The sequence below is a fragment of the Rhinolophus sinicus genome, chromosome 3 (genome assembly GCF_057876585.1).
Source record: "Rhinolophus sinicus isolate RSI-liver-muscle chromosome 3, RSI-T2T, whole genome shotgun sequence".
Taxonomy (NCBI): domain Eukaryota; kingdom Metazoa; phylum Chordata; class Mammalia; order Chiroptera; family Rhinolophidae; genus Rhinolophus; species Rhinolophus sinicus.
Window position 1 is genome coordinate 31,550,361 of NC_142503.1, and position 72,089 is coordinate 31,622,449.

The following is a 72,089-nucleotide window of genomic DNA, read 5'->3' on the forward strand; positions in this document are numbered from 1 at the left end:
TTGTTTATCTGTTTTCATTTTGTAGTGGTGATGGACTCTATGAAATCATTCTTGTGGATTAATGTATGCATTTGTAATGTGTATTATGGCAGCCTTTGGCTGTAGCACAGAGTTTTCTCTAGGGCAAAGCTCTGGTATTAGAATAGAACCTGTAACATTAAAAATTGAGTGATGGTCCAAGAGTGTAAATGATGAATGTTGTTCATCACAAGTGCTATTTTGGTTATTCAAGTTAAAATCTTCTAGAATCACGATCCAGACTAAGAATATTTTAAATCTTCTTTATAGGAAATATCAAGAAAAGAGACAGTTTCTCCTATAGTAGGAGATGCATAGTGGTTGTTTCTGCCATGACATAACACTTTTGTATCTGTAAAGCACTTTACAGTCATTAGTTATGTATGAGAGCCAGCAAAGTCCATTTTCCTAATGACCTCTGTACCTGTTTCTCAGCACAATTCTCAATTCCCTTGTCTTTCCTTCACATGTGTAAGAGCAGAACATCAAAGAAGCAATACTTTGTCCTTGATGACTTCAGCGAGGACTGTGGTAGATCAGAGAATGGAAACTATTTTATAGACATTTTCAGTGATGTCCACTCTCCTTACTTCCAGGAATTCAGGAGAGATGCTGAATGGTAAAGCGGGGACGGGGGCTATGCAATGAACTAGCAAAACTGTAATTTATCTTCTTAAAGCAGTGACTCTCAAACTTTTTGATTTCAGGACCCCTTTACACTCTTTGAAATTATTGAGGATCTCAAAAAGCTTTTGTTCATGTGTGTTGTATCTAACAATATTCACTGTATGATAAATTAAAAAGGAGGATTTCAAATTATTTGTTAAAATAAGATACTACATGTTAACATATATAACTTGTTAATGAAAAATAACTGTAGATTACAGAACAAAAAATTTAATCAGAAGAATGGCATGTTTGCTTTTTTTTGCAAATATTTTAAATATTTGACTTCATCGAAGACAGCATAATTGTCATACCTGCTTCCTTATTCAATCTGTGGCAATATCACACATCATGCAGACTCTGAAAAACTCCATGTCCACTTCTGAGAGAATGAAAGTAAAAAGGTAAATAATGTCTTAGCATTATTATGAAAAGAGTTTTTACCTCACAGACCCCTCACAGAATCTTCATGAAAAGGTTAGACGTTCCCAGAATACATATTGAGAACCCGTGCCTTAAAAACAGGGACTTTTACAAAAGGATTACAGAGAAACTATTGCTTAATGGAATTGGATTGCTCATATTAATGCTCTAGAGATGCAGGTTTGTTTTTAAGTCAAGTCCAGGTCACAGTTTCAGTTTGTGACTTTTCAATTTCATCATCAAATACTGATCTGAAAATCACTTACATCTAGGTCCTTGAAGAAAAAAAAAATATGATGTTCTATAACTGAAAATTTAAGGCTCCTTTCTGAAAAACTCTAGGAGAGACAATCACATGAATGTAGTCTGGTGTAAGTAAAATGTTCTGAGCTCCTTTATCTTTTAGAGATCCTTTTAGCCTTTTGCTTGTGGAATTTTAGAGGATGATGAGCACTGAAATCCACAACAAATAATTCAGATTTGACATAGGTGGGAATTGCTAGCTAGCTAGCCACAGCATTTTGAGACAAGGAATTAAAAGTGGCAGTTACAATTTGGAAAAATTACTTGGCTTTTGGAGTGAGATAAGCTTGCGAGATGAAAGACTGAAGGCTGGAAAAATAACACGTTTTACGGATCATAGTGGTTTAGGCAGGGGATGGACCTTTTTAGAGTTGGCACGGAAAGAAAGAAAAGAATAGGTCTGAGAGAGAATCTGGGAAACTGACTGCTGTGGAGGAGAATGGCAGTTGTCCATCAGAATTTCTTTTCTCCTCTTTGTAAGCATATGGATAGATTGTATATCTCAGGTTTCTTTACCAGTGGTTTGGCCACATGACCACATCCTTGCCAATGGAATCTAAGCAGAAATAGGCTTGGGCATGTTCTGTCTTCATGTTCTGTTTTTCCTTCCAACTGGTTAGAACCCATGAAAGTCCAGCTTTAACAGGGCAGATGATGGAAGTGCCCTATGAGTATGGTGAACAACATGAAGGAAATAACAAGTCTACTAAATAATGCGAGGGAATGGTGCTGTCTTCTGGCTGACCTGAAACATTCAGCTCAAACTGTAAGTGAGAAATAATTTGTCTTCTTTGAGCCACTGAATTATTCTTTGGCCTATTTATTGCATCAGGCTAGCACTTCCCTAATATAACAAGATGTAGACTAGAGCACTGAGGTCGTAAGAAGTCAAGGGTGACTGTAAGGTTCTGAATCTGAAGGGCAGATTCTGAATGAATCATGCATTTATTCACTCACTCATTCATTCATTAACCTATTCAGATATTTATGTAGCGCTTACTACTCACCATGTACTATTCTATGTGCTGGCTATATAGCAGTGAACAAAACAAAACGTTCTTGCCCTCATGAAACTTATCATTTCATGGTACATTCAAATGACATACAAATAAATACACATCATAATGAAAATAATTATAGGTGCTACAGAGAAAACGCAAGCTGATAAAGGGGATAGAGAGTTGGAGATAAAGCGATCAAGTAAGGCTTCTCCAAGGAAGTGACTTTTGAAGAGATGGTGAGCACTTGAAAAAGTAAAAATGAGATATTTATGTACTGCATCAATTCTATATTGAAACTATATTTGAGTTTTGATGTGTCCTTGATGTATCTAGGACTGTATGAAAAAAATGGACCAATGTTAAAGAGGTATCTAAGTTATTCACTTACATAATTTAGTGAAAACAAAATAACCTGTGTAGAATAAAAAAAAAAAAAAAGCAGGAAAACACAGGAATACAGCAATTCGCCTAAGATATGTTGGAAGGAAAGTGACTGGAAAGTTGTAAGGAAAAAAGAAAGAACATAAACGTGAAAAATAGGTGAAGAGATCAGGGTGGTGATGAAGAAAAATAAAAGACAATAGAAATGTCTCAGGAACTGAAGCCAGAAGTCTTCAAAGGGGCAGGTATGAAAAGCTGTACCCCATACATCAGAAAGATCAAGAAGATAAGGACAGAGAAAATGCCTTTGAACTTGGCTGAATGGAGATCATTGGATACCATAAAGAGACAAAGATGGAAGCCAGATTTAGGAGGGGAATTAAGGGGAAATATTTTAAATATAGTTCCTCCAACTCTTCACCATTGTTATTGGACATTTATTGAGTGCAGTGATTATATAGAGCTCTACTCTGATAACAAAAGTATTCACTGAGTCCAGTTACTAGGTTTGTGAAGAATGACTGAAGAAGTACTAAAGTCTGGTACTTCTACTAATCCTTTTAGATGGGCTCTGGAGGACAGAACTACATAAAATATTTTTAACCCCTTTGGCCATCTGGCTTTGCTGAAATCAGGAAGACTCAAGAATCCACAATCTAGCAGACAAACCAATTAGATGTTAAAATCCTAGAGATTAGAACTAAGCTGTCAAAAGAAAGTGAGTATGGAGAGATAATTATCCAGTAATTATAAGAATCTAGGCAAAAATCTAAGAGAAAAAGGGCTATTGGCATGTTGTAAAATTGTTTGAGAGGTTAGCAATTTGTTTAGTTTTGTTGACACTAGGCTAAAATATGTGGTTTCATCAGAAGGCAATTTTCCTTGGGCTGTACCATACAGCTGAAAAGCCCAGCTGAAAAGACGGGAAAAAAGGAACATGTTGAAAAACCACAAAGAATAAAAGATAAATTGGGCCTTAGAAATTCAGGTATCAAGAGGCAAAGTCCTCATATGTTTTGTATTGTGACCCATCATCCAGCTGATGCTTTGCCAGTCTGAAAATACTGGGGAATCAGATGGTATGCCATTTTGTATCACTGAGGTGTTCATAATAAGAGGAAATCAGTGATAATACCTGTCATAATTTGCCTGTCCTGAAATGGATTCCTACCAAGAATTTAGTTTCCCTTAGTTTTATTTTGCTCTGTGCAAAATAGGTGTGCCTGTAATGGAAACCCACTGCGGGGAAAATATAGAATGAATCTAATAACACATGCAAACACACGACATTAGTTATTATTTCTAGTTCAAAATGACTTTAAAAGATTAAGTATCCCCCACCTAATACTTTGGAGTATACACAAGAAGATGAAACACAATCTTGGATAAAGGTAGGAATGAATAGAGGAAGAAGGAAAAAGGCTTACTTGATTTTAAGGGTTGATGTAAACGAAAGGAAACACTCCTGTGTTGGTAAATGCGTAAGGTTTAGTTCAGAAAAGTGTGTCTAGACAAAGCAATAGACTTCAGTGAGGATAGCTGAAATAGTCTTGAAAATGTTTAGTCATGGTGATTTCTTTAATGCTATTTTCCCCCCAGAAGGATAGGGATTCCATCTTCTTTCCCCCCAAGCTCTAATTTTGGGATTATGTTAAAGTGCATAAAGCAATAAAATGAAGACACCTCCATAATTGTAAAGGTTTTAGTTATTCAATTCCTCGTGGAATCCAGAATTGGCATATAAAATGTTTTCCAATCTAACCTTTGATTTTTTTCTGAATGAAATATCATTTAGGTTCACCCTGTGCACTTTCTAAAATGCATGTCATATACAAAGTATATTAACCTCATAACTAGGTTAATTTGCTATCACCTGGTATTAGTTGTATTTTTTTTCAAAGACAAAATACTTGCTTGTTTGTCTTTATGAAAAAAAAAAATGCCACAGCAATTCAAACTACATTTGTTTTCAAAAATTGGTTTTCTTTTAGAGAGAAAAATCATTTTTCTTCAAAATGAATAATGATAAATCTATTTTTATGCTTGAGAGTTAATGAGAATCATTTTCTTCCCCACCATCCACTATCTTAGAATGGTAGCCTGAATCACTCACTATTACTTAGCAAGAATGCATAAGCAACATATTCTGGAAAGTTGTAAAGTTAAATAAAGGTCTTGGTTTTATAAGGCATAATGCAATTAATTATCTCAGAAGGAAACTTGCCAGGGTAAATTCATGAGAGTCAGGCACTCTAAACAGTCCCCAAACCTCTTGGTATTGAACTAATTAGCTCTATAGCAAGCCACTCATAAGCCAGATGGGTGGGTGGCTAGAGGACAGAAAGAGCGAATGAGAACTTTTGTGACACCCTCCCTTAAGTTTAGTAATGTCCTGATTGTCCCCAGAGGCCTTATCCTGAATGGATTAAGGCTACTGTTCTGACCTGTAGCTGTTGATCCTTGCACATATTCTTATATCAGTGGATATGATATGAATCAATGGATCTGAAGACAGAAGGCTTTTGAATCATTAACAAGTTTAATTTTGCTATTAGTAAACTTACGGATTTGAACAGCCATTCAGGATTGGGAAACAAATGTGAGGCAGTTGAAAACATGGTTCTTCCTTCTTCTTGTCACTGGAATGAGAGTTATGGGCATTTGGCTTTCTAAACTTTTCTACGATAACTACCATTTAATTGTCTCTTTCTATGTCCCAGGTACCAGCCTAGATGATTATCTTGTGTTGTTTTTCATTCTCATCTATAAACATGTAAGATAAGTATATCCCATTTTACAGAAGAGGAAAGTAATCTCCAGTCAAAAGAACTTGCCCAATATCTTACAGAATTTGCTGATATAGACACAATTATATTTAAATTAAATGAATTGCATTGATAATTTGCATGGCAACTTTTAATTTAGATGTGCTTATTCACAAAACAGTTTTTACTGCTTACATGCAACAGGGAAAACCTAGAATGTTTTAAGAGTTGCATTTTGACATCGTGAATAATTTTTCCTTGGAAAACAATGCCTCCAGGTCCTCAAAAACAGATGGTTCTAGGTACAACAAAGTATTTATGGTTATTATTGCATTCCAGCTATACAGGTTACTTTGTTTCTGGAATGCACTAAGTTTTGTTTGGTTTTTGTCTTCTTTTTCAATTCCCCTGCTTTGGCCCTCTGTAGGGACTATTTCCTAACCATGCACCATTCATCTGTCTAATCCCAACTCCTTCCGTTTTCCAGTTCAGATGCCAGTTCCTCAAGAAGCCCAGGTCATGTGCTCCAGCTATGTGGTCCCATAGCAGACTGCGTTTGCCTGCTGGCATGCTTGTATCCCCCACTTGTCTGCAGGCCCCAGAATGTCTGTTTTCTTCAGCTTTGCATCCCCAGCACCAGCACAGTGCAGAGTAGGTACTCACATATTTATTTACTGTATAAAAGTTGAAGTATGAGTCAGTATCAGACCTGCCAAAGTCAGAAGAGAACAGCACTTCTTTATTAAGGGCTAAGAAGAAGGGAAGGAACAGAGAAGAGGGCTATTTCAGCATGATGATTACTGGAGTTACTTGAAATGATGAGAGAGAGAGAGAGAGAGAGAGAGAGAGAGAGAGAGAGAGAGAGAGAGAGAGAGAACAAGCTGTAACTTAGTGGTTACGACAGGCAGGGTGTCTGTCAGGCTTGGATATGAATACCTACTGTTTGATCTTGGGCACTTTACATAGCTTCTCTGAACCACAGTCTCCACATGTTTAAGAAAGGCTTACTGGACTAGTTTGATGTGTGCCTATTGTGTAATAAATCCTATATGTACAATTATTATTATTATTAAGAAAAGTGTGAGAAAAGTATTATTTTCTTGACTGAATTTAGTTGGTTCTTTGCATCTTTTTCTTGGTTTCCTGTAGTGAGTCTTTATGTTTTCTTGTTTTTTGGTGGAGTGGAGGATGCTTTGTTTTATGTTTGTTTTCCTTTCTGTTGTTATTATTTCCTTCATGAAAATGTTGTTATACATATACTTTCATGACTTCCTTTAACTGTATAGAATATGCAGCATTAAAGGGATTTTAGCAAATAATTAGAAGACAGTTTTTAAAAATCATACCACCTTAGCAAAACCCATTTCTTTATGTGTATTACTTGCCACAAGCACAGATTCTTACATGGTTATGATTATAGTATGTGTGTTTGTGTATGTCATATATATATGTATCTATATATATATGTGTGTGTATATATATATATATATATATATATATATATATATATATATATATGTATTTTTTTTTTCTTAATATCCCGTAATAAGCATTATCCATGTGCCCTTCCAAAATCAAAAGCATCTTGGGAAAGTGGCTTTGTCATATCAGTTGTCTCTTAAGCCTTTCTCATTGGTTATCATTGTACAGTCTAAATGCATATTCCATCTAATATTATTGTATATGTTTTACTATTTCACCATGTTTCTTGTGGCATAGATTCCTCACCTTTTTTTTTTATGGCAAAATATTCAAAAAGTTAATGAAACAACCCCCAAAGGAGTCTCTGGTACAATATAGTAGCAGAGGCTTATTGTCCCTGGCTTAACACTGATTATGTGGAAAAACAGTGTGTACCTCTAGAGAGGCTAGTAATTCTGCCATCAGATAAATGATTGCAGCCTTCAGTGGGCTGGCTCCCTTTATTTTAGCTACTGGCTGTAGAGCGGGGAAACAGAAGCCTGTATGGAGAATAAGGGCCCAGACTTTTTTTTTTTTTTTTTTTTTTTTTTTACTGAAATGTCAAGCTATGTGACTATGCTGGCAGAAGACGACCCCCTGCAAGATGTGATAAGCCCCAGGCCTGCTCCACACACTACAGTGAAAATGCCATAGGAGGGCTTCCCAGGCTGATGGAACTAATGACAGTAATAGCTCTGGGTAATTTGTCTTTTTCCTTACCGCGCACATTCTCTACATGTGGTGCACTTTACACCTACCACCAGGCTCACATCTGGAATGCTATGACCCTCTCAGCCCTGATTCAGATAGGTTGAATTCTCCTGTAAAGTAAATCTGACCTCTAATTTTCTTAATAATTCAGGATTATGCTAACGTTACTCAGCAACCAGCGTTGCATGGTACAGGAACCCTGAAGAATGCTTAAGCCCTTGTATGGAGGGATGACCAACTTTTCCTTGCATGTTTGGTTATAATTTTTCCTCTATATCAGTCTAATGGAGAAAATAGGAATTTTGAAAAATAATTCACATTTTTAATGCATTCTCTTCAGTTATAGGACATCCTTTGCTTAAGAAGGTGTTTTCTGTTTCTTTTCTTTGGTAAACGGTTTCTCTTCTAAGGATTTATAAGAATACTAATGACTGGTTTGGGTTTTTAATTCTAACTGTAAAAAATACTTAAGTAGTTAAAGAGACTGACAAAATAATTTCAGGGATAGATAAAACAGACTTCCTAGCAGCTTAATCTCATAAATTCAGAGTACATCTAGGAAGATTTTAATAATAAAAATCCTTTTTTAGTACTAGTTCCGTAGCAAGTTTATACGTTTAATATTGTATTTATTTCTTATAGTTTCTGTATTTATGTAAAAAAGTAGTTGTATTATTAAAAGTATAAAGATCTGAACATATCTTTTAGAAAACCATAAATGATCCTAAGTTTTAAGAAATGTTTGTACTACATTAAAAGGGTAGGCTCTTCAATCCTAACTTTCCATGAATTACAGGGGAATAAAAGTATCTCCATAAATTAGTATGTGAAAAATTCCCCAGAGAGAAAAAGATTTTCAGCCATTGTGGAGGTAGAGAACCACACTAGTTGCCAGGAAAAACAAAAACATGTATACTCATTAGTATGGGTATCTGAATCAATCTGTCAAAATATTTTTAAAGTTATTTGTAAATTACAAGTAGGCAATTTTATTACTTTCTTCTTTAATTTAGGTCCAGAAAGGTGCTAGCAAAACTTTTTTTTTTTTTTCAGGACTAAAGAACATGCACAGAAACGCACAAATTACAAATTGCTTATATTGGTTAACAATTTATGTTTTTCACAAACAGTGTAGAGGTTGTAAACATTTTTCTATAAATAATATCTGTGGCTATAATTGATCAACAAAAAGATAATTCATCAGCCATTTTCAATCTCTCTTGGCACCTCTGATTATTGTCTCTATTACTCAAACTTCACACCAGTTTTAAGGTAGAAGAGTTTGTATCTCTAAGTATTGGGTTACCTCGGAATTTCACCATGGACTCAGACCACTCCAAAAATTTCCTTCTGTACCTTCTGGATGAATTCCAGAAAAGATTTTTTTTTTTTTTCTTTTTCCTGATTCAGACATTCTAAGAGGTGGACACTTACCCATTGGTTAAGGATAAAACCAATCAAATGAGGGAAGGAGAGACAGGGAGGAATGATATGTCCCAGTGCCTTTCCTGGACCATTGCCTTCTGCCAAGCCTGAGCCGTTAGGAAGGATTGCTCTAGGGAAAAAAAATCATGATCATTATCATCCCTGGGTGATGCAAAGCAGGCAGCAGGAGGGCTGGTGGAGAGGTGAATTATGACAGGTAGCATATTGAGCCTTCTTGGGTTCCCTTTGGGCAAGATTTGTGCACAGAGTGGAGCCTTTTGTCTATATGACAGCTAGTGTGAGGTGAGGTTGCTGAGAGCAGCTCAGTTCATGGGTCTGGGATTGGATTAAGGACTTCAGCATTTTGACTATTATACTCTCTTTTATATTTATAATGCTTTAAAATGTTTGACAAAAAAACACTCCCCAAAGAACGACGACAATTTAAATGGTATCCATGTGATTTCAACAGAATCTGTGAAGGGTGAAATATCAGTTAGTTCACTTCACTGAATTTCTTGATGCCCAGTAATGAAAAACCTACAAGGACACCCTGTTCATGATAAGACCAAAGCTGTCCGTGTTGGCTGTTTTTACCAATACCTTTCATTTATTGAGCCAGAGTCCTCATATGCATCATCTTACACACTCCTCATAACAGTTCCAAATGGTCCACATTATTATATAGAAGGAAGCTGAAGATCAGAGAGGTTCAGTACTGGGAAGGTCATAAGATGTGACCCAAAGCCCTCCACTTGCTGGTCTGTCTCTCATCCTCTAATCGACCCTCCTCCCTATTCCCACTGTCTCCCCTGCCAGCATTTGTGGTTTTACTCTCAATTGACCCTGGAGTTCTAAGAAAGCAAAGGTCTAGTAGAAAGAAAGAATCAAGCATATGGGGCATGAACCCCATGTCTGCCAGATGAGTGACCTTGGGCAGTTCCCTAACCTCTCCAGATCTCACTGTCCTCAATAAACCATGGATAATCCTCACTCATAGAAGACTGAGGGAGAGAATCAGATAAACTGCTGAGCACAGCAGGCACTCCATGAGGGCCGTGCATTAATTTATAATGATAAACCTCCCAGTCAAATTTTGAAAGGCTTTTCTTTCCCTTCAGGAATCTGAAGTAGAGGTCTTTATAAAAACATACTCCTTTTCTTTAGAAGCCTCATAAAATTGAAGCACATTTATCCATAAAAGACATATTTATTTACATTTTTATAAAACATGGCCTCTTAGGATATTCAACACTTTTTGGGTACAATTATTTTATGTAAAATAGTGCTTTAGAATATTTTTCCTTTAAACTAATTTCTTTAGTTTATAAAAGTGGTAAGCATGGCATTTTGATTTAGAAAGAAGTTAAGCTTTTATAGCTGATTCTTGAGAAATTCTGATAATCATTTATCTTGAGCTGCTTTCCATTACCACCTTTCCATGAGAGATGCTTCTTTGCATATTGAAGGTGGAATGGGGGTGTCAATCAGTTCTTCAGATAAGAGAGCTTGCCAGGTAAGTATTCTGGACACCATCAGCTGTTAGATTTTCATGGCTTTGTTGATTTAGCATACGTTTATTGAACCCTTAACAATGTCTAAATTCTGTGAGAATAGAAGGATATGAAAAGAAAGACCCACTTACCTAAAGCAGCTTATTGTTGAGTAAGGGAGCTAAAGCATTGTATATAAACAAATATAAACTTGTGTGAGGGGGAAAACTGAGTTCACGGGAGGTAGGAATCCCTTCAACTGAGGGGATTAGGCTTCCTGGATGGGTGATTTTTTTAACTTAAGGTTATAGAGTAGGTGTGATTTGGATGAAGATAAGGGGAAGAACTTTTTGGTGAAAGAAGGAAGGAATAAAACGAACAAAGAATGAAAGACCAAGGTCTGTGGGCAGGGAACAATAAGAAGTCCTGCTCTGATAAGCAGAAAGGCGGGTTTTTACCTCAAGTACAGCAGAATTACCTGAGGAGTTTATTAAATGTACATGTCCCCAGCCCCCACCCCAACCTCCCCAATGTCTGTTTCATTCCTCTGGGATGAGGCCCAGGGAATAGAGTCCAGTTAATTCAGACGGAACCACTAGAAACAGAGAAAAGGCTGAGTAACTGGAAGTGATGGAATGGCTGAGGAGTGGACAAGTGATTCTTAGTCCAGACTGTGCATGCATTAGGACCACATGGAGAGGTTCCCCTCCCCCCCTCCTTCCTTCCTTTACTTATTTCCTCCTTCCTCCTTCCCCCCCTTGCCCTCCTCTTTCTTCTCTTTTGTTCTCTCTCTTATACCTAAGACCCAGGACAATTAAATTAGAATCTTTGAGGGTGGTTCCTTTATATCAATGTTTATATATTTTTCACTACTTATTATGGAAAATTTTAAGTATATGTAAAAGTAGGCAGAATAGTTTAGTTAACACCCATGTACCCAATCTTAACAATTGTTAACTCATGCCAGTCTTGTTTCATTTGTATTATTTTGAAGCAAATCTTGAAGATTATAAAATTTCATCCATAACATTTCAGAGTGTATCTCTAAATATGGACATAAAAGTGCCACAGTACTATTATAACATTTACAAACAATATGTTTTTAATACCATGAGATAGCCAGTTGTGTTCTAATTTTGTACTGTTTCATAAATGTGAGTGTGTACATATATGATTTTTTTTTACAGATTGTTCCAATCAAGACCTTAACAAGGTCCATACATTAAGGTTGGTTGATATGTCTCTCTTAATCTATACATCTCCTACGGTATCATTGAACATATTTGCTGGTCATCTGTGGATCTAGAGTTTTGATAAGATTAGGTTCCAGGTTTGTTTTTTTCCCAAGACCATTTTCTAGGTAGTGGTGTGTTTTTCTATTAGGAGCACATGATATCTATTTGTCTCCCTTATTGAAATGTTAGCAACCACTGATGAGTAATGTCTAGAGCCATTAATTTAATAGAAATTGCAAAATAATATTCAATCTTTTCTTCATTTATTTATTGGAATACTTTGGTAAAGAGACATTTCCCCTCATTTACTAGTTGCCTAAAAAGTGGTACAGTTTAGATAGGAAAGGCAAGATCTGTGATTCTTTCCCTTATTTACCAATTTTCAAAATAATGAATCTGTTCATTAACATCACTCAATGGGATCCACTTATTTAATTATTATTTTTTTATTTAGTGTTATTATGAATTTAAACATGTTTGGATATTCCAGTCCATTGCGATATTACTGCTATTGATTCTTAGATTGTTATTTCTTTGCTTGAAGGGAACCTCTTCAATTTGGCTCCTAAATTGTTTTGACATGACCCTAATAGTATTTGAAACATTATTTACTTTCTGCTATGACAAGATGTTACAGAATCATTGTGTACATTTCCTGCCCCAAACCTGCAATCGTTTATTTCTCCAAGGAGCTCTGAGATCTTTTAGTGGGAAACAATATTTGAAGATTACAATCTGGATGCTAGTGGTTCTCATTGCTATTAAGCGATGGTTCTGAATCTTTGCCGTGGAAAGAGCTAAGGAAGATTTTATTTTCTAAGGTACCATTACATCCCAAATTCATACCGATATTTTCAGTTCAAATCCAGCACGACAGGGATCTATTTTATGTTGGTATCTCCTTTTCCTCAGGTTCCCCCAACATCCCAGTTCTCACTGACATCAGGAATGTTAGAATGAGAATATTTTACAATGAACCATTTGCTTTGTCCTACAGTGCACACATAAATGTTTCAGATGAACAATACTAACACCTTTTCGGATAATGTTACTACTGAAAAGTTTATTCTTTTAGTCTTTTTGTTCGTGTATGTGCCACTGGGGATGCAGGCAAGTTGCTGTGTTTTAAAGTTACTTAGAATCATTCCTCTTTTTGCACCAGCAATTGGGCACATATTAAGGCTCATTTGTTTTATTTTATTTTCATTTTTAGAGATTATTGTATACATTTAATTTTGTTTTGTAATTATATAGAATGTTTAATTCAAAATTAAATTTAGAAAACAATTTTTTTTGTCAAAGTAGTTTAGTCTGTCCCTTGGGCCTATCTTCTTCCTCTCCCTAAGGATGACCATTTAAACAGTGTATGATTTGTAGTTCTGCTGTTTATGTTCAGTACATAATTGTAAAGCTCCCCCCAGTGATCTTATGTGGTTTTGGACTGAAGAGCCTCTACTATAGAAAATGCTGAGCTGCAATGTCAGTCTTGTGGAGCAGGGACTTTGCCCAACATTTCAAAGACTGTATTTCTTACATCTAGATTAGTGGCTGGCACCTAGCAGATGGTTGGAAAATATGTGTTGTATGAATAAATGAATGAATGAGTAAATATTTATTAGAAGTTTGTGATCAGAAGAGTGAGAGAATCAAAGTTGTGCTTTTTTGGAAAGTTAATCTAACAGCAGAGGTTCAGGTAGTTTGGAAGGATAAACTGAACGCTGGGTAGCCAATTTGGAGACATTTGGTTGATTGGATGACAGTAATTTTGAATGAAGAAATAAAAAGCTTAAGTGTGTGTGTGTGTGTGTGTGTGTGTGTGTGTGTGAGTGTGTGAATTCTGTGGCTTGAAGGGGTGATCCGTCTGGGCTGGCTCTACTAATCTCTGTTGGATTTGCTCATGTGTCCACAGTCAGCTGGCAGGTTGGCTGACTTCATTTCCATCAATGGCAGTGGGCAGGCTTTTGCCGTGGGGCTGTCTGATTGTTGACTGGGTCACCTCACTTCTCTTTGATGTCTTTCATCTTTCATCCTCCAGCAGGCTAGCTTGGGTGTTTTCCATCCATGGTGGTCTCAGGATACCAATTACAGCAAAAGGCAAGCCTCAAGGAGCAAGTATTTTTCAAGCCTCTATTTGTGTCACGTTTGCGAATTCCCATTAGGCAAAAGAAACAATGTTGACAGCCCTCAAGAAGTAGAGAGGTGGACTCTAGCTCTTGATGAGAAGGGAAGAATGTATGGCCATTTTGAATTTCCCATAGTGTGGGATGTGTATGAAACACACAGGTGAATAAGGTCATTTGTTTCTTACAGCTTTTAGTTCCAGTGCCTTCCATGGTTGTTAATTTCTCCCTCTGTGTCATTTCTCATGTCCTTTTCTGAAATGTCTCTTATTCACATAGTCCATTTTGAGTTCTATATTTTATACAAAACTTTCCTTTACCAATGTTTCACTCATGAGAATTTCCTTAGTACTCGAGCTTTTACCTTGGTGAAAGCCTCTTAATTATACACTATTATGTATTTTTTGCATTGTTCTCTAAATTCTTCGTGTACGTTTCTCTTGAGTTCTCAACTAATTTGTATTTTTTTTATTGTAATCCTCAATGAATTTAGAATAGTGTTAGAATATAAGTACTCTATAAATGATTATTACTTGAATTTTAGATTGACTAAGAAAACACTTGTGTTATTGGGTATTATCAAAACCCTCTAATTTGCTTTCCAATGGCTCCGTCCAATCATAATTTGCCATGTCTAAATACAATGATTTAAGAAATCTGGTTCATTTCAGTAAAACAGTTGTTTTTTAAAGCATTTTCTCAATGGGAGTAGATCAGTTAAAAAGAAAATATTTGTAATTGTGTTTTTCAAATTATTTTACATGTACAGTAAGTAATTATTTTACATGACCACTGATAAGACATATCTAATACCCTTGCTAAAGCATGTATATGGCTGAGGGAGATCTTACAATGGTCCACATTTTTTGTTAAAAAACAAAACAAAACAAGCAACAGAGATGTGATGATCCAGAGCGCCTTACTGGGAGAACTTCTTCGATTTTCTTTAGGACCAGGTCACATTGGGGGATCTCAAGGACAGCTGATGGTGTTTGTGTGAGGCAGAAGACTAAAGATGAAGGTTATGAGAAAAGGTGGAAAAGAGGAGAAAGAGGTAGGGCAGCACTGGCCATCAGCACCCACTGGCACCTCTGGCTCTGACTTAGCATCCTATGGTCTAAGGAAGCGTACTTAGGAATTCTCAGAGGAGAAAGCTCTTTTCTTCTCATTCTTACTGAACAAATATTTCAGAAAAGGGTGAAGGAAAAGTGAGATGCTGCTGAGAAAGAGAGAGGAGTGGAGTATGGGATCATTCTAGGTCTTAGAAGAGAAGGAGAGGAGAAAAAATGGAATTTATGCAAAAGCCTCTTCTCATAAACCAGTAGTGCTCTTTGCACCATGGTTGAAGAGATTTGTACCCAACTATGGGTGAACTAAATTCAAATTAAAACTGCCCATGAGATCTGGCTCTAATAGGATTATTTGTAAAATGTTTGACCATTTGAGGGTAGTGTGGTGGGATACCATGAATTTTGAGATTTTTCTGTGTAATGAGAGATACATAGAATTTGTGTTTTGTCTGGAGACTGTCATTGTAGACTGAAGTGAACCTCCAAAGTCTACATTGATCTTCTGTAAATGAAAAGGATTGCAAAGGAGTTAACAAGTGTATGTATATGGTAAGAAATGAGGCTTAGCAAAATGCATAGCAATTCATCAATGAGAGCAATATTAGTGTACAGAAGTCTAAGGAAGCTATCATTTTCAATAATTGTTGGAAAATGCTTGTTAACAGATTGGATTGTTTGTCATAGACAGTGACAAACTATAAGGATCTTGAACTTGTTTCATGCATATTAAATTATTTATGTAAATATACATACACATGCATATATTTTTCATGAGACTGTTTTTCTGCATTATACAGTTTCAGGATTTGTCTGATAAGGCCTGAAATCTTTTTACTAAATGGTGGAACTTATCGTGACATTTCTATACTCTAACATCCAATCATGTTGGTTTTAATGAAAATATTTTCCTTAAATATTTTGATAGTAAAGCATCTTCACTAAATCAAAACTGACATTTTAATTTGAACTCTCCACTCTGAAATGAGTTTGCAGTCAAAATTTGTCATTAAAAAAATTCAATGAAATGAAAAATAATGATATGCTGGCTTGCTCCTACAAGCATCTGGAATAGAAATGCTACAGATACTGTATTTTAATGCTCAGTCGGCTTCTTTTAATTCCACGAAGGGATTAAGTGGGAGGCAGCTCTCAGTGCAGTGCAAAGAGCCACGGCCTTAAACTCAGAAGAATTGCATTTAAGACAGAGCTGTGTCACTTATCAGTGGGATGACTTTGTTTAGGTAACTTAGTTTCTTTACACTTAAAATTGAGACTATGATAGATATATCACAGAGGCTTAAGACAATACTATGTGGAACAGTGTTACAGACAAAATCTTACGTAAAGGTAAGGTTATGAAAATGTACTTTTTATATTTTCTAATGAATGGTATTGTTCTATGAAAATCAGTTTCTATGAAAATCAATATATATTAGTTCCAACTATCTTATTGCTAAAGCAATACGTGGTGAAGTTGAAAAAAAAAAAAGAAAATTAAAAAAAAAAGCAAAACAGAGGAACTGAGGATTACCCATAATTCCAAATAATATTGTCACATGTTTATGTCATTTTCCTCTAAATTTTCACTTATGCATATAGTTTTAAAGGTATACCTTATTATTGCAGTCTGCAATGTACAATGTACAGTTCATTCCTTTTGCCCTTAACATTTTATTATGATCATGTTTTTATGACAATACATGTACTTTAAAGGATTGCATAAGTTAATATATACTTTTTATTTGAATGAACCACATTTATTATTTACTTAACCACTTTCCCATTAGTTGAACAAAAAAACTGTAGGATATTTCCAATCTCTCAAAGAGATGAATATTGTTTTTTATTAATCCTTGTATACAATCACTAGTATTCCTGGATAAAAGAGTAAACAACATTTCTGTGAGGGTATTTTTAGATGAGATTAACATATAAATCAGTGCACTTTGAGTCAAGCAGACTGCCTACCATAGTATCAGTGGACCTCATCCCATCAGTTGACAGCCTGAATAGAACAGAGAGACCCACCTCCCCGGAGCAAGAGAGACTTCTCCAGCAGAATGCCTTTGGACTCATCGGCAACATCAGCTCTTTCTGGTTCTACAGAAAATGGCCTTCAGACGTGAACTAGAACATTGGCTCTCCTGAGTCTCTAGCCTGCCAGCCCACCCTGCAAATTTTGGACTTGTCAGCCTCCATTAATCCAGTGAATCAATTCCTTATAATAAATCTCTTTCTATTTGTATGCACATGCTATTGGTTCAGTTTCTCTGGAGAACCCTAACTAATGCAGGTATGGTATTATACTTTTGTGTAAAACCCTTCAAGGGTGCCCTGTCACCTTCAGGATATATAAAACTCTTTAGCTCACATACTCTACCTTCATGATCTAGTCTCTTGGAATTATATAAAGTACTGGGAATTTTCAAGAGGGGCCATGCTTTTTCTTGCACGTGCAGGCCCTTCTACCTCAAATGCCTTTATACTTCTGTTTTCCTGGAAAAGTCTTATCCTTTAGTTCTTAATTCAAATAATATCATCAGTGCAGGGAACCTTCCCAGCTAAATGCTTATGATTTGGAAGTACCTATTCGATTACCTCATCAGTTATCTCATTACTTTAGTTATTTGTTCATATGTCTGTCCTCTCCATCAAACTTTGAACTTCATGAGATAAGTGATCTTATTAATCTTCATGTTGACAATATTTAGTAAAGCTCCTGGCAGTATTAACAACAAATCCATACTTGTATACTATACTTCCAATGAAAGATCTCAGTCATTCTACGGTGTGTGCTTCCAGCACAAAGTATGAGTCTACTTGAGAATATTAATGATTGTTGGAGTCTGAATTTTTGGTGATGATCATTGCCACTGAATTTTTAATATACCCCAGTAATCATAAGTGATATATCAAAAATTATATAGCCTTTGTTTGTTTAAAATAAGACAGATTGTGCGGTATCTTCAAAGATGATCTTTGAGGCTCTTAGGACTCACAAATAGGTTTTTAGAAGATTCATTTTGATATGGTGAAAATGCAGATAAATAAGGAAAGTTTTTTTCTGTCACAAAAGATATCTGCATTTTACCAGAGTGTATTCAATTACATCTCCTTGTGTATTTTTTAAATTTAGTTTTACCTCCTTTGCAGAATTATTGAGTGCTGAGAAATGAAAAATTTCAGTTTATGAACCTCTGCAGTAAGGAAGATCAGTCTGAAATTACAATAAGGAAACTATACTGACTGACAAAAATTACATTAGCATGCATATTTCAGAGCACATATTTATCAAATGAAGTTGGCTTTATCTGAATTGCCTAGTGGAGGAGAAGTGGTCCAAGGAGAGGAGTTACAGGAAGATTCTGGATAACTGTTAAGTCGTCATATGTTCTTTCCAAGTGAGATTATTTTTTAAATGTGATTCCTCCATGAGTGAAGCTTCTGGGAGTTTCCAGTCTCTTCTGATGTATCTGTTTTGTCTGCCATCCCATCATCAACTCATTGTTCAAATAAATCTGCAGAACCATCATTCTTAATCTCCTCAGCTCACACACACTGTGGCTTGACTCTTTTCAGCATTTGTTCAACTCTATTAAATATACAAAAAAAAAATAAATTATACACACACACACACACACACACTCAAACACACATATATATATATATATGTATGGACAGCCGTGTCATTTCACAAAATCCCTAGAATTAGACACTAACTGCCTCAAAGTGGAGTGTTGTCAAATGGATAGCAAATTGTTTCAATTGACAACTTTTAAGTATAATTACACTCATTACCCTTCATCCTGTTCTGCCATCTTAAGCTAGATTAGTTCACTCCCAATATTACTGTTGATAATAAAATTTCTGTTAACACAGTATGTTGCTGAGGTACGTTCTTCTCATGAATGAAGGCTTGCTTGTTCCTCTGATGGAGACTGACACCCAGCTCTGTGCACCAGATCTTCTGGAAAGTAAAAAGTTCTTCCTTGTTATTGCCCTAAATCTTTGAAATCAGGAAGAACTTTGCACAGTTCCTGAAGAAATTGCCCCAATGTTCCTGCAGACAAACCTCAAATAAAATGACACAGCAAATGTTTTTCTGTTCGCAACGACTGCTAGTGGTGTGTTGGGAACGCTCCTAGGAACAGCCTATTCAGGGAGAAGTTAAGACCCCGTTGCAACAGCTGTAAGCACTGCTGACAGTGTTGCCTCCCGACTTTGGTATACAGATTTTCATCATTTTTGGTAATTACATAGTATTCTACACACTGATTAGTCATTAATTTATTTGGCCTACTTCTTATTGTTGGGACTTCTTTATGCATAAGTTTCTACAAACTACTCTTATTAGTTCTTTGGACTCTTTTCCAGAACTGTAGTTGCTAAATGAAAGTATATCTGTAGTTGTAATATGTGTAGTTGATCCATATTGTCAAATTGCCTTCCAGTAATGTACCATATACTCATAGTTATGCTGGTCATGTATGGTCAACCATTGTCCGGCATCGTCATCAAAGCGAGCATTATAGTTCTTGCTTTTTTTTTTTTAAAGGAAGGCGCAGCTCACAGTGGCCCATTCAGGGATCGAACCGGCAACCTTGGTGCTACCAGCACCACGCTCTAACCAACTGAACTCACTGGTTACCCCCCACGAGCATTATATTTCATAGATTCACTCTTAACACTTCATAGAGGACACTACTGATGCATTTGTTAATATGATAACCAGTCTCTAGGTTCAGTGATTCAGCCTTTAAAAATTCTTTGCCACACATTTTTTCCACATATGCTTATTAAAAATTCATATTTTAGGAATCATAATTTCTTTTCTTCACTAAATAGTAAAACTAAAGGAACTGCAAAATGATTTATCTTCTGCATAATGGTTAACTGAATAATATATTAGAAAATCTTTCCTATTATTGGTGACATTACCACATTAACAGAAACTTTTACTTCACTTTGCTTTCAAGGTTCTATGAAAGGCTTTGCAACAGTTAGTGAAGATTATGTCACAAAATCTGTCCTCATTTGAATTAGTAATTCAAGTGTCTTTAACCTATGACAAGCAAAAAATCCATAAATTTACAGTAGACTTTATATGAAAACAAATTAAAAATCTACTGATTTTTTTTTAAGTGCGTGCTGTGCCCTGATTTTTCAGAATGGAGAAAGACAGCAGGAAAACATAAAGAACAATGACTTGAGGAAATTCTTTTTTTTAATGTTGGTTTTGATATTTCTATTTGTGATTGATGTTTCAACATTTACACTACAAAATAATTGTGTTAAGTTTAATGTCTAGTCAGTGTGTGGTGTACTTTATGGCTGAAATAAAAACAGTGTTAAAAACAATGCAGTAATGTTTTTATCTAAGAATTCAAAGTTAGAACAGATCTATGTTCAGATTGTTTTCTTCATTTCACCTTTCTCTAAGTACATTCCTTGACGTCAGCCTATTGAAAGTCATTATGATTTTTGTATATTTATTTCTGCCAATTTTAGTGATATATCATTTTACTGAAGTAAATGCTATGCCCCCAAGGAATAGCAGTGCATAAATTTTAACCTTCAAGGATGATCCTCTGTTGTGTTATAGTCAGAGTTCCTTATTAGATGAGAGGTAAGTTTTGAGGGGGTTTAATTTTCTCTTGCTGGACTCACAATCCTATGGATGGAAACGGAAATTTCACCTCCAACAAATATGGAATAAACATATTAAGCTAAACTGGACGTAAGAGAGACAAGAGGAAGTTTGGATAGTTATTCAGGCAACGCAGATATCATCTCTGCTTGGCGTGTGACTGACTAAGTTATATAGATGACTCAATTATGGCTTATATGTTAATATGTTTCAATATTTTCTTTCTCTTTGCAACATCTTATATGGTTATGTGGACTTCCTCTTACTATTATTATATCATTACTGTTACTCATATTTTTATAATTGTTATGATAATGGATGACAGGTGCTATTATACTCTATTCTCAATGATAGATTGCTGAAGAGGGGCAGCAGTGGGGTGTAGAGATAAGATGTTTTGGGGGACATTTGGAAGCACATCATGATGACAGAGTCCCTGGTTGCTAGGAAACAGCACAGCAAACAAACCACACTCAGACTGACGGAAAATATTGAGTGTGTGTGTGTGTGTGTGTGTGTGTGTGTGTATGAGAGAGAGAGAGAGAGAGAGAGAGAGAGAGAGAGAGAGAGAGAGAGAGAGAGAGAAGGAGGGTGAGATACTGTGGACCATACAGCCACAAAATATAGCAAAATCTACATTAATCTTAAAAAAAAAGCTGTAATCCTTGTGTTGCATTTTGGCAGACTCAAATAGTAGGATCATTTCCTTCAACTATCATCTTATGTCAGAAAGAGCATTTTTAAAATTCAGTACTTCTGCCTCTATAGATTTTAAAGTGAGTTTTCTATTCCAAATGCAAACCGGTTTAACGACCGTTTTCCACATGTGGTATATTATTTAATTTTGCATACATTTTAGCATTTTTGCGACATAAAAATTATTATTTCCTTACCATTTAATTGCACTTTCCACTTTCTATGCAGGGTGCAAAACAGCCACAAAAAAAACAAAAAAAGTCCCGCTAACGTCACTCTGCCTGGTGCCGAAGCCCTCTGCTGTGTGGTGTACTGTCAGTGGCTCCCTCTACATACAGCCTGACCTGGTTTAGGGTTCCCACAACTTGAAGGCTTATCTCAGTACAGAGCACAACAGGAACCCATCAAGCGGTCTCTGAGCTGGAGTCATCCCAGACACCAGACTTTTGTTCCTGGTGTCAATGTCCTAGGGCCAATATAAATATTTAGAGTCTCTCAAGCTGACTCCTCTCCCATGGTGGATCTGTGAGCCTGAGAATTGGGATAGTTGAATTCTGAGGCAAATCCTAATGCCATTTGTCACTAACTAGATCGATTCTTTCTCTCATCCATTCTCTCTCTCCTTGGAGCGCGACAGTTCTTTGGAGGTTCACTGGGGGCTACGAGGAGGATGTGGGAGACGCCGGCACCAGGATGTGAGCGCAGTTCCTGTCTGTTTGACATCAGGCTTCTCTGGAAAAATAAAAAGTATTTTGGAAAAAAAGTGAAAATGATGGAATTAGATGATCTCAAAAGTCCATTCTAGTTTTATCTTGTGGTAATTTCATCATTTTCCTGGATGTAAGATCCTATTTCTTGGCTCTCAAGGTTCCTAGGTTTTTGGGGAAGGCTCTACTTGTTTTATATAACATTGGACTACTGAGAGAAAGCCGCTTTTTTTTTTTACATTTCTATAACACATCACCTATACATTGCATTGTGTGTTCACCACCCAGTCAGTTCTCCTTCCGTCACCATATATTTGATCCTAGTTTAGCCCTTGATTGGTAGCACGCCTATACCGGAGACATGTGATTTTTGTTTGGCCATAACCTCTTATCCATACTCCTCACATCACAGATATTTGCAGTATTGTGTCATCTAAGTGGACTTAACTAATAATAATAAAAATGTGTGCTTCCTTCAACTGATATATGATACAGATAACTATAATATATGTGTGTGCCTTAGCATGCCCTAAGCATCTGTTGCATAGAGAGAAGGGAGTATATTGTATTCTATTAGGTACATCATTTTTTTAAGGAAAACTTCATGTGTTTTTCAGCATGTTGGTTATGACCCATGTATATTATTTTTCTATAAAGATAATTATTCTTTTGTACTCACAGACACTCTCCCGGGGAATGACCACAGAGGAGGATGTGTGCTACATTTGAGGTACATTTAATCAGTTCCTTTAGCTAAACTTCCAAGTCGGGATGGGTTAAGTATTAACACTGAAAATTCTTTGGAGAACTGGATGGAAAGCATCAAAAAACAAATCATTAGATACCAATTTCCAATCTCCCTTCCTCCAGACCTAAAACTTGTTTATGCTAGGGTCCATCTTTTCCTTCCGCACTTCTGTTACAATAATTTTCTCTTTCCATCAAAGATCTGGATCCCATCTCCAGCCTCCTTCTCAAGTTTCTCATTCCTTTGAATTATCACCACTATCATTCAATCAGGTTGTGATATTTCCCATCTTAAAAAAAATTTAACTCTCCCTCTTAGTCTGAATAAACTTCTCCAAAGAACTGTCTACACGTCTTTACCTTCTTACATCTCATTTACTTCTTGCAGTTTTAGTCTCACTGCTCTGCTGAAACCACTCTTGTCAACATCACCAACAACTTGCAAGCGCTGTATCTTGCAAACTCTTTGTCCTCAATTTAGTATTTTTCCTACTTGAAATCTTGTCTTCTGTTGACTTAGAGGACATGCCTTGGAGGACATGCCTCTCTCCTGGTTTTCCTTGTTCACAACGGACCATTCTCTGTCAATTTCTTTTGCAGGTTTGTCCGTTACAACACTTAAAAATATTGGCGTTCTTCCAGGCTTGGTGCTGGGTTCACTGTTCTACTCTATACTTCTCCCACAGAGGAGACGTCATTAAGTTTTGTGCACTTAAATATTATGTTTGTTCTGATGACTCCTAAATTTATATCTCTAGACCTCACATGGGTCACATGCATTCTACTGCCTCCTAGACCTCTCTTTTTGGATGTATTATAGTCACTTCAAACTTCCTGTGTCCAAAATGGAAATTTTGATTCTTCATTTCACTAAGTCCATTTTCTTCTCCCAATTAGCTAGGTGCTAGGAGCCAACATTGATTTTTTTTTTGTCTTATGCCCTATTCTATCTATCAGAAAGTCTGCTTATATTCTCTACAAAACAGATATGGACCCATTCTCTTTTCTCTACTTCCACCACTGTCGCCTTAACCCAGGTCATCATTATTTCCCTCCTGAACGACTGCAACAGTCTAATATTAGGTGTCCCCACCAGCTTTTTCTCTCTTCTAATCCAATTTATTCTCAGCAAGAAAAGTGACCATACCACTTTCCTTGTAAAGGTCCTTCAGTAACTTCCCATTGCATTTAAAATTAAATTGAAACCTTTTACCAAGGTCTAAAAATCCCTATGTGGTTCCACCATTGCTTAATACCACTCTATTCCTTATTTGCCAGGTTCCAATCCCACTAACCTTTTCCTTTTACGAAGGTTTCAGCCCTGTCTCTCCTGAGACTTTATAGGTGCTCTCACCTCTGCCTGGAGAGCTCATTTCAGTGTTCATAGAAATAGGTCCTCTTCCTTTTGGTCTCTGCTTAAATGCTCCCTCTAGAAGTCCGCCTCTGCCTACTCTCTATCATTCTTGTCCTCAAACCATTGGTTTTTCTTCATAGCATTTATTATAATTTATTTTTATTTTTTTGTAATTGCTCTAATCATGTAAGTGCCACAAGGGTAAAGAAGATGTCTATATAGTGTATTGTTTTGTTTTCAGTGAGTAGCACATTTCCTGGCACATAGTAGGTACTTAATAAATGTTGAATGAACAAATATGTTGTCACTTCATTTTATTTGGAGGTACACAAAAACCATTGTGTACAGTTTTGTCAAGTTTTAAATTTCTAATTGAGAAAAAGAAAAGTAGGCCGATTCTGATAGAACTAAGTGAAATGAGAAACAGGAAAAAACATTTGGGTGATTCAAGAAATTCAATCTATGTTTCCCTACATTTTTATTCAACCCATCTTTCACTATAAGGGTAAAGAACAATATTACGTACTTACCATGATTTTAGGCATTTTGAGATTTGGGGCATATAAAGAAATATAAATTGTGATCTATTCCACAAATATTTTATAACCTAGTTTCCTTTAATTACCTGTCAGTTGTATAGGAAGAATTTTTGCTTGAATTTTATGGGTAATTATTTCAATATAATGATTCCAATGAAAACATTCATAGATAATATGTATTCATTAGCTTCAGTTTCCTTTTCGTATTGGTGGCTTTACTCTGCGAGGCAGAGGGTGAAGGACATTTTTCTCAGTTAAACTAGACCACTCTTCAGTTCAGGCATTTGATGTTCTATTTCAATTAGAGCATCAATTCCTGACCCACATCTAGTGGGATATGAATTTCAAGTTGTTTTTTTCAGTCAGGGGATATGAATTAAACCATATTCTTTTATGGTTTCCATTTGTCCCTTGGTATGTACTGATAAGATGCTGATTGAGGAGAAAGTTGCCACCAAAAGCTGTTGCTGCTGCATTTTTCTGTGAAAATAACTGTATTTTCAATCAAAGCACTGACTTTGTTAATAATATGCTCTCAAGAACTTCTTTAAAACCAGACACCCACATAATATTGCTCTTATTCTCTATCTCATCTGGGAATGAGCTCCTCTTTACTGTTGCTTTTTAATGGCTGAAAGAAAAGTGTAAGTCCCTGAATTTATGAATAAGACAGAATGACTTATATGGTTTTTATACATTAGGATTTTAAAAATATATAGTTGTGAATTTTACTCACCTGTTTTACATCAGAGAATTCTAGGGCATTCCCTCATTTTTCCTGATATTTAAAAGGTGAGTATTTATGTATTTATGGTTTTAAAAATTGCTTTAAATATGAAATTATTTTTAATCTTATTACATGATAATAACACTTTACATGACCGTATACTGTTCAGTGGAATGTATGACCAAATATAAAGGAACAATCTATTTCTATATTGTATATCTTTCACATTTTTGAACAATGAATCTCTTGAATGTTCCATATTTACAAAAAAGAAAACATTGTAAAATGTTACTTTATAAAATTCTAGTGCACTTTCAAACTATCAACCTTTTGAGATGTAATTTATACTCAATAAAATGTACCCATTTTAAAAATACAGTTCAATGAGTTTTGAAAAATAGGTCTGTCCATGTAACCACTCCCTCATCAAGATATAAAACATCATCATCCCAAAAAGTTTCCTCCAGCCCCTTTGCAGCAACCACTGATCTGTTTTCTCTCACTATAGATTGGTTTGCCTTTTCCAATTTTCCAAATAAATAGAATCCTACAGTATATACTTTTTTTTTTTTTTTTTTTAAGATTTTATTGGGGAAGGGGAACAGGACTTTATTGGGGAACAGTGTGTACTTCCAGGCCTTTTTTCCAAGTCAAAGTTGTTGTCCTTTCAATCTTAGCTGTGGAGGATGCCCATTCAGCTTCAACTTGCTGTCCTTTCAGTCTTAGTTGTAGAGGGCGCAGCTCACTCCAGGTCCAGTTGCCGTTTTCTAGTTGCAGGGGGCACAGCCCACCATCCCTTGCAGGAGTCGAACCGGCAACCTTGTGGTTGAGAGCCCGTGCTCCAACCAACTGAGCCATCTGGGAGGCAGCTCAGCTCAAGGTGCCGTGTTCAATCTTAGTTGCAGGGGGTGGAGCCCACCATCCCTTGTGGGACTCGAGGAGTTGAACCAGCAACCTTGTGGTTGAGAGCCCACTGGCCCATGTGGGAATCGAACCGGCAGCCTTCGGAGTTAGGAGCATGGAGCTCTAATCGCCTGAGCCACCGGGCCGGCCCCCAGTATATACATTTTTAAGTCTGGTGTCCATCACTTAACATAGATTTTTGTGTTTCATCCATGATGTTATGTGTATCAGTAGTTAATTTGTTTTATTGCTGAATAGTATTGTATTGTATGGATATACCACTATTTGTTTCTTCATTTACCTATTGTTGGACATATTTCCAGTTTTTGTCTAACGAGTGAAAATTCTATCAATACTTGTATATAAGTCATTTATTTTTATTTTTATTATTTATTTGCTTTGTTTAAGGAGGGTGAAGCTCACAGTGGCCCATGCGGGGATCGAACCGGCAACCCTGGTGCTCCCAGCACCACATTCCAACCAACTGAGCTAACTGGCCACCCCAAAATCTTTGTATGTACATATTCAGAACTATTGGGTGCTGCAGTTAGAAAGTAAATGATGTAAAATAAAGTGATGTTTTTAAGAACCTCACACTGAAGAAATAAAACTAGATTAATAATAATTGCCAGTAACACAAGCTGGTAAAGTTCTGTAACAGAGGTATCAATTAAGTATTGAAAAATAGAGGAAGCTATACATCACACAAAATCTCTGTGTGGATATACTAGTATGTTTTCATTTCTTTCTGGTAAATAGCTCTGATTAAAATTGCTGAGTGTGATTGCCTTGAAACTGTGCTCCTCGCGCCTCCTGCTGTGACAAAGGCCAGGCTATCGGAAGTCTTCCCATGCTTCCCTGCCAATGGTTCAGCACAGCAGGGGAACCACAGAGATCCCATGCCTGCAAGATATGGGGCTCCTCCCGTGGGTGAGTTTGACTTACATAGTCCTGACTGCATCTTTTTTGGAATTGTACAACAGTTGAAGACTCTACCAATCCTTCTTTCCTTCCGTCTTTCCTTCACAGATGTCAGACCTGCATTATGGTTTGATGGCTATCTCTCCCCACCTTCTCCAGGTCCCACCCCTTTACTGTTCACAGATGAACAAATTCCCCAAACAAATTTATTACATGTCCAACCCAGTCATAACATACGCTTCTTAGAGGACCTGGACTAGTAACACATGGGTCATTATCATAAGTGTATGTTTACATCCACCATAAACTGCCAAACTCATTTCCAAAGTTGTTGCACCATCTTACATTTTTACCAGAAACATGAGAATTCCAGGTGTTCCATGTCTTCACCAATACTGAGTCTTGTCAATCTTCATTTTATTCATTTTAGTAGGTGTGTAGTGATATCTCGATATGGTTTTAAAATTACTTGTGTCTGATGACTCAAGAAGTTGGGAAATGTTCTTCCCTCTGAATTTTATGTAATGCTTAGTGTGTGAGCATCTGTGAAATGCTTTACTGAGAAGCAACAGATGGCAATAATGAGGGGTTGAGTGAGACAACATCCAGAGAAGCAGAGGGAGGAAAGGGTGGAGAAAAGAAAACAATAAATAATGAAGATATTTATGGAATTCCAACCTGTGAATTGTCTTCTGTTATCATGTTGTTGTTGTCTTAGAAAATGTAGTGATGGTTCTAGTGGTTGTGGTTTGTTGATTATGAATGAATCTGTAAATCTAAGAAAGTGGTGTGTGTGTGAATTTCAATATTCTGGAGATAAACAGTGGAGCTTATTCATTTAAAGACTGTAATAACTGGATAGAAAAGAAAGAACAGACTTCTAGGTTTCAAAAAGCTAACATTCCCTACTTCTCTTTTAAAATTATATGTTTCTATTGAAGTTTTCATAGAAAAGTTACTAATAAACATATCAGCTCTGAGATAAAATACAGGCATTGTGACTCAGACTTCATTTAACCCAGGGTCCCGATCTACTCCGAGCTTATTCTATTTGGACTTCTGTTAAACATGCGTTGAACAAATATGAAATATTAATATCAACATTTCAAGATAAATTAAAAGCTTAAAATTAAAGGAACATAAAAGAGTCATATTGAGTTACTGACATAAGATTTCCATAATTTATTTTTAGCAAACTGTAGACCCAAATGGGGATGGCAACAATCAATGAATTTTAGAAATATCAGGTTTTCATTTTCTCCTCCTCCAAGAAGGCATACGGATGCGTTCTGAGTGCAGCACATTTCTTGAGAAGCTTTCGTATGCAGATCAGTACAAGAGAATTTCTGTCTACATGCTAGCGTGACATTGTGTAGTTTTAGACACTATGTCTTGGTGATTACCACATAACCCAACTGCCACATAAATTATCTTTATAAATAAAACTTTGCATACGTATGCAACATCCAGAACAGAGCAATAAATTGGTCATGACTCCTTGTCTCTCTAATGGCGCCACTTCATCACTTCCTTCAGCAAGTTGGGACTGAGGGCACATTGGTGAACGCCTTTGTCTAATCTCCTATCATGAGGCACCTCATATTTCAATATACAACTGGTACAGTTGGCCTTTGGAGGAAAGAAAAGTTCAGTTTCCTGCATGTCAGTCTTTTTACCTTCCTGCCTACAGCAAACTTAAAAAAAATTACTTGGAGAAATGTTAAGCAACCAAACCTTTTACAAAACATGTCAAGATTAATTGCTAGTTTCACTCATGAGCTGTGTAGACTGTTTCCTAAGATCCTCATCTTATTAGATACAATGATTCATTTTCCCTTTCTTGGCAAAACATCTGCTTCTTTGCAGATATCGCCATCAATAATGTAGGCAGGGATGGGGTTCTGCCAACACCAGACTCCCTTAAAAACACAAAGAATAAAAACCTTTTGAGAACCTCTTTGGTCTTTGGTACCTTAGACTTTAAATATTTAGTGCTTTGGTAATTTAGAACTCTCATTGTACTTAGCTATATTATGAGAATGATCCAAACCCCTAAACTTGTTTTATATTCATCCCAAACTGGAAAGCTGTTAATATGAGTTACTGAGCATTCTTACCCATATCCTTCATTTCTGGGATCTTGCAGTACTAATCATAAGGCTTCTAAGTCTTGAAATAGTTTCTTGGTCTTTTCTTCACATAGTGTTTCTATGACAGAGACTAAGACTGGCCGCTGCAACATTCGTTCCTACCTCCCTTTCTGCTTACTGCGTTCCACTACACATCATGATTTCTTAGCGTTCCTTGTGTCTAGGAATGCTTGCACGATTTGGTTCTGGCTAATTAGAAATCAGTGAAATACTATTGTGGGTTGCCTGAGACGTTTTTCTCTTTCTTTGCACAAAGGAGAGATCTGGCCAGAATCACCCTGTCTTGAAAGTGGATATGATGCTGGGAGCTCTAACAGCAAACGTGTGACAACGAGGTAACAAGCTTGAGAATGAGAGACTTACTGGTCCTGACATATCTGGGCCTCTGAACCACTGCCAGTAGTCTCCCCTTCTCGTCCTATGAGAAAAATATTGCCCTACTTATTCAAGCCTCGTTGTGCAGGCAGGTTTTCTTTTCTTTGTAGCTGCAAATAAACTGCTATGCTTACAATTGGATACAGTAATGGAAGTCAGCTTTACATTTGGACCCCAAATGTATTGAGAGGGAATCTTTCATCTGAGAATAAGATTTAAAGAGCAGTGAAACAATAAAATAGGTTTTACTTTTAGCATTCTTCAGACAAATCTTTATGATAGCTGATACTGGGTTAGTGCTAAAATCAGGCCTCCTAGTTGCCACGATGATGCAAGGTTATCAAAATTCAAACTCTTTAAACAGAGATTAAAGCTCTCCCCTGTAGATTCCTAGAAAAGCAATATACATTCTGACCTCTCCGTTTTTCTCATGACTTCATCGAAATGACATATGCTCTTATTCTCTTTATTCTCATTTCTTCCTCTTACTTAAAACCACCCAAGTCCCACCTTACCCATATAGGAGGGCGCACCTGACACACAAATCACAAGGATCACCCCCTCCCCTGACACAGACCTTAATTACTTGACCATTAGTTTAGCATTTTTCATATTGCATCTCTTATTGTTCTTTATTCTGCTATATGTTTTAAGTCTTTGATTAGATCACGTGATTTTGGGGAACAGAGAATGTATTTTATGCTGCATGTGGCTTGAAGAGTGCCCTCCTCATGGGGTAAACACACAATCAATAGTGTTGAGTGTGTGTACACTGGTGCAGATACCTCTAACTTTTATTCATTTAAGCTTTTTGTACAGCTACCACAATGCTATACATTTGCCTGCTGTTAAAACACTTACCTGTGAAAGAAAATATGAGTAACATGTAAAGTGCTGTAAGAAATCTCAATATGAAATCACTAAAATCCACACAGAAAGGTATGAAAACTTGTTTAGATACTTCAAAAATAAATTCAAATGACTAAAGAAAGTCTGTGCAAACACAAACCTTACTAATACTGAAAAAATAAAGATTACAATAACAAGATGCCATTTTTTCACCTATTAAATTAAAAACAATTTTTACTCAAAAGGTATTATTGGCAGTGGTTCGTTGAGTGGGTTGCTCTCATATACTACCTCGCGAGTGTCACTCGCACTCCTCCTGGAAAGTATTGTGGCAATATTTTAAAGAGCTTTAAAGGAGTTTGTACTACTTGACCTATTTTTAGGACTCTTCCCATAGAAACTAATGACAGAGCAGTAAAAATTAACTGATGCAGTTTTTTAAATAAAAACAAATTATTGGAAAAAAAAACGTTACTTATCCAGAGTTAACTTGTTAATCCGAGAAGAGATCACCATTACAAAGCAATCAAAATATTTTTCTAGGAGCTCTAGAAAAGGAAATGAAAGAAAATGTTTCTTTAAGAACTGATGATAAAAGAAAGAAAAAAAAAGATAGGCTCAGATGTATGTATTAACTCCAAAGTGGAAAGACACTAAGGATCATGTTACAATTTATCTGAGTATCTCATTAGTAGGTTTGTAAGAAATAAAGACATTAACAATAGTTATCTTGATAATAAATACATTTTAATCAGATGCTAATACTCCTAATAGATCTGTATTCTGGTAATAATAATGATAAAGATTATAATCTTAATATTTATTGAGTGTAGATCCCGGGTCCTGTACTGAGCATTAGATACATATTTTTCATTTAATTTTCTCCACAACCCTAGGAGGTTGATTCCAATACTACCATTTTACAAACGAGAAACTGATGCTTCAGAAATGAAATAATTTTTGCCAAAGTAACAGAGTTTCTGAGGAATGGTGCAAGGTTTTGAACTTGCATCTCCCTGATTCCAGACTCTTAAGTTTTTAATCACTTTTGGGGTAATTTATCTTGCACATTCACCTAAGTACATCTTAGAATTATATCTTAGGGCTAGTTAATCACTTAATACTAAGGTATATACTTTACATGGGAAACTTCTCATGTAGTAGAGAATGCAGTTTCTTTGACTCAGTTCCATTTCATGCCTTCTCTAAACCCTGGGTTTTTCTGTAAAACATGGATGATATTTTTTACCTTGAAGGATTATTATGAAGGTATAAGTACATAAAGTGTTCATCACAGTGCTTGACACGTGAATGCAAATGGTAATCTATAATATTATCACTCCATCAACAATATGCTTTGGTTCACAACTACTGGCAAGAGGCATCCTGAGTTGTAAAGTACACATAGATGGAAGAAGCTTTTAAACATAAAGTTTCAACGTTTTTTCTGTTGCCCTACCAACATATGTGTGGAGGGTTTTTGGCCACGGCTGTCCAAAAATGAGATAATAAAACACACACTTTTCTTACTGTTGTTGTTAATCAGGATCTTCTGGAAATCCTCCCATATCAACTGGGGCAGCTCTAATGTGCTCTTTTGAGGGCTGCATACTATTCCACAGTGGATAGGCCATGATTTTTTCAGCCATAATAGATCTGATGATAAAACGTTCATTTGGCTTCTAGTTCAGTTTCCAGTTCTATGCAATTCCAAACAGTTCATCTTTAAGTAGCCCTCTCAATACATCTTTGCATATGAGTACTTTAGTTCCTTTATGAGAAGTTATGGAAGTGCAGTTATATTTTTAATTTTAATAGGCTTTTTCAGATTACTTTCCAAAAGGTAGCAAAAATATACATTTCACCAATAGTATATAAGAATAGGTTTGTTTTGTTTTTTTCAAAAATTTCCCCTACTGTTCATTTTTGGTTTGGGCAGTATAATAAAGGACAGCAAAGTGAGACAGCAGAAAACAGGCACGGGCAAAGAACACGACCAAATACTTCACAAATATATTAAAACAACCCAAGTAAATAAATTAAAATGAAATAACAATGAGGTGTCACTTTATATCTAATAGATTAACAAGCTCTTCCCAGGAACTGCTCTCTTTAGATCCTTCCTGGGGACTTGATTTTGCTGCTCCTTTGCTCACAGGGACCCGGAAGGTAGGCAGCATCAGCATGGTTTCTGGTTTCTACGCTCATGCTTTGCCTGCCTCCTCATCCCAGCCACTGCTTAGTTTGGACAATGAGGCTGGAATTGGAGCTGAGAGAGGAGAGGTCCTTGAATCAGCCCCTGGATGGGAACGCCTGTGGAGAACTCCCAGACCCACAGAGGACTTCGAGTGAATGAGATTTAGAATAAATCGTTTTGTGTTAAACCACAGAGATTTATTTACTTGTTTTTTTGACCACAGCCTACCTTAGCCTATTCGGACTACTATACTATTAGACCTGTGCTAGGGACAGCTCCTGGATGTATTTAATGTCCCACAGATCGACAAAGTCATTCCCAGCATCATTTACCAATGGAATACATGTATCTGGAGACCACAACTGATGGCAATCCTTAGGTGAGCGCCAGACAAAGAGGAATTTGAGTGTTTCAGCCCTCATACAAACTAACATATCTTAGAGGACAGTTTCCTGGTGGTCAAGGTTAAGATGGCACCAGCCATATAGAGTAGACAAAGGGCTGGGAGATATGGGATGCTGTCCAGGTGACTACTAATGCATGCCAGCTTTTCAGAGCTCAAATGAAGACACTTTAGGTTTTTGTAAGCCAACTAATTTCAAATTTTTATGTCTATTTCATTTTCTTGTAATATTCAGTAAAGCACTTGTGCAAATGTTAGCCAGTGTGTTAGTAGTAGCCAAAAGAAGAATTTTGTCCACACTTGAGCAAGAGCTGTAAAGGGAAATTGATGCAATCCTAGTGTCAGGGGTATGGTGACAGTGGTGAGAACAGTGAGAACCCCAAGAAGGGGATATTCAGGGAACAGAATTCTTTCTCTGATGCTAACTTTAGAGAGTCTAGGAATTTACCTAGACTTTGAAGGACAGATGGAATTTGCAAATGTTGTGCTGGGGCTGGGCATTCTGGGTGGAGGGCACAGACTGAGCATAGAAGCAGGAGAGCAATTGTGGCTGGGTTAATCATGAATGAGGTGTGGGAGGGTAAATTCCTCTCCCTTCCTCTTCTTTCACTGCAGAAAGGAAGAACTACAACACTACTCTAACTCTATCCCTTTCCTGCCCCTGATTGAGCTGTGTTTCATAGGGCACCAGATCACTGACCAACGGTGGGGGAGGGAGCCACCGCCTGGCTGTGGTGCTCTCCTGTTCTCTCCTTGCATGAAGCTGATGCAGGAAGTTCCCCTACCAGTGTGCCTGTCCACTGTGGGACCTGCCCTTTCTCTGCTCCTCCCACGTGTGCTAAGACCCTGGCAGCTGACTGATGGGCAGGTTTCTGGTTCAGCGAAAGGGAAGAGGTCTCTATAAACCGCAGATTAGGCTCAAGGGAGTCAGAGGCCTCTGTACTGGTCATAACGGTACAGTTATGATTAGAAATAAAATGACTCTGTGTGTCTCATTTACCATGGAAGCTACTGAAGAGAGGAAGAAGCAGGATTTGGGCATTCCTTCTTCCTAGCCAACTACTATCTAAGATCAACAAAACCTGATGTATAAGTCTTAACAATGGATAAACCAATTTCTGAACTAGAAAATAAGGATACTGATTATTTAACAGTAAATGGTTGTTAAATGGTAAATGACTGAAAACACACTTCATAATTTTAATATACACTGATTTTTTCTTCAACTTGGGTGAGAGTTTGAATCAGGTAAGCCTTTCACAATTTTACAAAGTGAATGCTATTTTTAGATTCTTTCGCATTGTTTTTTTCTGGTGTGATTAAAATAATCTTGAAAATATACTGAAAATTTGGTTTCTTAATTCTTAAATATACATAGATACTAATAATAAAGCTCAGATGTTCAGATCAGTAAAAATTTATCATCTATTTAAATTCAGTATAGACTTTTCAAGCCAAAAAAATAACAAAAAACAACTTTCATAACTCTATTCTTATTCTTAGTTGTGTACTTAGCTTTTGAAATTTTAGGAAAAAAATGAGCATAGAAATGTAAAAAGTGGACAGAATTCCCCTTTTTACTCTAAGAGAGCACCAGGCATGAAGAAAACTCCTACTGCTCAGTACATATCTAGGAACAGTAGGATAAAAATGAATACTTTAAAGATGTGCTTCCAGATGAATTTTTTAGAGTTCAGCAGTATTACTCTATGTACAAAGCAATCAGGGGATAAAGAAAGTACTCTTTTCTTTTTTAAAGAAACACAATGGATTTTGTATTTTTGGAGACCTGCTTCGAAAATTTTTTTTTTTTCTTTATCTTTTTTCTTTTTTTAAATGCCACAAGATTTTCTTTAGACATTTAGCACCCTCAATTGATGTTTTCCAGGTACTTAGAGCTCTATCTCCCTTCTGAGACTAGAGACTTGTGATAATTACAATATTCTCTTTTAATGTATGCAGTTACTGACTAAAGAATTAACTATATTCCTAATCAATATAGTAAATAAAGAAAACTAAAGTCTATTATGTATATGGAGTAGATTTTCAATACTAGTTAACTGTACTTGCTTCTAAAGGTGACTTGAGGCAGCTGTACTATCACAGATAAAAGCACAGTCTTTAAGGTCAGAAAGATTATGGGAAGTTAGTCAGGGCTAAGCCTCCCCAAGGCTAGGTTTTCATCTGTAAAATGAGACATAGTAATTCATATTTCACCTGGCTTTTATGAGAACTAGTACTTTCATCATCATCAGTGACCTAAAACTTATCTAAGTCTCACTAGTCTTAGTATCTTTACAGTATTTTCAGGGGTTGACCTCTCCTTGTTTCTTGAAATAATTTTTCCTTCTTCGGTTCTGGGATATCCATTGATCTAATTTTGGTTTTCTTGCTACCTCATTGGCCACTTCCTCTAGCAGATTCTTGTTCTAGGAAAGTACAGGTAGTCTCATCAGAATTTCATAAACTAGCTCAAGGCTGGGCAGATTCTGATAAGACTCAGATTTCAATCACTAGCCTCAGACCTTTCTCTTAAATTCCGGAATCACATACCTAACTTCTGACCTCAAACCTGGATGTCTAATAAACATCACAGCCTAAACATGACTAAGACAGAACTATTGACAGTCCCTCTAAACCTTTTTCATCTCAGTAAATGGCACCATCTTCTGTCTAGTTGCTCAGACCAAAATCCTAGGAGTCATTGTTGATTCTTTTTTTGTCTCACACCGCAAACTTCAGTAAATTCAGTCACCTCTACCCTTGATCTGCCTACTTCCCACCATTTCTACTGATACAATACCAGTCCAAGGCACGATCGTCATTTGCCTGTCAACCACAATCATCAACTAACTGGTCTCTTTACCTCCAGACTTGCCCTGCTGCAGTCCACTCCCACCTAGCAGCTAAAATGATCTTCTGAAAGCACTAACCATGTTATACCACGCTTGAAGCCCTGGAATGGCTTACCATTACCATTACATGTATGTCCAAATGCCTCACAAACCTCATGATCTCGCCCTTGGCTATCTGACAGATCTCACCTCCGACCTTTCTGTCCTTCATTGATTCTGCTCTAGCATTCTGGTCTTTGTTCTGTCTGTCACATATGCCACATGTGTTCCTATCTAGGAGATCTTACCACATGCTTGGAAGGTCATTCCCAGGTTTGTTAGGACTGCCTACTTCTCATTCCTTCAGTTGTTAATATTCAGGAGTAAATATTGCTTTTTCAGAGAAGTCATCGTAAGTTCCCCAATGAAAGCAACTCTCCAATTTACTCTCTAGCGTGTTACTCTACATTTTTTTTTTTTGTATTTAGCACTTATCAATACCTGAAATTATTTAGTTACATCTTCATTTATTGCCTGTGTCTCCTATCCCTGCTCCTTATAGTAAAACATTTAGTTTTCCTATATACTGCTCTAAATCCAATGGCTGGCACTATGCCTGGCACAGTGTAAGGGCTGAATAAATGGTTACAAGAGTTGTTGTATTGCTATTTCAAATGAAGTTCAAACACTCACTAATACATACATTAATGGAGATGGTCTACTAATAATTTCTACTTTTGTTAATCTTTTTTATTCTCAAAAAAGGTGTTACATGTTGATTAACAGTTGTTACTGTGTGGAAATATTGGTTAACCCCAACTTCATTAGGAAAGGAAAGACCTTGTAACTACTAGATTGTGTGTTATTTATACACCTGCAGTTATTGTCAATACTAATATTGGGGACACTGAAATACAGGATCTTAGAAATCAGCTAGTTGAACCACCTCATTTGAAAGGAAATAAATTTAAGGAAAGAAATTCCCTTCAGCAAAATACTTTATTAATTAATTAGAAATACAATTATATCCCTGATTATTTTTCCCTGCTATAGGCATATTTTTCCCTGCTATAGGCATTAGCCAGTTTTGGGTCTTTAGTTCACACCTCTTCCCTGCCCCCTCCTCCTCTGTTTCCTCTGTTTACCTTTATAAAATATTTGATTAATTTTAATCATTTAAGTTTTTGGTTCTTCTTGCTAGTGTATTGGAAGATGTGTAGACTAATTCCATTGATTGTATAACCTTTTATATAGTGTCAGAATTCATTTCCATTCAGAGTATTGTAGTCCACAAATAGATAGTATATTTCTTTATAACACCAAAATTTATTAAAATGAACTATTAATTGCTTAAAGGTTTAGAGTAAAACTTTGAAAAACTTTTATTTTAGAATTCAAAGTCAATTAAAGTTTAAGGCATATGTTTGCCACAGTGAATTCAGGTATATTGTGAACTCGAATGTTTTCTTTTGAGATTTGATAGTTCCTTCCAGGTGTTTAATTCCATGCACTAGTTAGTTACCCTGCACCACTGAGCCCAGTGCAAATACTATAGCTGTTGAGAATCTGGCTGTTCATGCAATACTGCTCTTGCTCCATCTTGTGTTTACATTTGTATAGACTAAATTAGTAAGTGGATCCATATATAAATACAGCTAATGAAACTAAGAATTTATATTTTATATTTTATTTTTCTCATTTCAAAATTTATTGCATATGTGTCATTTTGTTAGACATCTCTTTTATCCTTTTTTTAAATGGAATATTCAAAGGTAGATGAAAGGAAATTTTGACTATAGAAAAAAAAACAACAACAACAACAACACACACACACCAAAGGGATGACAAACCAGGGAGTGAAAAAAGAAAAGCTGTTGCTCTTGGGTCCCACAGGGATTAACTGTATGAGAATGGAGAATAAACTCTAATGAGCATCTGCTACTGACTTCCTAGGATGGTAGGAAAGCCAGAATAAAATAAGAATTGCTAGATCAACTGCTCAGGAATTTGAAACCACAGGAAATACTGTAGTCCTTTGGGATTCAAGCATCTGTTAGGTAGCAGATTCAGCTAAACAAGGATCATCAAAGGAATACCAAAATTATGTCGAGGACAAGTTTATAATCCATCAAGAAGAAAATCAGCCACTGGGGAAGTTATCCTGGAAGAATGTAACCATAATAATTGTGCTGCTAAGTAGAAGTTCTTGGAAAAAAGTATTTCCAAAAATTTAACCCCTTCACTTCTTCCCATCCCCACCTTGCCAATAAAGAATGCCAGCTAGCGGAAGGAAGCTGGCTTGAGAAAACCAAGTCGGGATATATACTAGACGAAAAAACAACATTCATCATTAGATGCTAATGGAGTATCTCAGATGAAGTGTAATTTAAGATAGTTACCTCAATTATTTGCTGACTGTATTTTATAGTCACAAAAGGAAAATGGTTCCCTTGTTCATTGTAAGTATTTTATTTCTGTATATCCTTTAAGTAGTATATTGCTAGAAGAAACTGAAATGGGAAGTCTAACCTTTAAGGGAAGATGTAATATAGATTGGAATTTCAAACTACTGGAAACATAACATGGGGTGGAATCTCACACTAGCATCACTCTATCATCTCAGGAATATTAAGAATACATATTCTTTCTTTTACTCAATAAATACTTGTTAAGTACCTACTATGTGCTAGGTTTTAAGAATACAGTATTGAAGGAAAACAGGCAAAAATTCCTGTTTCTATGGAACGTCCCTTCCTTCTCATGGGAGGAGGAGTGGAATTATAAGGCTGCCAGGGAGAAGTCTCCCACAGAAGAGGGACATTAAGGGTATGTCACATCAGCCCATTCACTTCTCTTCTCTTTCATGCTAGGAATTCTCTCAGCAGAATGCTTTTTGGGGGTATATTATTTTTAACTTGGTTTGGTACTTACCACTTTTTACCAAATCATGAGCCAGCAATAAAGATGTGAGCCTTCACACACTTGATAAAAGGGAATCAAGTGGAAAATGTGTGTACCTACCTCTGTTATTTGCTTGCTTATGGGCTTGTATAGTCATTGCTCCTTTGTCCTTTACACTGCTGGTAGGTCCATGAAACTAAGAGGAAAGAGAAATGCAGGATATGATAAGGATGCTTTGGTGAAGGACCAGGAGGCAACATTCAGTTACAAATGAGCTTTTTTACATAATACATCAAAAATCAGGATTTAAGCTTGTTCTACCACCAGGATTCTTCTTAACATATAAGCACTCTCTCTCCACTCTTTCTCTTTTAGAGATCTCTTTGATCTGCATTGACCAATTTGAGCTCTCAATCTATAGAATCACTCAGAAAAGTTACTTAGCATATCAAATAAATGACTTGTCTGTTGGAAATCAAAATATGGCTCTGATGCACTGTTGATTTACCTGTAGATAATAAGGTATAGCCTAAGTGTTATTGGTATTTAAAAAGTTTCTGTTGGTTGCACTCACTTTTCATCACCAGTTGCTATTATACATAGGTTGAGCAATAATTATGTTCTTTGGTTCTTCTCTTTCCAGTTGGTACCTTTACCTCCTGGTCATTTTATTGTTCACTGACAGCTCTATTAACTATTCCTCAAATTAATCAATTCTGATACTTGTGTGATTTAGTTTGGTGTAGGTACGAAATTGCAAACATTTGCTGACATAGGTTTGGGGGCCTATAATTTTGACATTGGGGACTTGCAACAAATTTGACACAGGTAAAAGACATTAAAGTTCTAACCCCACTGAAGATTCCCAGGGCTTATTTTAATGGGTTAGGCATAGTCCTACCATATAGCTCAGATGGAGACTTCTTATTTACTTTTATAGCTCACCTCCTTAAGAGAGAAACTTCACAATGGAACACAGCAGCAAAGCTAGAAGAGTTTAAAAAAGAAGTTGTTAGTGCATCAGTAAAATTTGACCAGGTAATTTTTTTTCTCTTTCTCATTAGGTTTCAATATTCTGTAGTATTATGACTTATCCAAAACACACTAGCATTGAATCAGAGCTTTCAGTTTTTCAAAAATTATGATGTTTGTCTAAGTTCTATTTTACCTTGAATAACTGTATTTTGTACCTGCACTTCAGTAATTCTTTCACTAACATTTCAGAATAAGAACTTCAGAAGTAAATGCTTGAGTCATGTCATTAGTTAGGTCTTCTAAAGATTTATTGAACTTAAAATTAATTCAATCTCTTTAATAGCTCCATCAGAATAGAAACATGAGCTCTTATGTTTGTTTTTTCTTTAAAAAACAAAACAAAAACACCTTTTCATGATGAGACTTTCCAAACATTACCAAGTAGAAAGTACAATAAACCCCATGTATCCATCACCTGGCTTAAACAACCGCCAACATTTTGCCATTCATGTTTACGTTTTAATAAGCATAACTACTATTTATTAACAGAAAGAATCATTATTGCTGTATTTAAAAAGCTGGTAAGATTCCTTAGCTTGTAAAGAACTATGATTTTGGGTGAATTTCATTTTAAAAAGTAAAATATTATTTATAGAACAATAACCATATATGTATACTGAATTTTAAAAATTAGTGCCTATTTCTGCTTTTTGTAGCTATTATTTAAAATATTGGTGGAGTATAAAGTTTTATTTTCCAAATGTCAGCTGTTTCTTTCTTTATTCCTGGTTCAAAGCCAGCATTGTCAGAAGGGAGACAAGTTGGCAACTAGCCTAAATATCAGTGGGAATACATTATCTCTTTTGGACTTATATTCTTAAATACCACCTTAAAAATCTGTAGATAATTAGTGCCGCAATCTTGAAAATATTAATTAACAAAATAGCTAATAATTACTAGGCTTGAAACTGAAAGTGATATAATTCGACTTGAACTGTGAGGTTTTTACTGAAATTAATTAAGACCTTCAATGAATTGCTTGGCAAAGAAAAATTTCCCATTTCTATTAAATCTTTACTAGTTAATAGAAATATCAATAGGCCCACACATCTATTTGCGTATAGACTCTCTCATCTAATTCCATCTTATTTCAATTATTTATGTATAAAATGCTTAATTTTTAAAAAAGAAATTTAGCAGAGGTGGTCAAATATTCTTGACGAAAAGTAGATAAACTTGATTATGCTCTTAAAAAGCTATGTACTTTATATAGCATACAGACATTTTCTTCACTGAAATCTTAGCGTGTTTCCCAAATCATTGTCTATGCGTGTTACATAATGCTTTGAGTTTCTTTTTTCCCCTCTCTCAAAACAAAGAAAATTGAAATGGTGAATTGGAAAAAGGTCTCAAGCTAAATTATGCCATTTTGAATAGCTTGGTGCTGACAGGGTGGGTGATAGTTTAGGAGTTCTGACTGCTGACACTACTCTTACTCTGGTGGATAATATCCCTGTGAAATGTGTTGCCCTGCTCTGCCTTCAGAGAAGTTAACCGCATCAGTCAACCCCTGTTGCCTGAACCTATGAGGTCATCATTATTACTTCATTTTTTATTTCTACATAATCCAGGCTGAACTTCAGAAGCCTTTCTGCTTTTCCCATCACAAGTTATTACTCTGAAATGTGGAAATAATGTGGGAGACGTTTTATGAAATGTATGCTCTTCTATTTATCCTAAGTATGCAGTGGAAGCAACAAACTAATTTCTGAACAGGAATAAACCTAAACCAACTTCAGGTAAATCACATAGCTTCTTTCCACGCAAATATTCCTCTGGATAAAAAAGACAAAGAAGTCATTCTAATGGAACAAGGATGAGAGGACCACAGAGAAGGAAGTTGGGGTTTGGGGAGAATGAAAAAATTTTTGAAAGAGAACAATTGCTGAAATAATGAAAAAGTGCCAGACATTGTTAACATCACTAACTCAAATAAGTTACATTAAAAAGAGTGAATTTCTACATCTTTTAAAAATCGTTAGGAATATGGGTTCAGAAGTTTGATCTGGATATAAATCCCAACACTACCACCTGCTAACTAAAATATTTTTAGATCTTGCTTCCTTCTATGACAGGGATTGATAATTTGTTTCTCTGAAGGACCGGAGAGTAAGTATTTTAGTCTTTGTGGGCCGTGCTGTCTCTTCCATCAGTACTCAACGCTGCCATTGTAGCGTGAAAGAAGCTAGACAACACATATATGAATGAGCATGCTGTGTTCCAATAAAACTTTAATTATGGATACTGAAATTTGACTGTTAACTGATTTTTATGTGTCACAAAATTTCTTTAAAATTTATTTTCTATTTAAAACTAAAACCAATCTTAGCTTTCGGACCAAACAAGAAAAAGCCCCATTTCCTAGATTTGGCCCTTGGACCATAGTCTTCTGAAACCTTGTCTATAACAGTGGATTTCAAAATGTGGTCCATATACCAGCAGCATCAGTAGCACCTGGGAACCTTTTCATAATGCAAATTCTCAGGCCTGACACAAGACCCACTGAATTAGAAACTTTGGGGGTGGAGTGCAGCCAATATTTTAATAAGCATTCCAGATAATTCTGAAGCACACTCAAGTTTGAGAACCATTGATCTATAAATAATGCTAGTTAACTACTTTGAATTCTTGTGAGAATTAAAGGTAACCCCCCTATAACACAGGTGTTAGGTTCCTTAAAAATGCCGCATTAGGCGAATCCGTGTTATACGAAACAAAGAATTAGTACAAAAAAGCATATTAGATTCCAAAAATTAAAAAACACACATACTATTATATTTTTATAATTAAGAGAAATATCTTTATTAAAGCAATTTTCACCAAAAGTATAAAATATTAATATGTATTAAATAATGTTTTCTTCATCATCACTACTAAGCACCATTAACCAAGGGCGTTTTCTTTTTGACAAGGTATCTTCATCCTCTGAACTTGATACTCCATGAACAAACTGGATTTAAAATTCTAATAAATTTTAAAATTCTGCAGTCAAATCTGATACGACATCCACACTCAAATGAAAAATTTCAAATGAGATATCTTTTGCTCTTAAAAGCTTTTATTACGCTCCGTATTATGTTGGGGATTTCCCTAATTTCGAATGAGATACTTTTTGCTCTTAAAAGCTCTTATTACACTCCGTGTTGTTCGGGGAGTTCTCTAATTCTCAAACCGTGTTAGAGCGAAACCGTGATCTAGAAGTGCCGTGTTATACGGGGGTTACCTGTAATGAGATAACGAATTGACAGTGCTTAGCATGATGTTGAACCAGCTCAGTGTGCTAAACACCTGATAGTTATCATGAGGTAAATTGGTTCTAATTTTGATACTTTTATTCTTTTACAAAAGGATGACGGTGTATAACAGTCTTTTGCAAGAATTCCATAACAAACTAATATGCAGAAATTAAGAAAGATAATTTTAACCTTCTTGGACTAAATTGATAATACATGAGGATTAAGAAAAGCAACTCTCCACAGTGAAATAGACAACAATTTTTTTGGAAAACAGAATCCCTTTATTGTGAATACTTCTTTTGGCCTGTTAGTAATTGGAAAATGACAGCAACAGAATTTGTGGTGTGACAAATTTTACAGAATAGATTCTTGCTAAAAAAAGCAACATGTGAATTTATGTTTATCAAACAAAAGCACCTACAACACAGCATTGCCATGAATGTATGGGCACAGGACTATCCCTGGTCATTCCCACCTTGTCGATGGGAGTCAACTGCTGACTATCGGACCCACTACAAGTTCTGGTTCGGATGGAATTGAGTAGGTGGAATGGCAAAAGCAAAAATAATATTATCTTGCAAAATAATTTATTTGTGCCTTTTGGAGAGCTGATGTCATGGAAACCTGCTTTCTTATGAAAACCTCTATCATTATTGAGCTGAGCATTTTGAAATATAAATAACTAAAGGAAAATGAAAGAAGACAGTACTCGCAGAAAAACACCATTTATAGTTCTTTAACTTTGAGTTTAATACTGTCTGTAAAAGTTCCTAAATAATCCCAGGTGAACAGAAAACATAATGAAGTTAAGAGTTAACATTTTTCATGAATATGGACTTCTTAGCAAGCCATACCTAACAAAATGGAGGGAGGGGAGATTCTGCCTTTCTCAAAATTAACTACATAAGTTTTTTTTTTTTAATTTAAAAATTTTGCTATGATTTATCTGGATAGCTAGGACTATGTAGGTTTATCAAAATGTTCCACACAAAACATGTTTTGTGTGCATATTTTATTGCAGATGCTCATGAAATTTCTTGGTAACAGCTGGCCTCGTAATGCCCTCATCATAACCAGCGAATCTGCAAAAACAGATGAAATCCTTCTGTAAACTCAACTGAATTAGAAATCTAAAAAAAGAAAAATGCTTGGGCAAGTCCCTGGAATAAAAATGTTTTGTTAAAAGTTTTCCTGTGTTTCAATATTTTAATAAAGACCACATGATATGAGGCTTCTTGCTTGGTTATACTTATTCTTGTTGCCATTTCTGTGACAGTCTTAGTCTATAAAGGACAGATTTTTCTGGTCATTTTAGCCAGGATTTGCTGGAAAATCACTTTGCATGAAGTGATCGCCACAATAAGTCTAGTTACCTTCTGTCACCATACAAAATCATTACAGCAGGAGCAATGTCACAGCACAGCTCATTGCAGCATACTGATGCAATTTTGACAGTTGAGCATTTCTGATAAAGAAAATATTAGATTTCATTTTTGTATATTATGTAACACTTGAAACTTTAGTATATTTGTTTATTCAGTAACTCTTAGTTACATCTGCAAAAATAACCCCGATGGGTAATTTCTAAAAAATATTGTTTATTCAGTAACTCTTAGTTACATCTGCAAAAATAACCCCAATGGGTAATTTCTAAAAAATACTGTCAGGACTTTGCTTGGTTCAGAGTGAACATTAAAATAGTAATAGCCATCAAACCTTTTCATGTTTAGTTGTGACCTCAAATATAAACAACCACAATCCAGATGTTTCCTCCTTTCGTAGCTGCAAGCTTCCTATGGTCATCTTTACTATCTAAATCAAGTGTCTTGAACTCAATTGTGGGAAGCCCGGAATCCCCCCCAATCTGGGATTTTTCTACGCGTACGCGAGTGCGCATCTGTGCACATTTCTGCTGTTGCTAACCCCTGATTGCCACAATTCATGTCTGTGGGTGCTCCCTGCCTGTGCTGACCCAATGTGGGGTGCTGGCCCTCTTTCCTGCACTCTAGAGCCACAAACTGAAGCTCATGTGAGTGGCAGCCTTTTACTACAGATTTGAGGGTTGCGGAAAGTAATTACAGGTCTAAAAAACACTTCAACTTTAATGTCAGGTACACATATCAACGTTCCGAGTAATTTGTCAGCCATCCCCCTCCATGAGAAGTTTTCATGGCTGTGTGCCCTTGTAAGCTCCATCCTCTAGCTATGTGCCAGGAGCCCTCTTTCTTTTTTTCCTAGATCTTCCTGGCAACTTCTCTTTCTTTTTATTCCCAGGCCCCTCTCTTAGGCTGCCTGCAGCAAAGCCAAATTCTTCTCTTTATTATGCAGGGTAACAGTGCAGCTTCTTTATTTTTAATTGAAGTACAACAGACTTACACTATTATATTAATTTCAAATGCACAACACAGTGATTCAATGTTTATATACATTATGAAGTGATCACCACAATAAGTCTAGTTACCTTCTGTCACCATACAAAGTTATTACTGACTATATTCTTTATGCTGTTCGTTACTTCCCTGTGACTTATTTATTTAATCTTACACTACCCACCCACCCCAGACAATCTAGGTCAGGGACCTAACTTTCTCAACTGAAGGAAACAACTTGTACCTTGAAGGCATTTTCTAAAAAAAAAAAAAAAAAAAAAAAAAATCCATCTCCCTAGGGATGAATTATGCCTCTTCTCTGGAAGGCAGAACCAACTGTAGTCAGTTTTTGCTTCTAGTGGTAATAGCTTCTTTTTCTGATGTGTACAGTATTTCCATCCAAGCAAGCCACTACGCTCTCTCATAGATAGGTTATTTGTACCCTGTTGGATACAGTCTTTACACTGCAGCCAGATGATCTCTATAAAGAGATCATTTGATCATGCCACTCTTTTGGTTAAACTATGAGTAGCATCTCTCTGCTCTCAGGATGAAGTTTCCAATCGGTAACAGACCCTGCAGAGCTCTGTGACTCCGCCCCTACCCCCCACCCCCATACCTCACCAGCCTTGACTTGTCTGTCTCTCCTGTTCTGTCTTCTCGCTCACTAAGACACAGGTATTTTGGCTTCTGGAACACCAGTCTGTTCCCTCCCCAAACACACAGGGCCTATGTATTTATTGTTCTCTATGCCTGGAAGTCCCTCTCCCCTCACCTAGTAATTTCTTGCTTATTCAGTTCTCAGCTTAAATACTTCTTGTTTTCACTGACCTATAGCTAAGTTTAGGGCTCATTATCTGTACTCTTTTGGCACTTTATACTTTTCTTCCATAGCACTAATCAAAATTGTAATTAATTCATTTTGAAAGGAGGGTGTGGGTCACATTGCTATGGTTTCCTCCATTCAGAGTTGCCTAGGATTATTGTCTTTGTCCTTCTATTTGAGGCTTCTACAACTAACATTTTCTCTCTATTCCATTAACTGCTCCCCTCCCCACAACCTGTCTGGATTCCAGTAACATATTCCTAAACTTTTACTATCTTTTCCAAGATCTTACATAACTGCTTAATCATTGGGTTGTCTCTTGCCAGACATCCTCTTAGCCACACAAATCTCTGCTTAAGCCATACTCAATTTATTCACTTCTTCCCAGGGACCATGTTCACATCCCCCACCCCCACCCGGGTCCTCACACGTACTGCTCCTAGCATCCAAACACAGCAGCCCACACCTAGCCCTGCTAAGTCTTGCCTTTATCTACCTAAATTCTACTTACCCTTCAAGGTTTATCTCATATTACTATCCTCTGAGAAGCCTTTTCTCAGACTTTATCTTCCCCGCCTCCTCACCGAATCTAGGTAGGTGCTTACGATAGGCAGAATAATGGCCCTCAAAGATGTCCATTTTCTAGTCCTCATTCCTAGAACTTAGGAATATGTTCTGTTACCTGGCAAGGGGGAATTAAGGTTGCAGATGGAATAAATGCTGCTAAGCAGGTGGCCTTGAGATGGAGAGACTATTCTAAATTATCTAGGTAGACACAACATAATCGTAAGGATGCTTATAAGTGACATAGAGTTAGGAGAATCAGTGGCAAAGATGCGGCATGAAAAAGATTCCACTGGCCATTGATGGGCTTTGAAGAAGGGAAGGGACCACAGGGTAAAGAATGCAAGCAGCCTGTAGAAACTGAAAAAGGCAAGGGGATGGATTTTCCCCTAGAACTTCCAGAAGGAACGAAGCCCTGCTGACACCTTAATTTTAGCTCAGTGAGATGCATTTTAGATTTCTGATCTCCAGAATTGTAATATAATAAATCTGTTGTTTTTAGCTAGTAAATTGTAGCAATCTCTTACAGCAGCCATAGAAAACTAACCCAGGTACTCCTCCCAGGGGCTTATATATACTACACTTCTCCGTCAAGTCATAGCTTTTGTTACCTTATATTAAAATTGCCCATTTTTTCATCTTGACTTTTTTTTTAATAGACTAAAGTCCACAGGACAAAGACAAGGACTGTCATATTCACTGTTGTATACCCAGTGATAACTATCATGCCTGAAGATAGTAGCCTTTCAATAAATATTTGCTGAGTAAATTAATGGCAGAGCCAGAATTCAAACACAGATCTTTGACATAATACAGGACCACTAGCCCTTTGGTCCTGAAGCAGATACTACTTGAGATTAATTCTTCCTCCTGGAAATCTGCCTAGAGGTGATCTGAAATCAGATATAGCTTGGCCAAGTTTAGCTATTTGAGAAAAATTTCCCAAGTATGTATCCATCCACTGTGCTATGACATCTCAGTTACCATCTAGAAAAAAATGCATCAGCAACAAATTCATTGTATCTTTTTAAGTTTTTCAAGAAAGTGGACGGTGTATTTCTCATTTGCCATTAAAGTTTGTTACATACTCATATTTCCATGATACATTGTTCAGAAATGGTCAGAAGCTGTTAGGTGGAGAAAGGAATGGCTGCCTATGAGCCACATACTGGATTTCAGATCCTGTGGTTCACTGTTTCTCCACGTAGGGCAAACTTAGTCTCATTTGAAGGTTACTGTCTCAAGATAAATCAACACAGTTTCATTTGTTTCAGATACTTGCACAGCAAAACTGCAACATCTTATTGGGTTGGTGCAAAAGTAATAGCGATTTTTGCAATTGCTTTTAACTTTTTAAACCATAATAACTTTTGCATCAGTCTAATAGCATTCCTGGAACAAATGCTATGGGGAAGACTGTTCAGGGCCTCAGCTTCAGCTTCCCTGTCTGTACTCTGAAAGTTCCTGGCTACTACCTAGTACATGCCAAAACAGAATAAATGATAAAGTTTTAACATGATAAAACCAGACTTTTAATTTTTTTCCCCTTTTTGGTATTTCTCTCTAGTGTACACTTTGGTGGGTGGATATTAAAAGCTATCGGAACTGAGTATATTATCAATTTCCATGCCTTTTATTTTCAAGATGGAAAGAAAGGAGGGAAAAATCCTTCCAAGTGATTCTTTTAACCTTTTTCAAATATAGTAACTCTACCAATTAAATTACTAAGAAATCAAAGCTGATTAGGGAATGTTAGGAAAGCTGTCAATGCATTTTTAAACATCAGGTGGAGAGTTGCAGTGCTCATTAAGCCCTCAGGGGAAGAAAGATATATTCTTCCAAATCACAACAACTGAAATGTATTTCTATTATTTTTTGCTAAGCCTCTTCAAGCACTTATACCAAACTTCAGAATGCTTCAACGACTTCAAACCAGTTGATAGTGTGTTAAATGCTGTGAGGAATGTATGTGTGGGAGACAGAGGAGGAACAGCATTTTCAATATCTAGCTAGTCAACTATTAATAGTTATTTTGCAGAATATAATTTTGGTAATGTTTAGATGACCTTGAAATTTTACACACATTTTATTTTGGACTGAAAAAGAAACCTTTTATTATAAGTTTGGGGGTTAAGGAAAGGGAAATTTATTTCCTTCAGAAAGAGTCTAATTTATACAAAATTAGGAGATTTAAAAAGCAGGCAATCAAACTCTTTTGGATCATGAGGAAGCTTCCCCAGAACGTTTTATACTGTAGCTTCTGCAAAGATTGTTTTGTGAAGGAGCCAGAGACTGGGTTGCTTGCTGAAGGGTAGAAGCCAAAGCATCAAACAGGCTACTTCAATTCATCACAGTCCCCCTGAATTTGAGACAGAATAGGGATGGGGCTCACCGCCACCCCCTTAACCGTTGGGTCCCGCACTATCCAGTTCAGCTACTTTTGGAAGTCCGGAGAAGCAACTTTTCAATTACAAACTTCCCCAAGGCAATTGACCACCACACCTGCAGGCACACACAACCCCAAATGACCCCTATACAACCTTCCAGTGGTGGCCGGAGTGAGCAGTACTGCCATCTTGAGTCTACTGAGCCTGCACAGGACCTTGGCATTTACTGCGCATGCACAGGCCTCATAACCAGGAAGAAAGGAATCACCCCAGTTAATGTCAAGCGCTCCCTCTCATTGCCCTGTGTAATGTCCCCAACAACTTCGTTGGGGGAGCAAGCTGGAGAACTTTCCCTTTTGCGCTGTTTTCTCTTGTACTCCAGCATAAACCCTAATAAACCTTGTCTGAGATTTCTGTTGGCCTTTTGTCAATTTCTGTTGCACAGAGAGCCTAAGAACCTAGAATCAGTAACAAAATTCATCTGGAGCATAGGCAGAAACCTAGTATCTGTCTCCAGGGCAAAAAGTACATGGCTGTATCTATCACAAGGAAAATTTCTTTCCAACATAGATCAGCAACTTCCGATCAGTAAGATGAAACATTTTGTAAAATGGTATGGGAAGCAATCCAGAGGAAAACAAGAATGAAAAGGAACCAACGCAAAATTGGTTTCTATCTAGGAAGGGAAAAAGCAAATAATTCCTCTGATAAATCTATCTTGCATGTGTTAAGCATTTTTCTACCTCCCATCACGCTGCTCCAGGGATTTACAAGCATATACCAGAATAAACCCATGATTCCCAAAGCCCCCACTTCACTTTCATCCGACTAAAAAGTACTTGTTTCTCCCTTAATTGTTCTCAGATTGAAAATAGAATTTGGAGTTGATTATGCCAAGATTTGCATGCTGGGAAGCAGTTGCAACTTTGTAGTGGTTGGATCTTCCACTTAAGCATGAAACACCTTCACACTGTCTTCTCTTTCAGCCATGTCAGAACAGACCATCTACCACAGCTACTTCAGCCTATTTGGCAGGATCAAACCAGCTTGCGGTGGCACATCCATCTTATAAACATTACTACATAAAGATGCAGTGTTGTAATAATGGAGAAATAATTTAACTTTCAGTGCTTTGAAATCATATAACATATTTGTTTTGATTATGCCGATATAGTGAAACTGAACAGAATTAATGGAAGGTTGGTCTGATAAAACACTATGTGTACCGAAAAGAGAAGAAATGCACAGCTTATATTTTCAACTCACCAGGACTCAAATTTATCTAAAATATATAAATATTGTGGAATCTGGTTTCCTTGGAAAATAGAGGTCTGTATCTGAAAATGTATTAAACTTGTTTTAAGGATCTGTAACAAGAAAGTCTATTGCAGCAAGAAAAATCTTACAATAAATGAAATATTAGATCTACAAGTAGGAGTCTTTTGAAATAAACTCCTTGCATTACATAGTTGCTATGTCACAGAATATTGGCTGAGTTTGATGACACTTTATCTGTCATTCCCGTTAGTATTTTTCATATTAGGAAATTTCCTAGTTAACTAAAACTAATGCTAATGAAGAATGTAAAACTTTCTCTCTCCACCTAAGGCTGCAGACTGTCAAGTTATGAGTGCTTGACATTTCATCTCCTGATATCAGAATGACAAATTATTTTTGTCTGACAACATCCTTTACAATGACATAGCTATTTACTAATTTGGACTTGTTATAGGCTGCTTGAATTGTAACTTACCCTGTTAATAGTGTGCCTGAGCATTAGCACTACATTTTTTAATTTAAAATTTTTGTTATTTTTATATTTCCTTGGAATACATACTTTTAGTTTATAAATGGGGTTTATTGCAAAAAAACACAAAAAACTGAATTGTTTGATATGAACTCAGACTATAGTTTTCCGTGGGGGTGGGGAAGTGAAGATTCTAGATTTCTAGGTCAGCCTATCTCTGAAAGACTGTTCAATCACTTCATCACACTGTAACTGAAATAATATTAATTGAGCCACAAAGGCCAAACTGATAGAGGCCCTGGGCCTTGACTCCTGTTTCCTCAATTTTACTTCCCTCTTGTTGAGCTTCTTGAATTTGAGGGAGGCAGACTGTGAAGGAGCCTGTTGCTGGGCATGCAAAACTCCCAGCACACCACAAAGGTCTTCACTGGCTTGGAATTAAGGGGACAGGGGCTGAGATAGGGCCCTGGTAGAGTTGACAGCCTTAGAAAATCTGCAGGTAGATAATGCACTTGTAGCATGCGATAAAAGCATCATCATTGACTATTAATGATTTAAATAATAATAAAAGCCCAAGCTTTTCTCTAAGCAAGTCAAAAAGTCTTTAGAAGTCATATATAATTTTGAACATTCTTTGAACATATGTGATTTTCACTAAAATCAGTGTCGGAGTTGTGTCTATGTACAGGACAGATTTGCTCTAAGTATGACCATTTGAGGCACTTGTTGATGGCATAGAGACCCCAGTGCAATAGTCAGTGAAAATATGGCTCCCTATTGTAGGAGATAGAAGTTTAATGGGAATCAGTAAATAGGGAGACAACCAAAATTAGCTACCCTTTCAAGCATATAATTTAAGGAAATTTGAAGGACATGAGGCTTTAAAAAAAAAATTGGAAGTTTTTTTTTCCCTCCAAACTGTAAGATAGTCAAATAATTAGCATATCTCTTAAAACCTGAGTTTAATTTAGCACTCAGGGTGATATCACTGACTGTCTATAGCTCACAATAAAAGCAGTTCATTTTCTTATGTGTCAGTTTTGCTTATTTTCAAAATCGATGATGATCAGATTTAACTATCTCTAAATGAAATATAGCATAACTGCATATTGTTGAAGATACACGAACAACTCTATGTAGAGCTGGAGGTGGAAACAAAATGAAGTGAACTTATTTCCCTGTCTTTTCCTTGGTTGTAATAATAAATTTCCAGAACAGTTTTGACCATCCAGTGAATCTAGCTTTATGACACATAATTGAGGAGTAAAGGCGACATCTCAGGAACAAAAGAACAAAGAAGCATGAGATGATTCAAATTGGTGAGTGAGCAGAATTAATGACATTCAGAAGAAGTGTATTTCTCCCCCATCTCTTATTTTTAGGAACCCTGTCTATGCCATTTCTGCCTTATACCTAACGCCCTAGCATATCGTTAACACTAAGCATAAGATCAGTTTGGGGAACAGGGAGAGTGAAATATAATTCATTCAATAAAAATTACAGACATGAGTTAAGGAAGGTAAAAATAAATACATAATTTGGAATTTGGTAAGCAAATAAAACCTAGTATCTAATCACTTTTCCATTTATTTAAAAAAATTACAGTGAGAAGTTCTTTAGTATGGCAAGCAGTAACAATCATGATTTCATATCTTCTGTGAATTGCAACAGTGATGGTGAATATTGAAACAATATTCAATACTACAGAAATATATAAGTTTTTAAGAGCAGAAGAAAGACATTATAAAATATAACATCAACAGCACTAGGGGATTTTTGATTTTTATCATGAAATGCGATAAAGTTTTTTAACTGAAAAATCAAAATGAATGCAAATGCATAAAGGTAGTTTATATAAGATTTTACATTAAAGAATGATCCATTTAAATAGATGATATTTTACTATTTTTAATAGAGTACTTGAAATGCCATCAAATGGCAAATGTATATAGAATATCTGACAATATTTGATTTAAAGAAAACTATCATATGATATCAATTATGATCATAATTCATTTCAGAAATTTAGCACAATGATTACACGGCAGCTATTAATCAAATAATTCTATGATGATCTACACGTTAAGTGGATATAAGAATAAACTGACAGCTGAAAAACATACAGAATAACTTTAAAACACTTTCACTAGTATACATTTGATTTTAATCTGTGGAAAATAATGTGAATATTAATTTTAGTCATATATTACTTACAGTGATCTATCAAAATATGAAATATACCTTTGCAATTTTAACATCTCTTAAACTGTAGTTTTTGTGTCTGCATTCTCTCCTACCACTATTTAGAAAAGGGTCAAACAGTTTTCTGTTTAACAGTAAGTACAACATGGAGAAAGAGCATATCACTAAAATGTGTTTAATCAGAAGTTATATTTATACCTCTCCATAACACACAGCTTGAGGTACTTTCTTGATCATAGTATTAAAATTGAATATTATAATTATATACATTCAAGCTAAAATGATGAGAATCATAGACAATAAAGTTCCCATAGAATTGTTATTGATCAGGAGAATCGATCATTTTGGTTTTTAATATTCTGCAAGTACACACTGAAAATTATTTTTTGAGCTTCAGAAAATGTGCTATGTCATAGACATAATTTAATTGTAAAGGATAAATATCCCAACCAGTCATTTTGGGTAAAAACTTTATTTTCCAGAGTATGTCTAAGAGTAACCAAGGTTAATTCACCAGATTTTAAAACTGAACGTGTTTGAACAAGCTACTTTTCATCTTAATTTTCAAATTAAAATAATGGGATCTCTTGTAAATCTTAATGCCAATTATTTCTGTCTGAATTAACTTGCGATCTTTATTGACACATAGAAAACTGAGGGATTCTTTTCTTGCTGATAATTATATTGTTCTGGTTGTTAGAATTATAGTGTCTCTGCTTTGTTCAAAGCTGGTCAGAACAAGTTTTTTGAACTTGGATTTATTACTACTTGTCTTAAGTCTATCACAACTTCAAGAGTTGTGACAAAGACTATTCAACTTATATTTTAGCACATTAAAAGGACAAGAACATCAATGGGGGACCCTTGGCACAAACAAGGTTTAGGAATATTTATTTGTGCAAGAGAAAAATATGCTTTGTCGCTATGTACTATTTAAAAAAAAAAAAAAGTAGTCATGATTTAGCTTTCACTTTTCTCAAACAGAAGAGTATTTTTCCTGAATTTTATGATTATATTATGCCAAAGAAAATGAGCCAGTACATTTTAGCGGATAAGAAAGTATTTTTGAGAAAATTTTTTCTGTAATAGGTTTTTTCTAATCTTTAAGTCTCTGCTTCTTTTCTTACTACATTGATAGTTTTCTATTGTGACTTTACCTGTCTCTCTTCCCACCCCCACCTTTCTCTCATTCTCTTTCAAAGCATTTTTTCAATCAGCACATGAGGTCCTGAAAGAATATTATTTAGTCTTGGCTTTTCCCTCAACTTTATTCAGCAAAGCTACTGACGTGAACAAAAGCAGTACTGTACCTGCTCCTGGCCGCCAGAAACAATGACGAGTGCCTTGATAAGATTAGATGTAATTTTAAATGCAGCGGGGACAAAGACTCCCTCCCACTAACCTCATTCGTAACCCCCTGCTGTAATTCCACCACAGTGAGCAGTTGAAAAATCCCTGACCAGAGCCAGACTGCTTGGTAAGCGCCACCTAACAGACATAGAAACATGATCTGCATCATTTTCAGGCTTGGCAGACATTTTGTGCATAAAAAAGAAAAGAAAAAGAAAGGAAAGAGAAGAAAAAAAAAAGGTCATCTTTGAAACCAGACACAAGCAAACTTTATATATTCCCACTTTATAGTTTGAAGGACTTAAATCTGAAATATTAAACCAAAAAAGGAAGAAAAATATGTTGAAAACATGTATAAAATCAATGTGTTTTATTTTCTTTTTGAATAGCAACTATCTTTAGATATAAAGATATCTAAATTAAATTCTTCTATAGATTGTGTACTGTTTTAAGCGATTCAAGTAAGCATTAATGTTTGTGTTTGAAGCTAAGAAGTGAGATACCCAATGTGCATCTTTTTAAAAACTTATAAAAATGTACCCTTTCATTTTGTAAAAGTACCAATGAATTGTCAGAGTTCTTTTTTTTTTCTTCTATCCTTTTGATAAAAGCCATGACTTCGTAAAAAACGTCTACCTTCCTTCATGTGTGTATTTGTTCTGGCCACAAAACTCTATTGATACTTCTTTTCTTGTACTAGAATGCAACTAACTTAATATTTGCTGTGTTCCACTTCTAAATCAATCAATTTACCTATCTATCATCTGTATCTATATATCCTTTTTATAAACACAAAACACTGATTTTTAAAGAGGAAAAATATATTGACAGCAATGAAAATGCATTTATTTATAGATGCAACTCACTTTGCCCACACAAATGCTTTTATAACATTACATTTAACTTGAATTTTTGTGAAATATTTTAAACCGCATTATATAACTGTTTTGAATCAAAAGTAACCCTTTTATAGTGTGGATAAGATCTTAATTTGCCAGCTCTAAGATGCATTTTTTTGTGTGTCAAATGTTCTTTACAGGGGCATGACGGCATGCTGAAAAAAAGTCAGATGTTGAAACTGGATGAAGAGTCTTAACTGACTAAATTTGAGAGGCTCACTAATCTCTGAACTTCTGATCTCATAGTAGTAGGTATTTTTTAGTTAATACAAGAGGACAAATCTCTACACTTGCCTAGTTATGGAAATTAGTGGTGTTTTGAGTATGGAGCCTACCCATTAACCTGACAAATAGACTGCATGCGTGTCCTGTGATTGCCCTTGTTTCTTGTCATAAAACTTCAAATAGCTGAGAAAATACTTTTAGAATCGTAATCCCTATTCCAATTCACTCTAAATTCTTATGTAGTTTTCCTTTGGGAGAAGAAACCTAAATAGTAAGAATTTTCACAAGATTTCAGTTAGATTCCACTAAGTATTACTGACATGTGTTACTGAAAGTAGCCAACTATTTTGATTTTTTTAAAATTGTTTCAGTGGGATCGAAAGGATTTCTTTCTATTTTTTTTTTTCTTTCCTCTTCTTTTCTTTCTTCCTTTCTTCTTTGTTCCTTGGCCGTATGCCTGTGTTTTTCAAACTACCAATAGTGTAACCAAATATCTTCAGTGGTCTTCTATCTCTCTTTCGTATCCTCCTCTATCTGTTCCTAGAAAGATGTGCATAGTAGCAGCAAGCCAGTCAGGATTGGGGAAAACGATAAAGATTACTCTCCTGATAGCCTCTTCCCAGGTGCGTGGCAGCCTTTGTATATTTCTAGATCTTCAGCAATTTTCCTGAACGGTTCCTCTTTTGTTCTCCCCCTCCCTCCTTTCCCTCTCTTCCTTCCTTCCTTTTCCTAGTTCCTACAATGTTTTTGACACTGTTTTAGAGGCTGCAGATTAACGAAGACATAAGTAGGATGTAATTCCTGCTCAAGGAGCTCATCATAGCCTGGTGACAAGAGACTCAAGAAAAGAGGCAGTGTTTGCTGCCGACCTTTCCCTCTCACCTGATCTGATCAGAATGGAAGCTTTCCATTTCCCATTCCTTCTACCCACCAGAAATCTGGGAAATGAATGCCAGCTAAATAATCTTTAAAAGTATTGTTCATCTCTGACTGTATTTACATTTTAACTCTTGCCTTCAAAAGTGGGGTAAAGAGTAAAGATTTTTGTCAGCGTAGAGCACAGATGAAAGGGAGAGATATTTTATATTAGAGAAACTTCCTCAGAATCTGAATTGTGACCAAAATGTATTTCTACTAATGTTGGCCTCATCATCTTGGTCCAGAGTTTATACAAATCCATGAGGATTCAAACTTGGAGAAAATGCATTACAATTATATAAATTTACTATTTTTTTTACATTTATCACTGTCAGTGTATATATTAAAGAAAAATAAGCCAAATTATTATTTACATGCCAACAAATAGTCATCATAAAATAATAAAATTTAGACATATATTAAAATATTGTTTTTTGCATTGCTAATATATCCTTGTAAAAATTAGAAGTGATCTCCAGTTTCAGAAAATCTCTACCTGGAAACTCTTCCATCTCTTTTTAATGTATCTCTGCGAGCATTATTTAAAATCCATAATTAATGTGTTTGTTGCGATAATATCACAAGCTCCACATAAACAAAACACAAGTAAAATAAGGAAAAATAGAATAAAATGTTATATTTCTAGCACTCAAAGAATAGTGATTCTTAACATCTGCTTTAAACTTTTGTTACTCAAATATTTCCATGTTTTTCCACCAGTGATACCTAGTGTACGCAGCAATTTTAAACCATTTTAACTGAACAATATATCACAAGTGTTTAAAATTCACTAGAACGATTAGCTTAATGTTTATAAATATGTTTCTATCTTTTAAATACCTGCATTGTGTGGTTGTACAATTTAATTCAAAAGATTCCCTTTTGTTTCTTGTCATCTTTCTCCTTCTTCCATTACACTAACGTATTCTCTTTTGGCTCTTTAACCTCCTGCCTCATGCTTTCATTTTTTTCTTCTCCTCCTTTATCTGCTTGTCTGGATAGTGTGTCCACCCTGCAAGACTCAACTAATAGGCCTCTTTCTCAATGAAATCTCAAATTCAACTTCACCCTTTGCATTCCTATCATGCCTTTACTATACTTGTATTATGGAATTTATCACACTCTGTGGAATGGCATTGGCCTGGGTCAGAGGTCAGACTCTGCAAGGCTGGCAAGTGGCATGAGCAATGCATGTTAAATGCTCTGGACAGAGCGGCCTCTAGATGGCATAGACTGTTTTGGGAACTCCTTACTTGTGTTGGAAAGCAGGGAACCCTGAAACAGCTGCCTGGCTAAATTCTGTACTGCCTAGGCCCAAGGAGCCATGTGTGAGAGGATGTGAACTCTGATCCTAACTGGGGTTCAGGCAAATGTCAATCTGATTGAGGGAATGTGGGTTTTTCCAAAGAGACTCAATTGAAGGAAGAGATTGTAGCTCCCCAAGAGAAAATCACCTGTTAGTTGAGAGAGCCTGACCCTATAGGGTTGAAATGTTAGAGGGAGCAGTGGCTACTGCTGCAGCTTGACTTGGCTGTGCCTGGCCATCCTGCTGTGTCCTGGGAAGGAGGCTGCTATGTAACTAGAATGACTTGCACCGCTAAGGACCTAAAGGCTTAGCTATGCAAACCATCCTGAAAAAACGAGTCAGACTCAGACAGAAATGCACAGCCCAGATGTAGCCTGTGCCATGTGGAGGTCCTGACGCAGTTCACTCTGGCCAGCAGGAGTGTGGAGAGTGGCTGGGGTAACAGAGAGCTGAGATCAATAAAGCAGGACGGGGCAAGTGCAAAACCTGAACAGAGACAACCTCCAGGAGAAGCCCTCTATCCTCTACCCCCACGGTGCCGGCCCACTGCCTCCTGGAAAGATCCCAAGCAAAGATTGTACTTCCTCTTGTCAGAGCAGTAGGATTTAGGGTCTGGCTCCTGGTATGATACACACATATACATGGGAAACACATCTTTTTTACCCCTGCATATTCTCTACTGCTCAGTTTGGTGTCTGAATGCCTAACAGAATCACTTATTTATTAAACTCACAGATCTTGCTGACGTCTAATATATGCCTGGCATTATTCTAGGCACTGGGACAAAAATGGTGAGTGAAAAACAGGCATAGTTCTTGCCCCCCTGGAGCTAAATGTTCACGGAACAAGAATTCAAGCAAATAGATTTCATTACCCGGATATCTCTTCATGCAGTCTGTTTTGAAATATAATAACCCAAGTTTCACTTTATTTTCATAATACGTTCTTAAAAATGTGGAGGAGCAAGCAGTTCTAAAACATAAATAACCTAACAGGTTACAAATGATCCTTTATAGGTTTTGTTATGTAAATTGATACTTTGGAAGGTACATTAACTTTTCCAAGACACTAGGGCAGATGACTTGCTTTGGAACCCTAAATTGTTGATTAGCATATGGGGAATGCACATTTTGTACATATGCAATGCAACTAATTTGGAACTCTAAGCTAAAATCTCTTTATTTTGACCTGACAATGAAGCATAAAATGAAGAGTGGTAAGTATTTTGAACTTGATTCTTTAATAATTATTATTAATTGCTTAATGTATTCACGGTACTATATTTTGTTTTGGGAAAGAAAACAAGTGACTAAAAGATTGTTTCTACCATCAATATAGTATAAAACCTAGCAGATTTGGCCAAAGAGGTGGTCTTTTGAAACTTAGAAGCTGCAAAGTGCTACTTTTCCCCCACTCTTGACAGATCAGAATCTTAAGCCACAGCATTCGGCCTAGATGGGAGGAGGGATGTGCCCTCTGGGGGAACACAGGCGGGAAACAGTGTTGTCTATACAGCATGAAACAGACCCGCTCTTTTCAGGCACTCCTTTGTGCCCAATAAATGTTTCCAAAGTGTTTTCTATCCATCTCTCACTTGAATTCTGTTATTTTTAAGTCTTCAAATAGATGAATTGTCTATGATGATAATTAGAAAATGGACAATAATTAGAAAATGAAAAACCGCCACCTCTTTTCAAATGCTTTGTTCACTGCTGACTATAGCTTCATCACAAAAGTAACTAATGTGTACAGCATTTCATGTTTTATAAGAAGTCACACATTTAATTTTTACAGCAATTCCCTAAGCTCAGTAGTATTATCTTAATCTATAGGTAGCAAAACTGGACCAAAGATATTAGGCAATTTGTCCACTTTGACTAAGATGTGACAAGAATTGGATCAGTAATTAGAAATAAGCACATAAAAACCACTTATTTTTCTCCCACTTCAGCCACACTCGCTACTTCTAGGTGTTTTGGGGAGATGCTTATTATATGGATGGCATGACCTCTGTCCACAAAGACCCTCTAATTGAATGGAGATAAACTATTTATGTAATATACATAAATCATATTAAAAGTGCAAAATAATACAGTACAAGCTATAGGCATAAATCTGAGATCCCATGGAGTAATGCCATAGCTCAGTGATGTTAATGATATTAATACTAGGGATATTGCTTTCTCAGAGTGCAGGAGAGGTGTTGGGTGACTACCTTTGAGTCACTAGAAGTTTATCAAAAAATAATAGCAGAGAAACCAGGAAAAGAAAAATGAGTGTCTCTGAGCAGTACAAGGGCATCATGAAGAAGCAATTTCCTTTATAATTTCTAATTTTATCATTAAGGAAATGAAAAATACAGGAAATAAAAAACCATTACATTTTTACTAAGTATGAACAATACATATAAATATTTATGAATAAGTCTGAAAGATTATTTAAACACATAAGACATTAAGACAACTTTTCTCAGTGTGAAGTTTTCAAGCTAGGGTAGAAACACGGATTCCCTTTACCATCTCTTCTCCCTTCTCTCCAAAGGTGCTTCGAATAAACTATAGTAGAGGAGCGCATATTCCCTTTAAGGAAAACCTCCAAGAAAGGGAGAATGCAATACCTCACCTCCATGTAATGCAACGTGATACTTTTTAAAGGAGAGGTTTTATTTTACAACAGACCTACAGCATATATTCCCACAGATGTAACACTGACTTACACCAATTGGTTCTGGGATATCTACTAATTAGATAGTAAAGTTTTTGAAGAGAAAAAGTTTTCAAAAGAAAAAATATGTTGCCTATATCTTTCAAGGTCCAGGGCAACTACCATTTACATGGACAGTGATGAGTTAAGCAAGCCAAAGCATCTCAGTTTGCTGTTTTTGGGGCAATGGAAGCAAGTTTTGCTGAAATACATTTTTTCCATATAGATTTTTTTTTCTTTCAGCTTCAATTGAAAAAAAAAATCCTTATGAAAGTTTTAAACAAGGAAGCATATTTAAATTTAGGCAGTTGACATGTGATATTTTTTTCTTTTAAATATTTTTGTAGACAGCAGTTATACAGAGTGATATTCCTTAAAATGCCTATTAATTGATGTATTCTTGAAATATTTTGTCTAGATCCTAGCTGATAAGCCCCAGGGTAAAAATTTGTACAAATAAAATAAGAATTTATCTAAGCCTACATTTGAAACATTACTTGCTTGAATTCTACCAGTATCCTGGATTATTGCCACAGAAATATTTTGGAACATGTCATAGGCATAGGGTCAGTGTTTTTTACATTTTTGAAATTTTAAGGTTATTGATGAATGTGGCTTTTGTGGTTAATCTTAGTATACCATGATATTTAATATTATTTACAACCAGTATGGTCTTTGAAAAATGCTGATACCATGTTAAGTGGAAGTCAACAAGAGCTGCGGTCCCAATTAGTTAGCCTGTGAGTGACTTCACTCAGGCCACTTACTTTCTTTGTGTCTCTGTTTTCTTCATGTGCCCAGCAACGTTAATAAAACCCATTCCCTAAGTCACAAGATTTGCAAAGACAGATGAGATACTACTTGCAAAAGAATTCTGAAGAAGATGAAGCATTCATATATGAATGATATAATTGTGGAATATTCAACTTGACTCTTTGTATTAACCAGAAGATGATACCTAATACTATTGATGCTACCAGTGATACTTACGTATTTATTTAAAACTGAAAATATACTTAGGCCTTGTGGAGATCCCAAGAAGCAAGGTGGTGTAGTGCCAAACACATATTCTCCATGTCAGGGAGACTATAGTTGAAATCCTGACAAGGCTGTTTACTAGTGAAGTGATCTAGGACATGATATTTATCTCCTCCAAGTCCCATTTTCCCCATCTGTAAACAAGGATGGCGATGTTCATCTAATTGGGTTTTTACACAGATTAATAAGGTTCAGTGTTTGTCATATTAGTGTTGGCTACTTACTGGATAGGTGCTTTTAGGAAGTTGATTAATACATGAGCACAGCAAATTTTTAACCAATGTCTGATAAGGTTGTTTGAATTTTTTTTTTTGAACTATGTCACATCATGGCAATCTCGATAAATTCATGCTCCTCAAAATACCTGAAATAACTAGGATAGCAGCAGTATTTAATTTTTAATTATCTGAGAAAAAATGATTTAGGGTTGACATCCAGATGTTAGCTATACTGTATTGCAAAATTTTTAAAAATCAGGTATTTAGCTAGACAAATACTATATGAAATAAGTGCCAAATTTTCCTGGAGATAAACTAAATTATTTTTTTTATTCCGTATTAATTTCTACACAGAGTACATTTTTAGCCTCTGTTATATTTTTAGAATAAGGGTTTTTATGTATGTATCTTTTATACAAATGAAGAAAATTATAAGCTATTTTAAATTATTTTTAGCTGTCATTATTTTATGGTAAGTAGCTGGTTTAACTCACTCATCATTTGCTAACTTTAAGAAATTTTACTTTAAATTTTTGTAAAAATTGTTTAGAGTTTGATGTGTTTTCTCATTGTTAACTTTCTGAGGAAATGAGGAAAAATTTCTTTATGATAATACAAATTGTTTGGTATGATATGTATCATTGTCAAAATAGTGGTAGAATTCTTAAATATCTCCACTATTTTTCAGTATTTTGGGCCTTTTAAAGAATTCTATTTTTATACTCCCAGTCTAAAACTAAGAGTCAAAAAGAATGACCTATATTAGTGACTGTAATTACATTTTTAGAAATGGAACAAAAGTCATGCATCTTCATAAATGTTAGAATAAGGCACTTTGGTGATCAGAGCCACTCTGGACTATTTGGAATGTATTTTTGAAGAAGATAACTGAAGCTCTGTGCTTGGTTTTATGAGGTAGAAAACAAGCACTTAATGCAGTTTAAAGAAAAAAGTAATTTTGCAGGTGAAGTTTTAAAGAAATATGGAAAACTAATCCTTTGAGAAATCGTTTTTTACAGTTGTTCAGTATGTCCACACTATACAATTAAAATAATGGGAGGTAATGGAAATGTCAAATATAAGCTTGGTTAGGGTGTTCATTGGAAACAGAGAAAAAATTTAGCATTATTGAAGAATTGAGATGACAGCAGAGTTTGAGTGAAAAATGAAAGTACTTCCTTTGAGTTGGTAATAAAAAGTGATGCCAGATCTACTCTTCCAATGGCTTAGAATAGTGTCAATGAGTCAATGATTCAAGTAAACAGTACAGAAACTACTTTTTTGGTACCTAGCTCTTTCTGAGAAAATGTTTTGTTGATGTTCCCCTGTGATATGTTATTCCAGAGATTCTTCTTGTAGGGAGTAATTATTTGTTACTGGGGACAAGCAGGCCCAAGAAGAAGACCCTTTTCACAGAATTCTGTGAATAGACTGCATTTTAAATGAAAAAGGAATCATCATCTTGCTGACCAGATTCAGGGGAGAGATGTGGCTTTCATAAAGTCACAGGGAAAACACTCTGTGACTTAAAGCAAATATGTTTGTGGGGGTAGGTGTTGGTGAGTTGTTCACTTCTGGACAAGCAGAAAGAGGGTTTCCTTCCAACTCTGACTCGGGAACATATAACTACAAAAGAAATGAAAAAGCAGCTGGGAATCCTAAAGAGAATTAGAATTCTTGCCTTTTCTCTATGTTTTTCTTGGTCAGTGTTAATATTTTGAGCAGATTTTCTGGAGAATGGGTCTTTTCATGTAGTAGACACTTAAAAAGAGCTCTTGACTGAATGTGGAATGAGAGCAGATAATTTGGAAGAACAGTGAGGACTCTGGATTATTCTTACCCAGGTAAAAGTTTAATTTAAAAAATCCCCACCCATCCTTACTGTAGTGTATTGCTGATGCACTCATAAATTTGGCCATGGAATATTGACACTTGCTGTTAAAGTTAGCTTCAATTAACAAAGAGGTATCTATGTTAAACCTAGAAGTGTCTAAGTTCAAGTTGAGAACTGTTAAGAACAGAGTCAAATCACCTTTTTAAATAAAAATGAATATCGTTTTAATGAATGTGCCTATTTTATAAAAGTAACTGATGCAGAAAAATTAAGTGATGTTTATGTGCTTTCCTAATAATTTTAATTGAGTTTTAAAATACTTAAATTTACTAATGAAAGGAGACAAGGTGAAATACTGACATGTTTTTTCTCTCCAGTTATTAAAATAACAAGTTTCAATAAAATTATTACAGCAAACTTTAACTATTTTTTGAAAAATGTATTTTTTTTCTTTGAAAAATGTATTTTTATAAAATAATCTTAGGCCCAACATATTAAACTTAAAATTGAGGTGTGGTTTTATGAAAATTCAAGACCTTTATATTTCAAAATTATAAGAATGTGAATAGGTAAAGCAAATGTCTATCATTCATAATAGAAAGTTTGAGGATACAAACATTTAAATCTTAGCCAGGCATTAAGAATATTTTGATGTATTATCTGCTTAATTTTATAACTTCAATTTTTCAGAAATTAAGAAAAAAAAATCAAATAGTAAAAGCATTTTGAGCATACAAATAAGAATAGAAAAAACAGGCTAATAACTGGTTGGGTAAAAATCTACGCACACACACGCACACATTTGCCTAATTATCTAGATACCTAAGGCATTAATATTTCATTTTTTACCAATCATAAACATTGTTTGTAGGGACTATTTCAATCTTCCACTAGGCGGCTAGTTGTGACACAGTTACTAAACTAAAACCATCTGTTCTTTTTAGAACTGCTAATAAATATCTTTTAAGGGTAACAACCTCCAACTACAAACGAGGCACCTCAAATGAAAATGGTAGAACCAAGAGGATCATAGATTAATATCTGGCTTAAGGCAACGAAGCTAGTACACATTTTTAGTTTAGTAAGTACTTTTACTTTACCTTGATGAGGCTTAAACAATATATTACATATTTTCAACTTAAGCATATGCTTATTCTACATACATGTAATCTTGGACCCTACTGATAAACTAGTCTTGTGCATAAGTGATACCCACACTCTAGCAATTTTAAGAGTTAAAATGGCCAGAGAAATGAATAGGCCTGATAATACTAAGTTACACATTTTAAAGTGACACCTTTGTCCTTTGATATCATTTCCCAACAAGGTTATCATTGAAACTTCTTCCATTCGAAAGAACTGTATTTCTCAGTCAGCTAAAGTAGCTGACAACACAGTGTGAGCTGACATGCAGCTCTAGGTCCTTTCTTTTTTTTTTCCTTTTTGGACTTCTCTCAAAAGATTTTAGTTATCTGTCATCAGGACCAAGTTTAGATTCCCCCAAGCCAAAGCAGCTTGGAATGTGTTGGTGAAGAGGACACTCCAGACAGGGCAATATGCTTGTCTACAGGGTGAGCGTGAGGAAGAATGCTGAGAGGTTGTGCGGTATTGCTCTGGCTGGTGTGAGCCATGGGGATGGGGCGGGGAGCCACTGGGAGCGAAACCTGGTGCTGAAAAGGTGCACTTCAACCTTTCAGTTTGTACACAAACCTCAGAGCAACAGCATTATCTGGCAATTGGCCTTCTTATGCCTAATTTTCAAGCCATAAGTAGGAGTGAGCTTGTTGAGGATATCCTCACCCTTAGAGTTATTCACTTTGCATAATGACTCTACTTAGCACGTTAGGAGGGAGTGCTGATGCCTAAGTGCCGATCTGCTCCATCGTCCTTGCTGTGCACCCTTCAATTAAGCAGTCCAGATATGAGTCCTTTCAAGATAAACTGAAAGTGATTATGGTGGTGGTTACATGGGCATGTACATTTGTCAAAACTCATCTGGCACTTAAAATACAGGGATTTTATTGTAAGTAAATTATACCTCAATGGAGTTGATATTAAAAAAAGTTTAGGCATCTCAAAGTGTGAAGAACTGTTAGATAAAATAAGAAAGCTGCTGTCATCAAGGGCATGCTAATTTCTGTCCTTGTTCCAGCAATAAACTTTTCTGAGTAGAGAATACATTAACCGTTTATAGTAAATAGTAAAACCAGCCCATAACTGATGTTTTTCACAATGATTATATAAAAGAGCATACCTCCCTTTTTCATCATTGTATTTCCAAGGATTTGCCTGGTGCACAGTGCTTAGTAGGTCCTCAATAAATATTAGTGGAATAATGGATGTCTGAAAGTGTAATCATTAGCATATAAAATGTCATCATGCATTACTGTCTTAAAATATTTTTTAAAATGTATAAAGCAAAGGAAAAGGGTGATAGAAATATTAATTTAATCAGCCTATAGCTGAAAAGACATTTTGAACTGCTTTGCTAACTATCCTTTATCACTATCACACTTTTATTGCAATTTGGCAAGCTCCGCATGTTGGATGTTCCTACACTCACTTGATGGTCGACATCAGAAGTAAGAATTCAAGCTCATCACGATGTGCTGGATTTTGATTTCTCCTCTTAGGGAAATCAAGGGTTTTTCCGGTGTATTTAATTTTGAATATATGATGCTTTCTACAACCCGACACGTAACTATATGTTTGTTTGGGGGAATGGGTGGGGAAAATAACAAGGTTTGAAATCTTCAGATCTGCGTTTATTCAAGAAGGTAGTGGTGGGGTGAGAGTGAGAGCAGCTCTCCCCCATGTATATGACTCTGGTGTCGTGTAAGTCACAGGAGTTTTGAACAATTTGGGGAAGCACATTGAAGGAAGGATTATGCCTTGGTTTGCGAAGAAGCCTTTGCCAATTTGGTTGCTTTCACAAAACATTTATTTTAAGTCATTTAAATTATATAATCTAAAGAAATAAACAAAAAAGATAGTGGCAGGGAATGGGTGAGTCTTCTCTTTGGTTGAAAGAAGGTTGAGTGTGGTGACCACAGTGTTTTGAGAAAATAAAATATTTAGGGGGAGGTGTATGGCTGGAGGCGTTTCTACTTATTTTGTAGCTAAAAGCAATAGTTAAGGTTGGCTCTCAGTTGAGTATCTTACAATTCAGAACACAAGCCTGGAGAAGATGGAAATAGAGCAAGAAATGTCCTTAGCCTTTTGTGCTGTGTTTAGCTCTCAGCTAAACACAGTAGAGAGGAAGGGACGGAGCCATCATTTTGAAGTGGTGTATATGAAGCCCTGCATCAACAGTACTAAATATTTAAAATAATTAACTGAAAGAGTTTCTTAAAATATTTATAAAATAAGACTTTCCTAGAATGATTCCAACCTGCTATTAGTTACAATTATATTTACCTTGTTTTCTTAAAGCAAACTCTTATTTAAGTAAGTAAAATCACTTTATTTTTATGTGAAAGACACATGAACAGAAAGGAGATAAATGAATACAGATAAGCATTGCAGTCATCACGAATCCTCTGTGGCTTCAAGTTTGGTCCTAAAGTTCTCTTAGCTTAATTATGTTGACCCTCATCATACACTCACTTCTTTTTCACAATTTTCTCTGTTACACTATAAGCGCTTTCATGGTTCGGACCAGTTCAGTTCTCTCTGCACCACTCACAATGTCTAACACATAATATGATGCTCATTAAATACTTCTGGAATTATTGAATGAATGCATTACCGATAAATGCATGTGCACAAATGCTTACTGTGGTTAAACATATCAAGTGTTTACATTTTCTCTTTTTTCTTTTTATTACTAGAACATTGCAAGTTTAAGCTGAGTATAAGACTTCTCAGATAGTTTCCATTTTTCAAGTTTTTCTTGTATCTAATTTTAACCATATGACCACTCTGATATTATCAGAAAAGATGTCTGCAAATTTTGATATTTCCAATTGAGGACAAGCTTTTGGCCTTAGGTTTCCACTCTTTTATTTTCTCATGAACTGGATCACTAACTTGACTGTGAGTCAGCTCCAAACATACAGAGGATAATGTTCCATGAGATGACAAAGCATGAAGATAGGAGGAATCTGGACCTCTTAATGACAGCTTGCAGCACAATTGTCTTTCAGAGTGGACCACCCAAACTGGAACGCAAGACAGATGTAAACATCTATTTCATTTGGCAATCTTTGTTACAGCAGCCTAACTTGGATGATAACTAATATATATCTTTTACTAGCATATACAGATGAGTATGTAGTATATACACATGCAATCACACACCTATGAATTGAGTTAAAAGGAAAAGAAAACTATCGAAATAACCCCATTAAAAAATAAAAACAACTCCTTTGTTATTATTTATTTCACATGTGAACAATAATGCTTATGTAATCATCTACCATTTTCCATACTTTAAAAAAGACTACTACTATACAATATAGAATTGAAAGTCAATGCCTTGACTCTGAGCTTGTTGACTTAATCTTTATGGGGCTCATTTTTGAAATCTATGATTTGAACTCTAAAATTTTATTTACCTTTGAAACTCTATGAATTCTTAATATTATAGCAATATCAATTTTAAAGAATTCCAATGAGATACTTTCCCAATGACCTTGCGCATAAAGTACTTCCAAACTTAATCATAGGGCTCATTAGAAAGAACTGCATGCTTGCTTAGAGTATTCCCTCTATAGTCAATCATGAACATGTAACCCTATATTCCATTATTTAGAAGGATGAGTAACAAGATGCCCAGTAGTAATCTTAGCAAGTCTTTTCCCGTTTTGATCCTGTTTTTGGATTCCCATTTCTCTGTCAGACCAACCTGAGAATTTACACTAGTGTAGATGTAAGAAAGACAGCAATTACATTTTTCATTGTTCTCTTCTAAATTACACTATAAAACATTTTCATGTCTGAACTGAGAATATTTATTAGCTCAAAGATTTACATTCTTTCTTATTATTTCTCCCAATCTTTGTCTTTCCAAAATTATTATAAAAATCTATAAACATTATGATAATTTATCAAGGCAACTGTGGTAGTTGAATGAATAGAAACATATTTTAGACACGGTTCTTATTTTTAGGTGTCTACAGACTCATGAGAAAATAAAATATAAACACACACACAAATAAAAATGAAATGTAATGTTATAGATCTTTTTACTTGAGGAGCTCAGATATGAGAGAAATATGAGTGAAATTGGGAAGATGATGTTTTAATAGTTGATGTAGATTTGAAATGGACCTTCTGGTATGAATGGGCTGTAAACAAGAGCTCAGAAGTGTGGAGCCAGTGGGAAACAAGATGGAAATATTTACGTCATATTCATTAAGCTAGAAGTAGCCTGGTTTCACTGAAGCAGTCAGTTTGGGTAAGGCATATTCCTATGTGGAATATAGGCTTTAGGAATTGCCTTGGGCCAAACTAATTCTGTTCTTGAAAATGAACTTGAGAAGTATGGAGTTTATTCTTTTTTTTTTTTTTTTTTTTTTTTTAAGGAAGGAAAGGTACATGAAAATCAGCTGTTTAGGAAGATCAATTTCAGAGCATTATATTAAAGGGATTAGAGAAGACAAATTGAAGTCAGAGAATTAAACTGGGGGAAAATTGCAGTTACCTAGACAGGAGGGGATGTAGATTTAAACCAGAAGAAATGGCAGAATGAATGACTTCTAAAACCCTATTCTATTGACAAAGAATTTTAACTTAATGTTTGTTTGTTTTTTAACTCTTACCTCCACTGCCCTTCCATGAGATCTGTCTTCTCATTGTCAACTGAGTCTTTTGACTCTCTCACACAGAGAATTTTTATTTTATTAGTCGTAGCAGAAGTAGCAGTAGTAGCTATCATTTGAAGACAAATTTTGTTGATCACTTACTATGAGCCATGCACCATCTAAAGCAATTAACATGTATTCCCATATGCAAATAACATGTTGAAGCATGTGAAATTGCCATTCTCACAGGTAAAAAATGATTGAAGAGCAGCAATTTCATTTAATCCTCACAATAACCATATGAGTTAGTTACTATTATTACCTGCATTTTCATGCAAGAAGATTGAGGCATAGAGAACTTAATTTGCCTAAGGTTGTAAATCTAGTATGTGGCAGAGCTGGGATTCAATCACAAGCAGTGTTGGCCTAGAGCTCATGCTCTAAACCACATGTTAGCTGCCTGCACTGTACTAAACCCTTATATCTTATGTAATATTTCCAGCAATCTTAGGAAATAGATACACTGTCATTTTAAAGAAAAGTGACACACAAAAAAGTAATTTGCCCATGGTTACCCAAATGAGGAGAAAAAGTCAAGACTTGAAGCTAGCTCCACCTGACTCCATGTTACACTTAACTGCTATACCTTATATAGAAAGAGGAGGCAAGATTTGCATCCTCCTGGGTCCCTATTCATGTTTTCGAGATTGCTCTCAAATCCTTTTCATTATTCCCACTTTCCTGCTTAATGTATGGCCTTTGTCAACAACCAAAAGTGTTCCACATCTGTAATCTTATACTTTGATATTCTTTACTGATGCTACAACTTGCCATCATTCCATCTCTCCCATGTCTATGAAGCATTGCCTTTGAATTTAAACTGACATCAATTCCTTAATCACATTTTACTTCACACATCTATTAGTCCCTTTCTTGTTTCACTTCATACCCAAATCATAATGGGTATTACAGTCAGTTATTTTATCTCTACCTTCTTATCATTTTCAATTTCCTAATCTCATTCACACATTTGTTTCAGTTTACCAATTAATCTCCACTCTGGTTCAACCAAACTGTCAATTTTCTCTAATTCTGTTTGTAGGCAATTTGGAGATAGCTGGAGAAAAATTACAGAATCAGGTGGATTGACTTCAATATAAATGTATGCTTTCCAATCTAAGTTTCACCCTTGATACTACACAGTAATATATTTTTTTAAAAAGTCATTTAACTCATTTATCTCATTTTTGAAGTTTCCAAAAAACAAGTAGAAGTTGTTTTAAACTGTATCTTCTTTTCTTAAACTGCCAATTCCTTTTCCAGGCTTTTAAATAAAAGTCCCTAATTCAGAGAATTTCTCAGTTTTACCACCATGCTTGTTTACCTCTTCTCCCAACCTAATATTTCATCCCACTCAGAAGACAAGTTGCTCCCATCTCCCCACCTCACTCCAAAGATAACCCTTCTCTTAAAGTTTCGTTCTTTCCCAGGACTTTAAGCATTAGATTATCTTTTCTCTTTTGAATCATTAATCTCCCATTCATTTTTAATGAATCTGTTGTTGCTGCTTAAAAACATACTCAAGGCTTCAGCCACTCCTTCCTAAAAAGAAAAACAAATCTGCCCTTGATCTGGATGCCGTGGGGACTATTATAGCTCTGCCCCAGTGCCAGAAAGTGCTCTCCCACTTACTCCTGAACCACTTATCTGTCTTAGCTCTTCTCACAAAATGCTTCCTAAACTTCTCCAGATCTTTCCCAACTCTCACTCTATTTGCTATTTGCAGCCTCACTTTGCTTCTTATCCCTATCCCATGAGCTCAGCATTGCCTCTACTTTTAATTTATGTGTTTTTATTTTTTTATTTTTTGTTTTTTTAAAGCATAGCTCCGTACTGGAGGATTCTCCAGCCATATGACTGGGATGCAAATAATTCTTTTACTATCTACCCCCCTAACTCTTTCTTTATTAAATCCTCAAATCCATCCTAAGAGTGTAGTCTACATGTGTTGACTATTCTTAAACTATCTTAGATATTTCGTTCTCTTGCAATCTGGTTTTATTCTCACCACTGTACTGAAACTACTCTTCCTAGAATAATAAATGACCTTCAAGTTGAGTACCCAAATCAAATTCTCTAATTTCATTTTTCCCCTCTTTTTTCTGTATGGTTAAATCATCTTTCTCCAACAGTTTTTTTCCCGGATTCTTTGATAATTCTTTCTTCTATTAATTAATTCTGAAAAATTTTGAGCATGTTTTTTATTACTGGCAATAGACTAGGCTCTAGGAATAGAGAGATGAATCAGATACATCTCCTGTTCTGAAGAAACTGATAATCTAAGGAACGAGAGTGACAAGAAAATGAGCTATTATAATATGATGTATTAAGTGATATAATACAGCATAAATAAACCTGAAGAGGATATGATAGTACAACAAGAATAAAAGGACAGTTTCTTGGGGT

The 72,089-nt window shown here is 35.8% G+C and overlaps 1 long non-coding RNA gene across 1 annotated transcript; it reads right to left on the reverse strand.

Moving 5' to 3' along the window:
• Positions 1–16,664: 16,664 nt before the first annotated feature.
• LOC109449691 (uncharacterized) lies at positions 16,665–54,806 on the reverse strand. The gene is made up of 5 exons (XR_012495154.2): positions 54,699–54,806; positions 39,968–40,009; positions 39,143–39,218; positions 21,613–22,147; positions 16,665–18,664 (listed from the first exon to the last, which is right to left on the reverse strand). It is a non-coding gene; the product is annotated as an uncharacterized LOC109449691 (long non-coding RNA).
• Positions 54,807–72,089: the final 17,283 nt, after the last annotated feature.